Below are 72,089 nucleotides of genomic sequence, written 5' to 3'. Positions count from 1 at the left end.
GCTGCAACCTGTGGCATATGGAGGGTCCCAGATTAGGGGTTGAATCGGAGTTGCAGCTGCCAACCTACACCACAGCCATAGCAATACGGTATCCTTAACCCATTGACCGAGGCCAGGGATTGAACCCAATTCCTCACAGATACTAGTCGGGTTCTTAACCCACTGAGCCACAACAGGAACTCCTCTTCATAGTCTAATAATCAAATGTGACGTTCTTCGAACTCTAGAGTCGCTGAGGTCAACCTGGGGTGTATCTGCACAGCTCTTCCCAAAGCATTCCTTGGTTCCTGCCTTGAGTCACCTGTTCCTGGGGGAGGGGTGGCCTAGGTCACATATCCTGCAGCTGCCTCAGTTCTCAGCCTCTGCCAGATGCAAGCCCTCAGACGTCTGTGATGTGGGTAAACTTGAGCATAATACCCAGTTTAAACACATTTCAAAATTTCAATTTTCTTTTTTTGGCAGAGTCCACAGATTCGAAAGGTTGGGATGGGGAACACCCTCTAAAATTTCCAGGTTTTTAGCTGATTCCAGTTTATGGCTTGATCTCACAGTTTTTCATGGGGCCCAGGATGGTAGAGAGAAATCCAAATGGAAATCCCACTGACCACGTGCTCCCTCCCTCCCTGGTGTCCCCAGGGCCCGCCTCTTGCCGTCGTCGTCGTCAAGGAGTCAAGGACCCAAGGACCGGAACTGGCATCCTGGGGCGGGAGTCAGTTATAATCAAATCAAAGCAGTTTATATTAAAAAAAAAATCCATGGAGTCAGTTTCAGGAACAGTTTGTATCCTCCTCTCTGAAACTAGTCTGTATGTTACAGAGTGGGCACAAGCCTGTGCTAGAAGACCGAGAGAAAAACTCCCAGATGTCTCCAAAGTCATGAGAAATCTGAACATTCACCAGATTTTTGTTTCCCTATAAAATGCAAATATGGGGGCCAATCATAGGGTAATACACAGATTAATGTTCAAACATCTCATCCTCCAGCCTGGCTTCTCCATAATCAACCTTAGAAAACATCTGTAAGTTTATTTAATTTAAATCTTCATTTGTTTTCCTGTCTCACAAGTACACGTTCATTTTACATCTCAAACATGAGTCTTGTCTTTTACGTGTCTCCAAGTTCTCTCTCTCCCTCTCTCATCCTCTCCCCCCACCCCTTTTCAGCCGTGCCCTTGGCATGCAGAAGTTCCCAGGCCAGGGATCAAACCCCAGCCACAGCAGTGACTCAAGCCACAGCAGTAACAACACCAGATCCTCAACCTACTAAGCCACCAGGGACCTTCCCCCCACTTCGTATCTGCTTGTCCATCTGTCTACCTGTCTATCCATCCGTCCATCTCGCTATCTCTACGTACCTACCTACTCACTATCTATCTTCCTACCAAGCTGTCCGTCACCTCTGACTCACCTAGCTGTCACCTGTCTGTTGAATTAGACAACGAGGGGGAGGGATGACATCCTCCATGATGCTCCGAAGACTCAAGCCGTCGTTATTTCAGTTTCTTCAATGCCGGTGGCAGCTCACTCTCACTGATCCATCTGGCCAGCAGATTTTATTGGCAACAGCAGTTCTGTGCCACAAGTCAGCATTTAGTTTCAGCTCTCGTTTTCTATGAGAGTTACGGTGGGGGATGGGGAGGGGGTGTTGAGGGAGACCCCAGCCCACCGTGCAGGCCAGGAGAATGAGTCACGTATCAAGCAGGAAAGTGCAGCCTTCGGCATGGAACTCTAATTACTCCCCGGTTGGCTCTGGCAGTTTACTGGGTGGATGAACAGTAGGCACCAAACGAGTATCTATATGGTTCCTTTGGAGTATTTTTCATTTTTCTTAAGCCGGACTCAGACACTGAGGTCCCTGAAAGCGGCCTGGCCTGTGAGAGGGGACTCCAGACTTCGGGGTCGTCACCCTGTTGGAGGATGAATTCTAGAACAGCCCTTCCAAAGGCCCCAGGTGCATCTGACAGACCCTCCCTCCGCTTTCAGCTCCCGGCGTGTGGGGCTCTGGCTTCTGCATCCCCGTTCAGTCTCTTCTGCAGGTCACCATGCCTGTGCTTTGCTGTTAAATTGGGCCACAGGAAGGTGTCAGCCTTCACAAAGACAGTTACCCTTTGCCCTGAACGCGAATAGCAATTCAGCGTCATGTAAACCAGGCCTCCGTCCTGCAGGCCCAGCAGTGGTGAGTGGACACTGTCAGCCGAGCCCACTTGGAGCAAAATGGGAAACCTCCTCCATCCAGCAGATGCAGACACTTTAAATGCCCTTGATTTGTTTGCTCTTTGCAAACCAAATATGATTTGATTCCCTGGAGAATACTGTCGTGTACTGGGGGGGGGGGGGAGCTTTTGCTCACAGGTACAGTCACGCACACACATTCAGGCACTGCAGTTTGGTGGCACAGCTGGGGCCATGGGGAGGGAAGGTGTTGATACACGCGTTAAATGCCGGTTAGCTTTGCTGTTTCGGCTTTGTTTTGATTTCCTAAGTGGACCAGGTTTACCTCCTGGGTCACAACTTCCAGCGGTTTTCGTGTGCCCAGGCTGCCAAGGCCCTGCACCAGGCAATCCAGCCATCCTGGTCCTGAGTCAAGTCCCTGCTCTGAATTTAGGGGCCTGGGGGCTTTGGGCAAATGACACAACCTCTCTGAAGCTCCGTGAAAGAGGAGGAGGAGAGAGAGGAGAGGAGAAAAGAGAGAGGGAGAGAGAGAAGGAGAGGGGGAGAGAGAATAACAAAGACTAGTTGAAATATTTTAAATCTAAAATTAGATACCTGCCTGGAAGTTCCTCTTGCTGATGTTAATATTTTTGAGAAAGATAGTTCATATTTGGTTCAGTTATAGCTAATTATTAAAATGGGGATTAACTTCTGTCTGGACATGAATATTTGCCTTTCCCTTTGCTTCTAGTGATGTTATTACTTCAGAAACCGTAATGCAACATGGACATCAACCTGCCCACTGGTGGATCCCACTTTGGCCGTAGTACAGTCTGAGTGTGACAGATCGCTTGTCTGCTGCCTTTGGGACGACTGCCGGGTCTTAACTCTGTCTTTCATGGAAGTAAATGTGAAACTTTGGGGGATGTGACTTACAAGAAAAGGTAGATTCTTATAAATAAAAACGTTACTCTCCAATTATAAGCAATCCCAGTGAGAGAAGGGGAAATTATTTAATAAAGTCGCTGACTACATAGAGATTTCTTTGATGAACTAAATTTTGAAAGCATGTTCTGGAATGCATAAAGGGACAACCATTAAGAACACATTAAAAACAAAGAGCAGGAACTTTCAGAAAAGGTCTCTGTAAGCCTTAAGCCTTGGAGACCTGGAGACACGCAGAAAGGCCAGTGGCCATTTAAAGCCCAGATGACGGGAGGAGGGATGTGACACAAAAGCCAGGAAGAAGGCAGAGCTGCTGACCTCTGGCTGGACCTCAGTGAGCGAATTTCTAACCTGGAACCCGAGGTCAAATCAGGTGGAATTTCAGCCCAGGAAGTTGAGGACATAGTCAGATAAGGTACATGGGCATTGGATGTACCTTCAGACACACTCTAAATCCGTCTTCCCCAAGGGTGCCTTTCATCCTGGTCCAGGTCAGCACGGTCTCTGCCCAGATTCATGCTCTGGGCTCTTCAGTGCCGCCCCTCCCCATTTCACTGCTCCCCTGAGCTCCTTCTTTGTACAGCGGTCAGGAGACTCTTTTAAAAACATGAACTGATCATATTGTCTCCTGCTGACAACCCCATCCCTGACGGACACCTGCCCACCTCTGTCCGCCTTCGCGTCTCCTGGCCAAACAGCGCAGGGAATTTCTTCCTGTGTTGCACACCACCCATCCAAGCCCACTCCCACAGTCGGGCTTACGGTAGCTGTTCCCTCTGCTGGCAGTGCTTTCTCCGCCAAGGTCCACCATCGGAATATCTTTTTGTTGTTCAGATCTTGGCCTGAACATCACCTTCTCGGAGGGCCCTTCCCTGGCCATCCTATGCAAGAGGGCGGCCCATCCAGCCTCTGCAGAGATGGAGCAGGTCCTTGCTGTTGTCCCCCCGGTGTGTTTATTGTCTCTGTTACCCCACGAGGGAGTTGCACCACGGGGGTAGGTGCCCCGTCTGCTTGTCTACTTGACTCCATGCTAACTCTCCCCAGGGCCTGGAACGGGGCCTAATGCATGATGGATCCCAAGAAGAGCTTTTGCCTGAGTGGCTGAATGCATGCAGGATTAAGAGCAGGGGGAGAATGCGGGGGAGAGGGGCGACAGAAACAAAGGAGATCAATGCCCGTTAGGGCAGGGGTCCTGGGGATGTTTTTGGAAGAGGTGGAATCAAGCTAGAACTTTGCCCAGGGCTTGGAAAGGTGGAGGAAAGAGCTGGCTACGCGCTGCGGGCCAGGGGCTTAGGAGAGAAGATGCTGATGGAGCCCAGGAGGGACCGGCATGGTGGGAGTGGCGGGGAATGAGACGAAATGGTGAAATCTGAGTAATGACAGGCACTTTTGAACTCTCCAGACCAGCTGAGAGATGAAGTAGAAAACAGAATGTTTGTCCTCATGTGTGCGAAATAAAACTGTTCAATATAGAGGAGATTATGCTACAGTTAATTTTCTAAACAATTTCTCCACTTATACAGAAAAAATTATATGTCAAATGACTCCAGAACACCTCATTATTCCATCTAATTCTGTTGATGTTTACACAGACATAAAGAAAAACATTTTTCTTTAGAATAATACGCACTCGGAGTTCCCTGTATGGCACAGCAGGTTAAGGATCTGGTGCTGTCACTGCTGTGGCAGGGGTTCCATCCTTGGCATGGCATGGGAACTTCCACATGCTGTGGGCGGGACCAGAAAAATATGTGCACGCTTCATTTTCACTTCTTAGAATGAGTTTAACATTAAAAAATCCCACTTAGAGAAAGTCATAATTAACATATGGCCTATTTTTTATTTTCACAAAAGAGCTATAAGAGCCATTTCATAATTGGGAAATGTGACATTTCCTTATAGAGCTTATTTTTGCTATCATAAAGGTTGACCAACTTAAATCTCAACAATTAGAGCCTTTCTATAAAAATAAGAAAAAAACCAAGAACGTACAGATAAAAATTCTCCATCCTTTTTAACACTGCAAAGATGGGGTGTGTTAATAACAACCACTTAGCTCATTTTCTCACACCAAGGTCATCCTCAGCTGCCTTGGTTCAGAATGAACTTGACTGGCAGTTTTGAACCCAATGTGCTGGAGGCTGGCGTATGAATTTGCATGCTCCCTGTGCAACTGTGGACTAGCTGCTTTAGCTCAATTTCCTCAACTGTGAAATGGATTCAATAAACAGTGTCTTTGCAAAAATGCAAACTGACTGAAATAAGCCTTATGCTAATGATGGCCCGTTCTGACGGAGAACTTGCCCTTCAACTTCTACCAGCCCCGGGAAATGCTATTTTATAAAAATCCATCAGCTTGATTTGGGTTGAGACTTTTGGGGAATAGCATCCTTTTTTGCGAGGAACACATGAAGATTCAGTAACAGGGAACGGTCTCAACGTGGAAAACTAAGGCCAACAAAGACATCTTGAAGCAGAAGCTCATCTAAGTGGTGCGGAGGCAGAATGCGGGGTTCAGTTCTGCGAGAGGAGGGTGTCTGCCTTAAGAGGAGGTGAGGGATCTCTGCCTGGTCCTCCCCCCTGCCCCATTCAGCAGGGGCTGTGCCTGCAGGGAGAGCTGTCCTCACCCCCACGGAACCACTGTAAAAGGCCGATTATCATTAGCTCTGCTTTTTCCTCCAGCAGGAAGACCTTGACAGCCAGGATCTCTGAACAAGGCAGATACTGCAGATCTCAGAAACCTGTGACCAGAAAGTAGGAGGAAACTGGCGGTGACAGAGCGCATCTGTCAGGTGGCGTCTTTGGGAGTGAGCCCTGGAGCTGAGGCAGTGGGGAGTCAGGCAGCAGTGGGCTCTCTGCGCCCGGACGTGGCAGGGAGGGGCCAGGCCGGCGAGGATGGGGAGAGGTGACACGCACTGTGGGGCTGGACACAGTTAGGATAGCGGTGTCCTCTATGAGCAGGAAGCCGTGTCCCCAGGACTCCTCAGGGAGGATCCTAAGGAGAGAGATCCCGAGACAGCAGCGAGCTGAGGGTAAAGCCAGATGTGGCCTAGAAACAAAACTGCAGCCGCAGAATTAAAATGGATACTTAAACCTGGGGGTGAGAAACGGCATGCGGGGGTAGAGGATGGAGAGTGAAGAGTAAACCAAGGTGTTTGGGGAAAAGAAACAACAGAATATAATAATAGCCATAAAAATAGAGTGGAACGCAATTTCTAGAGTTACTGAAAGACAATCACGTATAAATGAAAAGGCTCATCAAGGTCCACGCAAACCAGTAGAAACAGCGCCGCATCCAGACACACCGTGGCATCTTTTGAGAGGGCTGAGGAAAATCCCATAAGTGTTCGTTAAAAAAAAAGATGCTGCTAAACCATATACACAATTTACATGAACACATTTACACCGATTTCAATAGGCTTATATTTTCTGATTGTACTTATAGTTTGATTCCACGTTCTGCTTTCCTGGGCAACGAGGGCCAATTCAGTACTTTCCAAACTCTGCCTTCGGATCTGTAGAAAGAGGTCCAAATATTTACCTCTTATGTTGGTTATGAGGGTCAAACCATCAGCGCAGCTGGCCTCTATGGCTAATGAAATCTTACACACTACAAAAATTAGAGAATGCAATCTAATGTGTTAAACTGGAAAAATTAGTGTAAACTCAACCTTAAAAAGATTCGGATTTTTTTTTTTTTCTTTTTAAGGCCACACCCTCAACATATGGAAGTTCCCAGGCTAGGGATCGAACCGCAGCCACAGTAACACTGCATCCAAGCTGCATCTGTGATCTACACTGCAGCTTGTGGCAATGCCAGATCCTTAACCACGGGTGAGGCTAATGGACCCTATGAACCCTATGTTATGTCCGGTTCTTAACCTCTGAGACACAGTGGGAACTCCACCAGGCAGATTTTTTTTAGACTGTGACCAGCAATTATCCAAACAGCAGAAGCACTTTGACCCACCCACTCTCCTGGTCTCCTGTGCCCATGATTTGTCCCCAGGAAGGCAGAGCACACTAAACAGAACCAAGATGCCTGGGTGGGAAATGGATTCTATGTGTTTCAGAGGGAAAAGCCAAAACTGGTCTGGAATATCCCTTTGTTGTCCAGAATCGGTGTAGCTTCAGAAATGTCAAGGGCAGTGCTAAAGGACAGAAGGGAAAATTTAAAGGGGGTTGCCCTGGTTAGGCTGGAAGTACCATCGTCCTAATATGATAATAATCATCATAGTTAATTGAAACCAGTGGAGGCAGTGAAAAGCCATGCATTAGTAATTGTATTCAAAAGAGAAAAGTGAATATAAAATGTACGGAGTGGAGTCGTAGTACAGGAAGGGTATATATCATAGTATATGTTTAATTATTTATTGATTTTAATAAATGAAGGAGTGTTAACGAATGGGGTTCGGTAAAGCCCTGCGCCATTTGAAATTTTAATACATTCACTTCTATAAAGGATGTAAACAATCTGCAAAATGCAACGGAAAAAACTACCCGCAGAGTATCATATTTGATTGAGGAAATCTTATCTTTCAGTGTATCCACCATGATTCTGGATAATTTTGATGTCCATTGGGCACACCGCAGTTTTTATTACCTGGGATGTGAAAGAAAAATTAGAAAAAAATGAATCATTAGCAATTTAATTTAAATAATGAGTAAATCCCATCTCTCCTATACTTTGCAAATTGTTTACATCTTCTATAGATGCAAATTTAAAATTTACATTTAAAAGCTGCCCATTTACTTTATGGATGTCTTGACTATATGAGTATTTTGGTTATTTTAATTATGTGTCTCTTTATAAGTACAAAAATGTATGTATTTCTATGTGTGTGGGAAGGAAAGAAAAGACACAGAGAATTGTAAGTAATTCAAGTAATCCGGGAAAAGTAAATACTACGCCACTGCAAGGCAGGACTGCCTCGGTCCAGGACGCCCCCAGCAGTCCACTGAAGGAGGGGTGACTGTGTGCTCTGAGATGGCGAATTAGATTGATGCCTAGAGCGCAGTTAACTATGCAGACAAAAATCTCTAGACCTCTAGATGGCCTTGCTAGTCATGACAAAATGCTGCTAAGTATATGTTTTTATAGAAAAAAAATCTTTAAAAATAAATATAGATTCACAGGAAGTTGCAAACATAGTTCTGAGAGTACACTGATTTTCAAATATTTAACCAGACTTCCTTGCATGACCATTCTCGGTCATGTTGTGAATGCTTTCTCTATATGTTGCTAAATTCTAGTTGCTAAAATTTTGTTATGGATTTTTGTGTTTATATCCATGAGTGATTTTAGCCTATAGTTTTCTTTTCTTTGTTTTGTGACATCTTTATCTGATTTCTGTTATCAGGGTAACAGCAGTTTCATAGAATGAGAAAGTGTTCCCCCCTCTTCTATCTTCTGGAAAAGACTGTGTAGAATCAACACTAATTCTTCTTTAAACATTTGGGAGAATTCTCCAGTGAAACCATCTCTGGGTCTGGAGATTTCTCTTCTTGGAGTTTTAAATTCAATCTCAGAGTTACCATTGTGGTGCAGCAGAAATGAATCTGACGTGTATCAGTGAGGATGCAAGTTTGATCCCTGGCCTCGCTCAGTGGGACAAGGATCTGTTGTTGCTGTGAGCTGTGGTGTAGGTCACAGATGCAGCTTGGATCTGGCATTGCTACCTCTCCGATTCGACCCCTAGCCTGGGAACCTCCATATGCTGTGGGTTTAGCCCTAAAAAAGCAAAATAAGTGAATAAATTCAGTTTCCTTATTGTATAGCTAGTCAAATGATCTATTAAATTTTGGGTGAGTTGTGCAGGTCTGTGGGTTTTTTTTAATGAAGTGGTGTATTTCATATAAGCGGTAAATATTTTTGTGTAGAATTGTTATAGTATTCCTTTATTATCTTTTTGATGTCTATAGAATATATACTGATATTCTCTGTTTTATTTCTGATATTTGAAATGTGTATTCTCTTTTTTTTCTTAATATAGTTTTACTAGAAGTTTGTCATGTTTATCGATCTCTTCAAAAAACATCTTTGTTTCATCGATTTCTTTATTCCTCTGTTTCAATTCCATTGATTTCTGACATTTTTGTTATTTCTTTCTTTCTGCTTGCTTGGCTTCATTTAGATCTTATATTTCTAATTTCTTGAAGTAATTTTTTATAGACGATTCACTTGAGTCTTTTCTTCTTTTCTAGTGTATTTGTTTGGTGCTATACATTTCCTTCTCAGAGCTTTAGTTGTGTTCTATAATTTTGACATCTTATGTTTTTCATTCAGTTCAATGCATTTTAAAAAATTTTGCTGAGACTCCTTTTTTGACTCATGGATTGTTTAGAACTGTGTTGTTTAGTTTCTAAGCATTTTGACATTTTCCTATTATCTTTTTATTATTGATGGCTAGTTTGATTCTCTTGTGGACAGAGAACATACTACGTATAATTTCAGTTTTTAAAATTGGTCAAGGTTTATTTTATGCCCCCAAGATATGGTCTCTTTTGATATATGTTTCAAGGGCTCTTGAAATGCATATATATTTTGCTGTTATTAGATGGAATGTTCTACGAATGTCAATTAGTGGATAATAATTGTTCTTTTATAGACTTGATTTTTCTGTCTCACTATTCTATCACTTGTTGAAATCTCCAATTATACTTGCATATGGGTTCTACCAATTTTTGCTTTGTTTCTTTGGCTCTAGCTATGTGAAAGATGTAATAAGAGATGTTTGACTAGAGAAAGGAAGTTTGACTTGGGTTTGAAAGGCCGGGAAAAAGTATCCATACTTGAGAAAATGGCATTTGAGCAGAATCTTAAAGAGTGGGAGAGTCTGGGTCAGACAGAAAAGTGAGGGCAGGACCTCCTGGGCAGAGGGCCAAGTCGTCAATGAGAACCTGGAATAATTTGCATCCCTGTGTGCTCAGCATGCTCTCAGTCGCCACTGCCGGTCTTGTGGAGGGATGCTTTTGCTCTGCAGTGTTGACTTACCCTCTTGCTAAACACAGACTTATGCATAATTAATTGTTCTATTTTTTAATTTTGGAAATTTAAGCAGCTGGATTTTTCTTCTAAATATAGAATTCCATATTTCTTCTTACTTTGAAGCTCTCTTATTTGATGCTTCATATTTAAGATTGTTATATCTTGTCGAACTGACACTTTTGTCATCATAAAGGGATCTCGATCTTTGGTAATATCCCTTGGACATAGTCCAGCACTGACAGAGCCACCCGGCTTTCTTATGCTTAGTGTTTTTATCTCATTCTGTCATCTCTTTCTATCAAACTGCCTGAGTGTTTATACAGTACATCTCCTGTACATAAAATATAGTTGGGTTTTTCTTTTTTTCTATGGCATTTAGTTGGAATATTTAGTCGTTTTCTGTTTTCTGTTTTTGATATAAAATTCACCAAATTTCAAACCAGCTGTTTTAAAACATAGAAATCAGTGGTGTTTAGTACATTCACACTGTTGTGGAATCACTATCTTTATCTGGTTCCAAAACATTTCCACCTCCCCCGAAGGAAATCCTGTACCCACTAAACGTTCCTCTTGTTCCTCCTGTCACCTGTCACGCAGACTCTGGCAACCATTAATCTGCTTCCTGCCTCTGTGGGTTGACCTGTTCTGGATATCTCAGAGGTTCATCCGTATTGAAGAATGTATCAATACTTTATTTCTTTTTCATGAATGAATAATATCCCTCTGTTTGTATATCCCACATCTGTCTATTCATGCACTGATGCGCATTTGGATGGCTTCCGTCTCTGGGGTATGAGTAGTGCTGCTATGGACATTCGTTTACAAGTATTGCTTAAACATTTTTCTTACAATTCTGTTGAATGTACACGTAGGAGTGGAACTGCTGAGTGATATGATTATGATTTGTTTAAATTCATGAGGAACTGCCAGATTGTGTTCCATGCTGTACCCTGTTATTATTTTAATAGTTTTTTGAATATATATACTCTAGATACTATAACCTTGTCAGAGATATGATTTGAAGTATTGCTTTATTCTTCCTTTCTTACTTTCTCTGGGGTTAATTTTTTTTTTTTTTTTTTTTTACTGTTCAACTTTTCTTTTGGCATTTTACTTGTGCCTCTTGCTTCTTTTTAATTGCTGTGGCTTATGTATGTATTATACATTCTTAACATATCACGTGTAATACATTAAACTTTAAAAACTATCATTCTGTGGAGTTCCCATTAGTGGCTCACCAGAAATGAATCTGACTAGCATCTGTGAGGATGCAGGTTCGATCCCTTGCCCTGCTCACTGGGTTAAGGATCCAGCATTGCCATGAATTGTGATGTAGGTTGCAGATGCGGCTTGGGTCTAGTGTTGCTGTGGCTATGGCATAGGTTAGCAGCTGCAGCTCTATTCTGACCCCAAGTTTGGAAACCTCCATATGCCATGGGTGTGGCCCTAAAAAGACAAAAAAAAGTGCCATTCCATTTATGCCCCTTCCATTCTTTGTACAATTATTGTCATATATATTTACCTCTGTTATGTTATAAGCTGCCAAGTGTTGTTGTATTTGCTTTAAATGATCAACTTATGTGTATAAAATTTAATGAAAGTAGAAAAATTCTCTTCTATATATCCCCATATATTTACTAATTCCATGCTCTTTGTTTACCATAAGTGTACATGTTAATCTGACATAATTTTCTTAAGCCTAGAGAATTTATTTTTGCATTTTTTTGTACTGCAGGTTGGCGGTTATGAATTTTATTAGTTTTTGTCTGAAATAAACTATATTCATATGTTTTCATTTTTGCTAGATATAAAATTCTAGGTTGACAGCTTTTTATTTCACTTAGCTTTTTTTTATGTATAATTTACTTATATAAATACATGTAAATACACTGTTCCATTGTATTTTGTATTTCTAAAGAGAAATTAGCTATCGTTCTTATTTTTATTCCCCTATGTATAAAATGTTTTTTTCTTTGGGTGCTTTTAATAATTTTTCTTTCATTTTAATCAATTGCACTATGGTTTGTTTAGGTATAGATATCTTTACATTTATCTTTCTTGAGTTTTATGGTGATTTCTGACTCTATGGGGTCTTGATCAAATTCGGAAAAATTTTAATAAATATTTCTTTGTTTTTTCCTGCCTTATTTTCTCTATCTCCTTTCCTTCTAGGACTCCAGTTACATGTATGCTACTTTATCTGATTGTGTCTCACAGGTCACCGATGCTTTCTTAAAATTTTTAATTCAGTTTTTTCCTATTGTATACTTCATTATGGATAAATTCTTTTAATCTGTCTTCAATTTTATTGATCTTCTCTCTCTTTTTTTTTGGAGAGAAGCTTTTTTATTTATTTTTTTGTTTTTATTTTTTGATTTACATTGTTCTGTCAATTTCTGCTGTACAGCAAAGTGAATATATATATTCTTTTTCTCATATCATCCTCCATCATGCTCCATCACAAGTGACTAAATATAGTTCCTTGTGCTATACTAAATATAGTCCCCTCATTGTTTATCCACTCCAAATGCAATAGTTTGCATCTGCTAACCCCAAACTCCCAGTCCATCCCATTCCCTCCCTATCCCAGTCTTTTCTTCTTTTGTATTTAAACTGTTATAAATTTCATTCTATTTTTTATTTCAGGTGTATTTTTTAGAGCTGAGATTTCCATTTGTTTCTTTTCACAATTTTCAGGTATTTCCCAAAAATCCCTGTCTCTTTATCCATTATGTTTATATTTTCCTGTAGGTTCTTTGTCATATCTATTATAGCTAAAGTTCTTGTCTCTTAAGCATCTGGGTTGATTGTGGGTCTGTTTTTATTAACTGATTTTTTCTGTTGACTATGACTCACATTTTCCAACTTCTTCACACGTCTGTTGATTTTTGATTGCATACTAGAACTTGTGGATAATACTGTAGAGACTCTGGATTCTGTTATATACCTCTGAAGAGGGCTGAGTTTTGTTGAATTACTGGTGGATCACTCAAGCTGGTGGAGGTTTGCTTTGATGCCTTGTTAGGGCAGGTATCTCTCAGTTTTATCCCTAGCCACAGGAGAATCTCTTCAATAAAGAGACCTAGTTTTCATTTCTAATGCATGGCATTTCTGGGGATCTGCTAGAAAGCCCTGGGTATTCACCATGCTCTTACAACTTACTGGGACTCAGTCTCTGAAGTCTCTCACCTGTGACCAGCAGCAGCTGAAACTGCCACTCAGTTCTTTCACCTTCTGCCTCCTTTCCAATCTCCTTGGAGCTTTACCTGCATGTGTGCAGTGCAGTGAGTGATCTAGAATTTGATTACAATTTATGTGCATCTTTGGGGATTACCTATTTTTTTTCCCTCCCTACTAGGGTTTCCAATTTCCAGCTACACTGGCAGTCCCCAATTTAATCTGCTCATTCTTTTTTTTATTATTATTCAAATGAATTTATCACATCTGTAGTTGTATAATGATCATAACAATCTGATTTCACAGGATTTCCATTCCACAGCCCAAGCACATCCCCCCACCCCCCAAACTGTCTCCTCTGGAGACCATAAGTTTTTCAATGTCTGTGAGTCAGCATCTGTTCTGCAAAGAAGTTCAGTCTGTCCTTTTTTCAGGTCCCACATGTCAGTGAAAGCATTTGATGTTGGTGTCTCATTGTATGGCTGACCTCACTTAGCATGATAATTTCTAGGTCCATCCATGTGCTAAAAATGCTGGTATTTCATTCTTTTTAATGGCTGAGTAATACTCCATTGTGTATATGTACCACATCTTCTGGATCCACTCCTCTGTCGATGGACGTTTAGGTTGTTTCCATGTCTTGGCTATTGAAAAGAGTGCTGCAATGAACACTGGAGTACATGTGTCTTTGCGAGTTGTGGTTTTCTCTGGATAGATGCCCAGGAGTGGGATTGCTGGATCAAATGGTAATCTGCTCATTCTTCAACAGATTATACTATGGCCTTATGCTTGAGTTCTAACCTCTTTATGCCATGTAGACTTGGAAATGACCTCAGGGAAAAAGGGTAAGGTCTTTTACATACATCTTGCCCATTTTCAAGGAGAAGGTCTCTCCCCTCCCCCCCATAGTTCAAGGTCAAATCCCCTCTTTTTCTGCCTCCTCTGGTTGTTTCCCAGGGCCTTTACACAGTTCTTTGTATTTTATCCAGAGTTTGTCACTGTTATCGCTAGAGAATTAGGTCAATATAAGCTACTCTGTCATTAATTAAACTGGAACTCAATGCAGAATTGATTACAATCTGTTTATAATTGTCCAAGATGTATCAACATTTGTGAGAAAATCTGGAAAAAAATATCTCTGCTCTGTTTGAAGAAATCAAAAATTCATACTGTAGACATTGGTTTTTATCCTTTATCACACAACTCTTTTTAAAGATATCAGATTTTATTTTCCAATGCATCCACTATCAGCAATTTAGATGGCAAAATATGGTAAAAGCCACTTTTCATTCATTTGGGTGACATTAATTGGATTACAGATTATTACTGAATTTAATGAAGAGCATCAAATGTGTCTAAGAAGGACTAAGACTTTTTCTTGGTTACTTGGTTTCTTGATGTACCTAGCAGCAGTACATCATAATAAGTCATTGTAACTTACCATATTATCATCAAATGTTTTCATTCACCAATTTTTTTATAGAAATCAAAGAGGATGAAGGAACACATGGAAATGAAAAAATCAACAATTAAATTATTTATTCAACAAAAGTTCACAACCACCCATTACACCACAAATACTGGTGAATACTAAGGGTACAGAAAAGAAGACGTAGCTCAGGTCCTCAAAAGGGTGGAGTCCAGCGGGGAAGGTAGCAAAGTAAGTCAACAAGAAAAGGCCAGAGACTGAGACGTCTCAAGTTTCATGAAGAAGTTGAGAGCACGGTGTGGAATTTACCCGAATGAGCTTAGAGCTAGTTGCTTGCAAATCTTTAGACACATGGCTGGGTAATCAGACGTTTGAAAGGCCGTTCACTCTGAAAGTTATGATCAAATTCAGGGACTGGGGACTGCAGATGGGGGAAAACCTAGCAGAATGTGAGATCATGGGGTTGTTGAAGTTTTTAGGATTGGTGAGAAAAGAGCGTCTGAACCTAGCTTGGACTGTCAGTGAGGATAAAACATAAGGTATGCTTTAACGCAGAGTCTAGTTTCAGAAGGAAGTCTGAATATTCTAGGACACAAATGTTTCCCCTTTAGAAATCTTATGTATTGCTTACTTCTTTGTCTTTTTTTTTTCCTTGTCTTTTTAGGGCTGCACCCGTGGCATATGGAAGTTCCCAGGCTAGGGGTCGAATCAGTGCTGCAGCTGCCAGCCTACACCAGAGCCACAGCCACACCAGATGTGGCTACACCGTAGCTCATGGCAACGTGGGATCCTTAACTGAGCGAGGCCAGGGATCCAACCCATGTCCTCATGGATACTAGTTGGGTTCGTTACCACTGAGCCACAATGGGATCGCCTCGCTTACTTCTTAAACTGGGGAAAGTTTCTTTTCCAGCTCTTTCAAGAGCGGTGTCCTGGTTGGTATACTGAAAAGACCAGCCCTTAGAAAATGCACACCAGTGGCAGCCTGTGAAAAATTATGGAGGAGCTTCCTGCTTCCTGCTTCCTGGAAAGGCACATGGGAGCTGATTGACAAGAAGAGTATTTATCCAGGATGTGTGTAAGAGAAAAACATCTTATTTTCATTTCCATGTTGTACAGTATAACAAATTACCTATGCTTATGGTTGCTTCTTGAATTTTGTGGGGGTTTTTAGGGAGGAGTCACTCCCTTTTAAAAATTTATCCTAATAATGTTCAGGGTTTCTAATATTAGAACCCTGTTTCCAGTCTTTACATCCACACTTCTGTCCTGAGCTTACAAGCTATAATTTTTTTTTTTTGTCTTTTTGCCATTTCTTGGGCCGCTCCCTAGGCATATGGAGGCTCCCAGGCTAGGGATCCAATCAGAGCTGTAGCCTCCGGCCTACACCAGAGCCACAGCAATGTGGGATCCGAGCCGCATCTGCAACCTACACCACAGCTCATGGCAATGCTGGATCCTTAACCCACTGAGCAAGGCCAGGGATCGAACCTGCAACTTCATGGTTCCTAGTCGGATTCGTTAACCACTGAGCCACGACAGGAATGCCAACAAGCTATAATATTCTTTTGAAGGGCAATAAACATATAAAATGAGCCATCCTGTATGAATTCAGATATTGAATTAAGATGAAACACCCCAGATGGGATTTTAGTGATCACAAAGCTAATTTGTGTTCCAATATGTTTTTCTAAAACACGAAAGCTTTCTTAAATAAGAATATAGGCTTTGTACAACATGAAATTTGCTTCTAGAATAGAATTTAAGTTTTTAAAAACATAACATGTACCATTTATTGAGAAAATTCTGAAGTTCTGCATGAAGAGATTTAGTATCTACGAGATAAAAAAATCCAACTGGGTAATAATTATGTATGTGAAAATGGCTGGATTAAGAGTTACATCTTTTTTAGGGTCGAACCCACGGCATATGGAAGTCCCCCAGCTAGGGGTCAAATAGGAGCTGCAGCCACCAGCCTACACCACAGCCACAGTCACACCAGGTCCGGGCTGTATCTGTGACCTACACCACAGCTCACAACAACGCCAGATCTTTAACCCACAGTGCAAGCCCAGGGATGGAACCCACATCTTCATGGGTACTATGTCGGGTTCCTAACTTGCTGAGCCATGGTGGGAACTCCAGAAGTCTAGGGAGGAGATAGAACTTGCCCATGATTCCAGTGTCAGAAGGTTACAAGGTCGTGGTGCCTGGCTTTGCACGAGGTGCCTCTGATCCCAGCCTGTGCTCTCATGCCTCCCTCCAGGCTCCCACTGCCTGCTCCTGATGCATTTCCCTGAAGCTGCGTCTCCATTTGTTAAGAATCTGTTCATATCTGAAAGCATACTAAATTCTGTTTGAATAAAATAAAACTTGGAATTTAAAACTTCAGAAACAACCATCACTTGCTCTGCCTGGTTTAGCTTGCTCCACTTCCTGCCTCTTCTCCGACTTGCTGCTTATTCCTGAAGCCCAGGCCCCTCCCTGCCTGTCCTCCGTAACCCTTATTAATAACTTCAAGTACCCTAATCAGATACTCTTGGACAGAAATTTGTTTTTAATCTTCATGTTCCGATTATGCAGTAGGTTTCCTGGTATTATTGCAATTTTCACAATGTGACTTTAGAATTATAGGAGTGGACTATATTTGCACATTTCTTCTGCTTTTTTCTTTCTGACCCTGTGTCTCTCAACCCATAGGCCCTTTTGGTCCTCAGGTTGAAAACAATTTTGTTTTATTCTGTGACTATGTTATAATTTTATTAGATTACCTTATTATTCTTCAGGTTTAACTACTGAATAACTAGTGCAATTAATAATTACAAAAATGTAATAGATATAAATGTAACTATATCTTTACCTTGTAAGATATAGTTGCTAAAAACAGATGTAGAGAAAACTAGCTGGATTTAATCTACTGGTTTGCCCGGGGTCAGTGGATTCATGCTTCACCATGTGCAAGAAACTAGTTCTTAGGGAAATTAGTAAGGAGTAGGTGGGGAGGGGCAGGGTGGCCATTGAGTTCAAAATGGAATATGAATTTGCAGTTTGAAAAATCAAATTGGAGATGTGGAGGTGTTATTTACCTTTTTTCTTTTGTGCTGCAGATTAACCTTAAAGATGGTAAAATTTATAAGATACGTGTTGGACGTGACAACAGTGGAAAGGATCCTAGGTGGAATCTGGAAGAAATGCGACTTGAGAAGATCAACACCCAGGAGCTGTTGTGTTTCGCTGTTGATCCCTGGATGGCTGAGAATGAAAACGATGGAGAACGAACAGAGCGCCTTGGCCAGGTAGGAAAGCTCATTTCCTTTGCGATATATATGAAAAGTTTAAATGGTTGAGATGAGTTAGAAGAGAGGTCAGCAACCTGTTTCTGTAAAGGACCAAACCCTAAATACTCTGCTTTGGGGGCCATGCAGTCCCTCAAAACCGCTCACCTTTGCCTGTTAGCTGCCATAGTGAATACAGAAATTAAGGGAATGGCTGTGCTTCAGTAAAGCTTAATTTGTGGGCACTGAATTTCATGTAATTTTCATTGGTCAAGAAATAGCATTCTGCTTTTGATTTTTTAAGCACTGAAAGCAGTAATAAGCAAGGTTAGCTCCTGGACTGCAGGAACCCAGCGCTGGCAGAGTCAGCCCAGAGGCTTCTGTCTGATTTAGAGCATTAGGGCCTTGGGCCTGACCCTCATCTGGCTGCCCAGAGCGGGGGGACAATGTCCATAGAAGGAGGTGTGTGTGTCATCAGCCCATCTTTCTATAGACTCTTTTGCTGGCCATTTGGATGTGACTTGCTTCTTGGCTAGACTATGCTAACAGCAGCCAGCCACCAGGAACTTAGGAGCACCTGGATCAGTAACTGAGGTTTTGTTCTTGTTTTTGCCTGAAACTAGACTTACACGTTGTTTTAATTTTCTCTCTACCCGTTTCATTTGTCTCTGAAAACCACCTCATTATTGCCTCCACCACTGTAACAAAAATGTACTCCCAGTGGATACCAGTGGCTTCTTTGTTCCAAATAAATGCCTCTGTGTGTGTGTGTGTGTGTGCATTTCCTCCATGTCCAACACCCCTCTGCTGTACCTAACACAGTGGACCCCACATGTGCAGAGGCAGAGATTTCTGGAGGCTCTGGAAGCACGCACACTGGGTGCGTCTGGCTCGGGATGTGTTTAGCTGTGTCACCCCAGGCCAGCTTCTTAGCCTCCCCTGGCCGGCATCGCCTCATCTCTAAAACGGGGATAAAAATAGTGCCTGTGTCATAGGACTGTTTTGAGTACATGAGCTCATGCACTTAGTCTTTAGGATAATGTACTCATGCTACTTAGTTCCTGGCACATCGTACTCAGGCAATAAGCCCCAGCTATTACCATCACCACGTTAAATCTCTCCCCAGCCCTGACCTCCGTTACATGATGCCTGTTCTTGGATGTTTCCTCCAACCTTTTTGCTTCTGTATTTATCCCTGGCTCACTTGGTCCTTGTCCTGACTTCTGGTTCCCTCTGCCCAGAGAGATAACAGCCTCTGCCCTCACACCCTCAGCTCTGTCCTTTGTCCTGCCTGGAGCCCTGATTCTGTCAGGCAGCTCATCATCTCATTGTCTTTTTTTTGGGGGGGGGGGTCTTTTTTCGTGCCGCGTGCGGTATATAGAGGTTCCCAGGCTGAGGGTCCATTTGGATCTACAGCTGCCAGCCTACACCACAGTCACAGCAACGCAGGATCCAAGCTGTGTCTAAGACCTACACCACAATTCATGGCACGGCCGGATCCTCAACCCACTGAGCGAGGCCAGGGATCAAACCCACATCTTCATGGATACTAATTCCTTTCCTTACTGCTGAGCCACAACCAGAACTCCAGTCTCACTGTTTTTTTTTTTTTTTTTTTTTTTGTCTTTTTGCCATTTCTAGGGCCGCTCCTTCGGCATATGGAGGTTCCCAGGCTAGGGGTCTAATCGGAGCTGTGGCTGCCAGCCTACGCTAGAGCCAAAGCAACGCAGGATCCGAGCCACGTCTGCAGCCTACACCATAGTTCACAGCAATGCCATATCCCTAACCCACTGAGTAAGGCCAGGGATTGAACCCACAACCTCATGGTTCCTAGTCGGATTCATTAAACACTGAGCCAGGATGGGAACTCCCCCCGTCTCACTGTCTTTAATGTGCATTCATGGTTGATTCACCCAACCGCTTCCCATGCAGAGGTAAACACATATGTGTATCTACAGGTATTAGGCACCTACTGTGCCAGGACTAGAGAGCACCGTGCTGACCTGGCTCTGGGTCCTGGGCTCTTGTTATCATCTTCAGTCTAATGACCCTCTCCTTCCCTCCCATCATTCCCTTCCACTTCCCCCAGGAAGGCTTGGCTCTGAAGCTCACTGGCGCCTGGAACCCCTCACGTGCCTACCATCCTGCACTCAGCCTGTCTCCTCTACACCTACATCTGCTCCCCCTTCCACTTCCTGGGGAGGAGCCACTCCTCCCAGCAGGGGCCCTCTACCTGTTGGAATGACGAGGGGCCATGGGCCACAGACATACTTGTTTAATGCAGATATGATGAGATAGATTTAGGCTAAGACCAGATGAATGAATGGAGAAGTGTTTTATAATGTTAATTATTTGTATTTGTATATATTTTGACAGCTTGCAAAAACTGCCTTTTCATATAAAACCTCATTCAGTACCCACAGCTCCCAATCCTAATGGTTTTAGTTGTCCTAGGGTCTTGTGAGGGTGGCAGTCATGTCCAGTGATGTCAGGAAGACAAAAGTGGAAAAGATAGAAGGGTCCTAAGAAATTTAGCATCCTGGTTTTCACCCCTCATCACCCTAGGACCTATCTAAACCCTTTACCCAGTTGCTAACAACTGTCAAGGATCCATTCTGCTTTTTTAAAAAGATGTATAGAAGAATTTTGAAATACATGGTGCCAATAAGAAAGAAGAAATCTAATTGGTCTGATTTATTCATTATTTTTCAATTCATAGCATCTTAAAATACAGCCTTATTTTATTTCATTTTATTTACTTTTTAGGGCTGCACCCACGGCATATGGAAGTTCCCAGGCTAGGGGTTGAATTGCAACTGCCGGCCTACGCCACAGCCACAGCAACGCCAGATGTGAGCCACGTCTGCGACCTACAACACAGCTCACAGAAATGCTGGATCCTTAACCCACTGAGCAGGGCCAGGGATCGAACCTGTGTCCTCATGGATGCTAGTCAGATTCATTTCTGCTGAACCATGATGGGAACTCCCAAAGACTGCCTTATTTTAAAATGAACTTTATTTGGAGTTCCCGTCGTGGTGCAGTGGTTAACGAATCCGACTAGGAACCATGAGGTTGTGGGTTCGATCCCTGAGCAGCGTTGCCGTGAGCTGTGGTGTAGGTTGCAGACACGGCTCGGATCCTGCGTTGCTGTGGCTCTGGTGTAGGCCAGCGGCTGCAGCTGTGATTTGACTCCTAGCCTGGGAACTTCCATATGCTGCGGGAGTGGCCCAAAGAAATAGCAAAAAGACAAAAAAAAAAAAAAGAACTTTATTTAAACTCTATTGGGCAACTATTTTGTGTTTCTTCCAGTTGCCTCTGAGTTGACATATTTGCACAATGTGTTACATGCAGAACAATGTGGAAGGCAGTTGTGTGGGTTAAAAAAGATTCCAAGGTACAAAAGAAACTCCATTGTGCTTTAAATGAACTATTGATTTGGGGTTCATTTAACTTAGCAGCAATAACGGCTCAGCAGGCTTTCCCTGCTTCTTTCTGTTCATCCTTTCCCTAAACTAGCTAATGAAATTTTATCCATTAGCATTTCCCACTTAAAGCAGTAATCTCTTAGCTGAAACACAACAACCATTCCTTCAGATGCTTTCTTCTACAAAATAATACAACGTGATATGTGATACGGAGTGCTAATCTCATTCAGTCGTCTCATTTCTCTCTGGTTCCGACAAATCCATTCAGCTGTCCCAAACCCATGCTGAATACTTGCTTATTTAGCATAAAGTTATTAAAAAAAGAAAATGAAAAGGTAATGACACCCCCTTGTTGAGGCACTGAGCATGGAGCTGGCTCTGATTCTCCCCTTTGGAAAGTCATTTTGCTGCATTTACTCTCCTGTGACAACACGGAAGCCACAGCAGATCCAAACCACTGAATTGAGGCTTCTCTGATTTAGGTTTGAAAGGAGGGGTAAGGAGGGGTTGACCTTCAATAGTTTGAGATTGTGCATCTGTCAAAACATTCCGAAGTCAGGGCAGGGAAGAACAAAGGGAGATGTGGTGGATTTTTTTGTTTGTTTTTAATTAAGCTATTAATACTTGCCAGGCTGGATAGAGTCCTAGGGACACACTGGAGGTTTATATATATTTTTAATCTCGTAGCACAAAAAGAGTGCTTTCCTTTGCAGTTGGCACTTACACTCTGAACCAGTTAATTTTGTGGCTTTGCTTCTTTTCAAAAGATCGCTGGAATGTTTTCGAAAGAAAAGAATTTTTGAGACTTAGTATCTAAATCATCTCTCTTTGGAGGCTGACGTAGATTTGCTGGTGGGTCTGGAGCTGGCTTCTTGGGAGCCCCAGGCAGTGGGGCTTGTTCGTGCACGTGGCTTCCACACCTTCTGCTAGGTCCTCACTGCCTGCCATTCGTGGGGACAGACACCGGGAGCTGCTCATGGCCCTGGATTGGTTCCTGGAGGATCTTTAGTTAAAGGCTGGATGGGATGCCCAGAGCTGATAAGAAGGCCAGCCCAGCTCACAGTGGCCTCTTCACACTCTGGCTCCAGGCTTCCTTTAGGAGGGCTGGATGGTAGTGGGAGGTGAGGTTTGGGGCCTCATCTGGGGGTGAATAAATGTTCGATGCTAGATCTGGTCCTCCATCTCTAAACTGGGAGGCTAACTATATAGAAGAGCCTGGGTGGAGAGTCTTTCATGTAGAGCCCTGCTTAAGATAGAAGGTCCCATGGAGTATCAGTGTGTCTGCCCCCACCACAGGGTGTGTGTGTGTGTGTGTGTGTGTGTGTGTGTGTGTTTGCACGTTTCTCTGGGGTAAGTGCCATAGGCCATTTCCCAATGGAAATTTGAACAATGGACCCTGGGTGGAGAATGGACGTCTGTAACATTAAGGACACAGCAGGAAGAATGGTATTTTTATTTGACTCTGTTTATTTGATAAGTGAAGGTTTTTTGGTGTTTGTTTGTTTGTTTTGTTTTTGTTTTTGTTTTTTTTGCAGCAGATTGAGAACTCTTGGAGGTCCATACCCAGAGGGAATTGGTTACACCCCTGAGCTTACTGCATACAGATGGGGAGGCCTTTCTAGTGAGCTTCCCTGGGAGGAGCCATAGCACGTCGGGCTTGAGGGGTTGATGACACTGGTCTCTGCCTGCTTTCCCTTCTTCTTCTCTCTCTGGTGGATGGTGCTCCTTGGAGATGGTCGAGTCTGGGAAGCCACATCCTATTGTCCACTCCTGCTGGCACATGTAGGCCTAAGATTAGGAGACACATCAGAGGGCTGGAAGCCAGGTGGACCCTGAAATAAACTAGGGAATAAGAGCAAAGTTGGGAGTGAGAGAAGCTGAGGAAGGTAGGCATGGTTTAAGGCACAGACCTGCGTGAAGAGCAGCCATAGCACATTCTAGATGATTCATACTTGAGCAGAGCCATGGACAGCAGCAAAGAGCAAGACACAACATTTGATGGATGGATGGACGGATGGATGGACAGGTGGATGTATGGATGGATAGATGGATTACTAGGCGTTCATTCATTCAGTAGTATTCAGCATTTACATGTGCTGGGAGCTAGGGCCACAAACCTAAAAGACCTGAGCCCTGCCCTCAGGACACACGTGGTTTAGGGGAGGGAGTCCAAGGTGCCCTGGAGGCAGGTAGCTCATTTCTGCAGGAGGACAGTCAGTGAGGCGGGCAGGGTCCTGGGCAGTAGACAGTCTGTGACCACATCCTCTGTATGATGGATCATCAGTCATTTCAGATGATTTTAGTAACAGAGTTCACAAGCATTCTTTCATTGTTTATTCAAAATCAGACCAAATTGAGAAGATTGCTTCACCTTAGAGCATTTCGCTCACAATTGCTGGATAAATCTAGGAGGAATATTTCCTGGTTCAACTAATTTTTATGCCTTTCTGGTCCTGGGCACGGTTGACTGTGGGGTAAGGCAGCCGCCGGCTCCTGTCCACGTTTGCTTCTGGGGGTGACTTTATCGAATTGAACATGCTTCTTGTGTTACATCATGACATCTTGGATGGGTTAGGGGGGTCCTTCACTCCAAAAACATACAGTGGCCCTTAATGATCCTGAACATAGAGACACATGAAAGCCTGATGGTGAAGGACATGATGCATTTCCACAGTTAATTCCTAGTGTCTAAATATTTAAAACACCCCATTCCAGCTGTATTTGTGAAGAGGCTGCCTTTAATGCCATGAATCTGACACTTTGGGCCACCAAGAAATGGGCCACTGAGGGAATGAAAAACTCCTTGGCATGATAGGATATTAGAGGAGATCCTTCAAATGGAATTGAGTTAAAATCACAGAACATCACCAGATGTATTTTATAACAAGTTAATTGGACTCAATTCCTTGATATATTAATTGGACTCAATTCCTTGATATAAAAAATAAGGCAGGTATCATGTATGAGACGTTTCTAGATGTCATACAGTTATTTCTCTATCTGCAATGATGTTATCATCATGTGATAGATTCGAATCTTCACAATCCTAACTTGAGGAGTGCCAAAATAATAACTTTTTTTGTTCTTTATAACTGATTAAAATCGCACACCTCATGAGGCAACTTCTTTGGGTGATGGAAATATCGTCTTGTCTTGATTATGGTGATAGTTACAGGACTTCTAAACATTTGCCAAAACTCATCAAACCGTAAACCTTAAAAGAGGGAATTTTGCTACATGTAAATGTTGGGGTTTTTTTTGCATTTTTAAAGATTTATTGGCGTGTAGTTATTTATAACATTGCGGTAATTTCTGCTGTACAACAAAGTGACTCAGCCACACATATACACACACATCCATTCTCTTTCAGATTCTTTTCCCACATCGATTATCACAGAAAACTGGGTAGAGTTCTCTGTGCTCTACAGCAGGTCCCTGTTGGCTGGTCACTCGTACACATCTGTGTGCAGATGCCAATCCCAACCCTTCCCCCACGTGTCCACTTTGGTAACCATACGTTTGTTTTCAAAGTCTGTGAGTCTGTTTCTGTTCTGCAGAGAAGTTCATTCGTATCCATTTTTTAAATTCCACTATAGGTGACATCATATGATGTTTGTCTTTCTCTGTCTGACTTCACTTAGTATGGTATCCATGTTACCTCAAATGGCATTACTTCTTTTTTTTAGTGGCTGAGCAATATTCCATTGTATCAAACCCTTATTTCCACTGATGATGGAAATCTTAATCATTTAAACTCAAAATAAACTCAGTAAATGCCAATATAAAGCTGAGTTTCCCCTGCTCGAAAGCTGATCAGTTTAGGATTCTTCTCCTTCTGCTCCCTTTCTGACTCCGTGTGGACACCTCCGTTCCTGGAATTCACCCTCAGGTGTGGCCAGGACCCTGTGTGAGCAGCACCTCTGCTCTGTCTGGCCATCACGGAGGCGTCTCACTCTGCCTCCTTTTTGGGCACCGCCTCTTCCCTCCTGACTCCTGCTGAAGGAAACCCAGAGTCCACTGTGCCTTTGGTTTTCACTCGTAAACCTCCAATGAAAAGGAAGTTTCGTACTTCAGTCTCCTCCTCAGCCGTGAGACATTTCAACATAGCCTTGTGACTAAGGAATTACACATCCCCATGAAGAGCAGACTGTATATAATGTAAATCCATATGTATATGGATGCTTGGACTTTTAACTCTGTGCATGCAGTAAGCAGCAAAAGAAGAGTTCTAGATTCTTTGAAAGGAAATCCTAAGAATGGTAGGTATGGAGACGTTAATGCTTGGAGGTGATGCTGGTGAATCATCATTAACAAACACGTGGCACAGACTCTGGCCTGAAATGATGTTTGGAAAAAACAAACCTGCAGGGGAAATTTGAAAGATGTTTGTGTCCCTAATGAGATGTGTTAAATCTTCTTAGCCACACGTTTATAAGCCCAAAGAATGCTGAGCTTTGCAATGAGGTAGGTGCTATGTAATCCTTGAGAGATGGGAAATGCCTTGAAATGAGGGTAAATATAGGCGAATATGAGGATGAGCGTGTTGCCGATGATGACACTAAGAACACAAGTGAAAAAATGTCCCCAGATGGAGAAAGTAGGTAATAATGAACTGGATGACAGTTGTGGCAAAGAGAAGACAAGCATTTTCCTCTGTGCTGATGGCAGATGAGGAAGATTTCAGAGCAGCTGAAGCTACTGACTAATTGTCAGAAAGAAAAATTCAACATCCACTGTGGTAAAAAGACCATTTTAAAATTTTTGGCAGAAGGGTCCAGTGTATACGGATAACCTAACTCAGCAAGCTGACGCCTGCGAATCCTTTTAGCTAAGGGGGTGATAGATACATTAGTAACCACTTAGAACCCAGTGCTTCAAGAATGGTAATTGGTGGTCAGAATGACTGATTAGTAATACCTGCCTTTGCCTATGTTCAGGCAGAATGGTCTCTTCCACTCTGTCTACAGTACTGACATCTAGATGCCCATCCTTGTATTTTTCAAGTATTTGAGCTTGTTGTAAGTTGTCTTCCAACCCCCAGTTTGCCCTTACACATCACATCACAGTGGGATCCCTTAGGAGTTCACGTCTCGTGTATGGGTGTCTCTCTCTTAAGAATAATTTGTCAGCCTCTACTTTTTCTGCAGCAGAATGAGGGTCTTTGAGCTAGAACACATGGCCCTGTCTTTAAACCAACGACACCGAGCCCTGACTTTCCTGTCCAAGGACAGACACCCAGCAAAGGTTTCACTGGGATCTTCACTTGCTGTTTTAGGACACGGTATTTTAAGGTGTGTCCAAACAATGCGGCGACTTTAAATTTTACTTCGCATCATTACAGAAAGAAGAGTTTTATGTTGCTTTAAGGATCATGAAACAGTAAGGCGTTTTAGAATCTCTTGGGATGTATTTAGAATTTAAAAAAAGAATCTACATGCTTTTGTTGGAGAACTGTATAGCCAATGCTTAGTGAATTATATTATCTAATACTATTAAAGTAGAGTAACTGTTACAGATTCCAGCAAAATGTCTGTTGCTCCTAATGGGATCATATTTTTTTCCCTTTACCTTCCAATTTAAATTATGTGACTCTTCTGGATGTAGTTTGAAAATAAAATTGAATGCTCATCTATGATAATCATCACTTTGTTCTAAATTTCTGGTACATTTATTTCTTTTTCTTTGTTTTGTTTTGGTTTTTTGATGCGTGTGTATTACCCTTAATTTATAACAGCTTCTCAAAACAGTGTCGAGAAGTATCTGAGGCAGGTGCAGGGGCACAAGGCCCACAATGTGTGCATGGCATGACGACCCCTGAGGGACATCGGAGCGTTGTTCCTGCTCTGAAATATAGTCTCCGTTCTAAATGAGTTTCCGTTGTGGCTCAGTGGGTTGAGAACCTGACATAGTCTCTGTGAGGATATGGGTTCGATCCCTGGCCTCGCTCAGTGGGTTGAGAATCCAGTGTAGCCACAACCTGCGGTGTAGGTCACAGATGCAGCTCAGATCCTGCATTGCTGTGGCCATGGTGTAGTCTGGCAGCTGCAGCTCCGATTTGACCTTTAGCCTGGGAATTTCCATATGCCACAGGTGCAGCTATAAAACAGAAAAAAAAAATGTGTACTTTTAAAAGGCTTTAATATTCTTTTTTTTTTTTTTGGTCTTTTTAGGGTTGCACACTGGTGGCATATGGAGGTTCCCAGGCTAGGGGTCGAATCGGAGCTGCAGCTGCCAGCCTACACCACAGCCACAGCTATGTGGGATCCAAGCCACGTCTGTGACCTACACCACAGCTCATGGCAATGCCAGATCCTTAACCTATGGAGCAAAGCCAGGGATCGGACCGGTGTCCTCATGGATACTACTAGTCAGGTTCATCATCACTGAGCCACAATAGGAGCTCCAATATATTATTTTCCTATACAGACTTCCAGTTGTTCTTGTCCACATAATTGTGTCCATGAAGAATTCTACCGCAAGTTCTGCCTTCATTCATGCAGTTACACATGTTATAAAACTAGATCGTTGTAACAGGTAGTTTATCAGATTTCTTCGGTTGTCCTAAATTCATAAGTGTTCTAATTTTCTGCTTAAGCTCAGCTGGGTTTCATTCTGGGGCATCTTAGAACACGTAAGACTGCGCAGAGGAATGGATTTATCTTCTCTGCTCGCACCATTTCCCGGTACACCACATTTGTCTTCTTAAAGGTCAGGCCTGATGGAAACAGGCAATGTTTCTCACTTACCTTGTTTTCTTACTTGTTGGATTTTCATGTCTGAGTTCTTTGGAAAATGTTAATGTGAATTTCTATAAATGCAACTGTTCAGTGGCACACAGGATGATTTATAAAGAGTGCTAGGATCTTGGGATAAAAAGTGCTCACAGTATCCAAGTTATTATTCATATTAGTAGTATCAACAAGAGCGCTCTCTCTCCTAATTAGTGACTTCCCCCAGTGTCTCAGAAATCACCCCCCTTCCAAGGTCAAATATAGTGGATTGTAATTTGCTGGTACTCACTGAACTCTGTTTTAAAAAATCATATTTAAATTTGCATCTCTCTAGGATCTTTATATTCCCCTCTTCTCAGGAGGGCCATTAAAAATCTCCATTATTGGAGTAGTAAATCTCCTTGAAGTAGCAGCATGAGTGACCAGCTGTGATTAGAACAGCCAAACTTCAGGGGGAAAAATTGCCACTTTCATCTAATTAAGAGAGAGAAGAGGGGTTTTTAAATTTTTTTTGAATTTTTTTAATACAAGTTTCTCCTAATAACTGTGAAAGTGTAGTGGTTAATGAAAGTGTGTAATTGCTAACAATAACTATTTTGAAACAGTAGTTCTGGGAATAGCCAAGAGTCTGTGTGAATGAGGTAAACATGAAATAGCCAAGTTCGAAAAGGGGGACACTGAAGAAAACGGGGCCACGTGCCACGGAGAAACGCATGGCCGCTGGAATAAACATTCTGATTCCATTCCAGGCGGTCTGACCCCATTCAAAGAGAAACTAAACATGAGAAAGGCGATACCAGATCTCTGACGTTTTGGTGGTGGTTTCTGAGATCCAAGTGTGTACTGGCAGGTGGCCAGGGGCCGGACCAAGTCTAACGTATTTATCAACCTCAATCCAAAAATAACAAAGTCAAGTTTTGGCATGGACAGGTAATAAAAAGATTCTTGTGAACTCATGCCCACGATTATTCCTCTAACTTCTCTAACGGAAAAGACGCACAAACACAATTACTGGGATGGTCTCTGGATACCAGTTAGGAAGGATGGTGGGCGTGGTCACGTTTCGGTGTGCCCTCGTTGTTCTGGAGGTGAGTCGAGGTGGGACTTGGCCAGGAACACTGCCACCATAATAAGCCCCAGTTTCTCCTTCTATTAAAAACAAGAAATAGGAGTTCCCGTCGTGGTGCAGTGGTTAACGAATCTGACTAGGAACAATGAGGTTTTGGGTTCGATCCCTGGCCTCGCTCTGTGGGTTAAGGATCCGGCATTGTTGTGAGCTGTGGTGTAGGTTGCAGATGCAGCTTGGATCTGGCGTGGCTGTGGCTCTGGCATAGGCCGGCAGCTACAGTTCCGATTAGACCCCTAGCCTGGGAACCTCCATGTGCCGAGGGTGCGGCCCTGGAAAATACCAAAAAAAAAAAAAAAAACCAAGAAATAACTCCCCCCCCCCCCCCGACCACATAAAAAAAAACCCAAAAAAACAAAATACCAACCAAGATTCCACTTCCAGCTAGGGCAGTCTAGCTTGGACCAAAATGACCATCCTGCTGACAACCAGAAACGTTTGGTAAATGTCTTTTTTGAGTTTTGAAGACACTGGAGAGCTGCCAAGGCAGTTAGGACTTGAGGGTCCACAAGCCTGGGGAGGAAGACAGTTCCGAGGAGGACCTGGTGACATTCAGCAGCGCTTTCCGTCCTGTCCTTCACAAGCGGAAGCTTGGGTCAGAAAATGCATCGGGGAGCCTGAGATGCTGTGCAGAGATTTTGGAGGCTGGGGGGCCAGGATGCAGCCCCAGCAGTGGAGAGACTCCCTCAGTAACCCCTCCTAAAGTGGGACCTTCGTGTGGTTCTCTCCAAGCAGAGCCTGAGCAGGTCTGGCAGGTCATCAGTAGGGCAAGGGACCGCAGAAAGCAGCCAGAGAGGAGGAGGGGAGAGAAGAGCCCATGTACGTGCACGTTCCTGTGGTCGGAACCTCAGGGCGCTGACGGCCCTGTGGCTTCAGCAGCCTCAGGGGAGGGAGCGCAGGTCCCAGGCCACACAGTTACCTCCACCCCCGCCAGCAGGCTCGCTCCATCCAGGAGCCCGTTTCACGCAGGAACTTTGGGACCGTGGCCAGGCCTCTACCTGAAAAATTACAGAAGATTATTGGAAAAATATAAAAAGACACAAATTATTAGAGATGTACTTTGTTCCAGGATTGGAAGAATCAATCCTATAAAGGCCTCACGTGTCTAATTGATCTGCAGTTTCAGTGCAATAGCAATCAAAGTTCCAGAAGCATTTTTTAATGGAAATTGGCAATCTTATTGTAAAATTTATGTGGAAAATGCAAAGAGTCAAATACACCCCAAATAATCTTGAAGATTATTAATCTTGAGAAAAACAGTTAGAGGCCTCGCACTGATAGATATTAAGATTTATTTGAAAGTTAAAGCAATCAAAACAGGATTAATTGGTACAAGACAGCTAGAGCAGAGGCACAGGAAAAACCCAGAAAAACATCTACACAGCCTTACAAGCAGCGTCAAGGAAAGGGTAGTCTTTCAATAAATTCTGGAGTTCCTGTCATGGCTTGGTGGTTAACAAACCCGACTAGGATCCATGGGGATGTAGGTTCAATCCCTGGCCTCATTCAGTGGGTTAAGGATCAATCGTTGCCATGAGCTATGGTGTAGGTCTCAGACATGGCTCGGATCCCCTGTGGCGGTGGCTGTGGTGTAGGTAGACAGCTGCAACTCCGATTAGACCCCTAGCCTGAGAACTTCCATATGCCGCAGGGGCGGCCCTAAAAAGCAAATAAATAAATAAATAAATAAATAAATAAATAAATAAATAAACAAATTCTGAGAGTCAGTTGTGTATCATTAAAGGAAAAAAAATCATGAGCCCTATTTTACACTAAACCTAAAAATAGATCCCATAAAAATTTAGGTCCAAATGTGAAAGGTTGTTTCTTGGGTTTTTTCTTGGCTGCACCCATGGCATGTGGCGGTTCCTAGGTGATGTCACAGCTGCAGCATCCTGAATCCTGAACCCTCTGTGCCACATGGGTGCTTCTAAATAATAAAATATCTATAGGATAACATAAGAGAAAATCTTCATGACCTTGGGAGTAGATGTGGATTTAAAATTTTTAAAAGTTGTGCTAAAATATACATAATGTGAAATTTACCAGTTTATTATCATTTTTTCTTTTTCTTTAGGGCCACACCCGCAGCACATGGAGGTTCCCAGGCAAGGGGTCAAATCAGAGCTGTGGCTGCCGACCTATGTCACAGCCACAGTAATGCCAGATCCCAGCTGCATCCGAGACCTACACTGCAGCTTGTCAATGCTTGGATCCTCAACCCACTGAGTGAGGCCAAGAATTGAACCTGCATCCTCATGGATACTAGTCAGATTCTTAACCTGCTGAGCCACAATGGGAATTCCCTGAAATTGCCATTTTAACCATTTTCAGATGCACAGGCAGTGGCATTAAGTACAGTCACACTGTTGAACCAGTCACCACCATCTCCAGAACTCCTTCCTCTTGCAAAACTGACACTTGGAACCCATTAGACACGGCTGCCCCTTCTCCTTTCTCTGAATCCGGCTCCCCGGCACTTCTTCTATGCGGAATCATTCAGTATCTGTCTTTTTGTAACTGGCTTCTTCCAGGCAGCACAGGTCTTCAAGATTCCTCTGTGTTGTAGCAAGTGTCAGAATATCCTTTTTAATAAGGCTGAATGGTATTCCCTTGTATATAGACACACATTTTGTTTAATCTGTTCATCCATCAATGGATTAAAGTGATTTCAGTGGCTGCTACCTTTTGGCCACTGTAAATAATGCTGCTGTGAACAAGGGTATATATAAATATAGATGAAGAATTTAAAGACAAAACAGGGAAAACACTCAGAACAAAGAAAAAAGGTAAATTATACGACTTTAATTCTAAAGACTTGTGTTCCTCAAGACACCATTAAAAGAGTAAAAAGGCAAGTCACCAAGGGTGAGAAGATATTGTAAAATAAATACAAGCTAAGGACTTGCTTCTATAGAATGCCCACAAATTAACCAGAAAAAGGAAGGGCACCCCATTAAAACATAAACATGATACTTGCATATGTCCTTTGTAAAAGAGATTATCCAAATAACCAATAAACATGAAAATGTATCCAACTTTATTAGTAACCATGAAAATACAATGAAAACCACAACGAAGTGTCTGTGCACTGTTAGATGGCATGAACTGGAAAGGAATGACAATATGAGATTTTTTTGTTTGTTTCTTTGTTTTTGCCATTTTTTGGGCTGCTCCCGTGGCATACGGAGGTTCCCAGGCTGGGGTCTAATTGGAGCTGTAGCTGCCAGCCTACACCAGAGCCAGAGCAACACAGGATCTGAGCCGCATCTGCGATCTACACCACAGCTCACGGCAAAGCCGGATCCTTAACCCACGGAGCAAGGCCAGGGATCGAACCCACAACCTCGTGATTCCTAGTCGGATTCGTTAACCACTGCGCCACGACAGGAACACCAACAATATGAGGTATTGATGAGCCTCTGGAGCCCCGTGGCCTCTTACACGCTGAGCCCAGGACACCAGCATTTTGGAAAACTGAGGTCGTCTACCAAAGCTCTATAAGCCAGTTCTCCAACAGAAATGTACACAGGTATGCAAAAAAAGACACGTGTGAGAGTGTTCTGAGCAGAGTTATTTGTAATGCCCCAAACCTAGAAACAACTACTGTCCACAAATATTACAGATACATAATTTGGAAGAATATCAGCAATGACAATGAAGCAAATTCGGTTCCACCAAACAGTATGGATGAGTTTCATGAAGGTGGAGCGAAACAAGCCAGGCAGAGAGAGGACACACTGTACATGCTTCTGCTTGTGGTCCCAGACTTGGCAAAGGTGTCTGAAAGTATAAACGTCAGGGCAGTGGATCCACTGAGGAGACAAAGACTGGGATGGGCCATGGGGGGGTGGGGGACTTGGGTGCTGCTAAGGTTTTATTGCTGGCATGGATGTGTGTGCACTGAGTGGGTTGTGCACTTAGAATGTGTATACTTTATATCTAGTTAACAAATAGTCTGTTCACAAATTATGTGTGTGTATATATATATTATATATAAAATATATATATACATACACATATTTCAATACATAGTGTATTCAGAATTAAAGCTACTGGGAGGCAAACACCCATGGTGGAACTCGCACATTCTGGAGGCAGATGCTGGGGTCTGAGTCCTGGCTCAGTCGCTCACTAGGTGTTGTCCTTGGGTGACTCATTTAAGTCCGTATGTCTCATTCTCTTCAACTGTAAAGCAAGAAAACACGTAGTGCTTACCTCATGAATTATCGTAAGAATTAAGTGAGTTAATGTATTAAAACCCTTAGGAGGGTTTGCACATATTAGGAACTTTTACTACCATTAGTAGTAATAGTAGACAAAATAAATGTCGTGATGAAAATTTTAAAATCTTTTTTACTAAGCCATATAATTGAGGAGGACAAGAATTACACATTACCTGTTTGTGCATGTCCCACAAGGCATAAGACATGGTAATTTTTACAGTGATAGTAATAATATAGTAGAAATATATAGCAATAGAGTAATGCACTAGTATAATACTAATAGCAGTGCTATTTTTCCTAGAGAAAGGAAGCATCCTAATGGTAACTGAGTTTATTTTTTATTGTACAGGTTGATGTTTTTTCCATTGAGGCAGTGGCTCTTGGAGAATTGGAGAAAATTTGGATTAGTCATGATGGGACAGGTCCAGGTAAGATTTGCTTAGTAAGAAATTTGTTTTTCAAATTCATTAAAAGTGCACCCATTGTAAAATCAATTATACTTTGATAAGAATTTTTTTTAAGTAGAAAAGGCAGGTGAAAGAAAAGATGAATGTACAGCCCATGTAAAATTGAGATGAGAAAATAATTCTCTTTTAAGAAATTATACTTAGATGAAGTTTCGTCAGGTTAGATGTACTGTATGATTTTTAAAACTCACTTCTGCGTTATTGGGAAGGAAATGTCCTAGGAATACAGAAGCTTTACTGTGGTGTGTGTGTGTGTGTGTGTGTGTGTGTGTGTGTGTGTAAAATCTCTAGACCTAATAGGCAGTATTCAAAATCGCATCAGTGGAGCAGTCCTGTGCCACAGTGGGTTAAGGATCCGGTGTGGTCACTGCAGCTGCTGTGGTGTGGGTTCCACCCTCCATCCAGGAACCTTCACAAGTTGAGGGTGTGTCCCCCCCAAAAAAATCACACCTCTCCGGTTTCTGGGCAGGTGTTTCTCCTGGGTCCCCCTGGCACCCCCGGCACATTCTTCAGCAAACTAGCACCTTGGGAATCATCTGTGATTCTGTCTCTCTCTCTGCTTCTGTCCCTTCCACAGCTGTTAACTAGGTCTTGTCAATTCTCTTTCATTAATGTCTTCTTTGTCTCCCTTAGAACTGCTGAATTCAAACCTAAGTTTGACTCTGGAACCTGCGTTCTCTACTGCTCAAATGCAGCTAGGTGTTTTAACATCTATCATATAATCTAAACCATTTCTACATGCCTTTTTCCCTTACTGCTAGATTTGGAGGTTTTTGAAGTCTGGTATTACACATCAGTAATCTTTATTCTCTCAGTGCCTAGTTTAGTGCTTACTAGAATAGAAGCGTAATTAATGACAATTTAATGAATGTATTTAAATTAGTGACATGATTTTAAGTAAATCTCTTTAAAAGGCATGAAGCGAGCTTAAAGTGGCTTTTGAGAGAAAGAAGTGTGTGCATTTGGGGCCAAACCAAAGAGAAAGGAAGAAGAAGGGGGTAGAGCGAGTGTACAGGCAGAAAAGAGACAGATAAAAGGAGCTGGGGATCACAGGGAGGAGACTACGAGAAAGACGCAGAATAAGACGCTGAGTAGAGGAGGGAAAACGCCCTGTGCTGCCGTGATGCCCGGTCCCTGCTGAGGGCTGCGGCCTCCGCATCATCTTCACGAAGGATGGGGGCTTTTGCACCGAGATTTCCTGCTTTTATCCTGAGTCTCCCCCAAAACAGTGCCAGATGTGCAGAGCAGCCGATTACAGATGAGGCTGCAGATGGATCAGAACAGAGCAGTGAGGAGAAATCTCTGGCTTAACCAGGCTCTAGTTTTAAGTTATTGTGAGACTCCTATGGCGATGAGGGAAGCAACAGCATTGGGAGATCGAACCTGGAGATTTCAGGGCCACCGTGGAAGCGGAGGCACAGGTGCTGTGGGAGTGGGGGCCCCTTCTCGACGAAAGGCAGGCGAGGGGATCACACCAAAGGGCAGGTTTCTGAAGAGTAAGCTGTTATTACTGTGGTTGGTTGATAAAAGAATAAAAATGACCAAGGGAAAATTAAAGGGACATTGTAATTTTTAAATGTTTAAGGAGCTAAAATAACTCATGTAGAAAAAGCTTTAGGTGGAGGAAGCAACAAACTTCTGATTATTGATTTTTTTCAATGAAACATCGATTACTCAAATCTGCTCAGGTGTGGGAAAGACTTCAATTAAACTCTCCAGACCCTTTTTTAACTTCTCATTGTAAACAGAGAAGCTACTAACATTATTCTTTTATCTTGAGTATGATTGTATCTGTGGGTATCTAACCTCAAATAGAATAGAAAACTTTAGCAAGTTCCCCTGTGACATGAAGGGTTAAGGATCCTGCATTCTTGCAGCTGTGGCAAAGGTCGCAACTGCTTTGTGGGTTGGATCCCTGGCCCAGGAACTTCCACATGCCACAATGTGGCCAAAAAAAAAAAAAAAAGAAAAGAAAGAAAAAAGAAAAAAAATTCAGTAAAGAGACATGTTTACAGCAAACTTTGTAAATCTTCAGAATATTTAGGAATCATCTGAGTATTTTAAACACAATAGCCTCTTGGGCTCACCCTGAAGATTCTGATTCAGTAGAGGTTGAATCATCAGAAAAATGCCTTTTTTGGGAGTTCCCTTCGTGGATCAGTGGTTAATCTGACCAGTATCTATGAGGATGTGGGTTCGATCCCTGGCCTCGCTCAGTGGGTTAAGGATGATCCAGGGTTGCTGTGATGTAGGATAAGGATCTGTGAGCTGTGGTGTAGGTTGCAGATGCGGCTCGGATCTGGCGTTGTTGTAGCTGTGGTGTAGGCTGGCAGCTGTAGCTCCAACTGGACCTCTAGCCTGGGAACTTCCATATGCTGCAGGTGCAGCCCTAAAAAAAAGCAAAAAAAAAATCCTTTTTTTTCTTAGTTAGTATCTTAGGGGATCCTGATTCCTGTGGTCTCAGACCATGTGTTTAAAACCTCTGCTTTCTGACGTAGGAGTTCTTTGTTGCGAGCCTGCTTTGCACAGGCTGTCTGTCACAGGCTGGATGTTTAGATGGGAGCAAGGCAGGTGGTCTGTGCCTCACAGCTGGGCCGGGTGGGGCGGACATGTATGAAGCATGACACCTGGTCTAAGAGTGATCCTTAGAGTGGCAAGGGGACCTCTCCTGACCCAAGAACATGAAGATCCCCCGGAGAAGATGAACAGTGATGGGGGGGAGGTGGGGTGGGGGGCTGGGTTTGGCGGGACACTCAGGGGTTCCCTGACTGAGGGATGGGGCTGGTGACACTCAGGCAAGGGACATTTCTGAAAGCCGTCACTCTAACTGGATTTTTAAATTCTTTGACTAAACCCTCCTTCCTACACTCTTCACACTCTTCACTAAAAGAAAAAAAAATTACCATGATGCAGTATCTAGGCTGTGTTTTTCTTTCTTTTCCTTTTCAAACTTTGTATGAAATCAGTTCTGATGACCCCACCCCCCAATCTGAGCCCAGATGTTGCCGTGCCCGTGACCGCCTGTTCTTTCCTCTCCCTCAAGGCAGCCATCGTCCTTTTTTTTATATATATCATTTTTTGATTTTTTTCCCTTGTTTTAAAAAAGTCTTTACTAAATATGTAGGTATCTTTAAATATACTTTTGATAGTTTTTGTGCTTTGTAAAAATTGTGGCATGTTATATGAAGTCTGTTGCAACTTGATTTTTTTTCCACTCAAGATTGCGTTTCTAAGATTTATCCACTTCTTCTGTGGTGTTATAATTCACTTTCATGACTCTGTAACATTCTATTGCATTATTACATGTAATTCATTCATCTCTTATATGTGGATAATTGTGTTGGCTCCAGTTCAACAGTCACACACACGCTGAAATGAATGTTCTTGTGTGTGTGTGGCTCTGAGAGATGCCTAGAGAGGTGGTTTCCAAAAGGGGGGTGACTTGGCCACTCCTGGGGACACTGGGACATTGTCTGGAGGTTGTTTGGGGGCTGTCGCCCTGGGGAGGGGGAGCTACTAGTGTCTAGTGGGTAGAGGCCTAGGAAGCTGCTCAACATCCTACAATGCACAGGACGCCCCCAATAAGGAATTGTCAGGCCCCTGAATGTCAGTGGTGCTGAGGCCAGAAACCTGCTCTAGGGTAAGTCCACGGAAGCCAGCTGCAGGATCAAAGAATATGATCATTTGCAGCTTTTTCAAAAGAGATTATACTGTTTTACTGTTACCTAGAGTGTATAAGAATTTATATTAGGAGTTCCCGTCATGGCGCAGTGGTTAATGAATCCGACTAGGAACCATGAGGTTGTGGGTTTGATCCCTGGCCTTGCTCAGTGGGTTAAGGATCTGGCGTAGCCATGAGCTGTGGTGTAGGTTGCAGACGTGCCTCAGATCCTGCGTTGCTGTGGCTGTGGCGTAGGCCGGTGGCTACAGCTCCAATTCGACCCCTAGCCTGGGAACCTCCATATGCCGTGGGAGCAGCCCAAAGAAATACCAAAAAGACAAACAAACAAAAAAAAAAAAGAATTTATGTTATGTCATATTCTCGCAAACACCTAGTACATTTATACACCTAATTTTTGCCTTTATTAATTGGGTCTAAGATGGTTTCTATTTATGGTCTTACTTTGCATTTCCCTGATTTCTTAGAAAAAGAGCGAGCATTTTTTTTTTTTTTCCGGCCCATGGCATATGGAGTTCTGGGGCCAGGAATAAGATTCAAGCCACAGTTGCCACTAAGCTGTAGCTATGGCAATGCTGAATCTGTAATCCACTGTGGGAGGCCGGGGATCGAACCTGCATCCCAGCGCTTCCTAGTTTATCTCACACTCGGTAACAGTCCCAACGTGAGCAGTTGTGATGACAGCTTTCCCGCCAGCCCTCAGGAGCCCAGGTGTTTCTCCTCTTGTTGTTGCACCATCACCTTGGTCAGAGCTGGTCATAGCACAAGGCAGCAATGCCTTTCAGGCCAGTGGGGTGGAAGCTGCCCACCCTCTCCTCTGGTCACACGTCCTTACTGAGAAGTTAGCCTTCGGGTTTTCTGTAGCTGCAAAGTCCCCTGGGAAATGTGGGCTGGAGCCTGGCAGTGACTGAAGAAGGGGGTCAACCAGCAGTTACCCCCACAGTACCTTGTCTGATTTGGGGTATATTTTGCTGAACTGAAATCCTTAATTTTAATGTGGTTGCATTTAACAACATGGTATTTTTTTCTGATGACCAGCACATTTCATACATTAAGGAAGCCTTCTTTCTCTACCCCTAAGATATTCCAGGTAAATAGATGGATGGATAGATAGACAGACAGACAGATACGGGTAGATATATATAAAGAGACATTCCTCTAAGCATGTGTGTTTATACACACACGTACTCATGCATGTCCTGCCTCTCTAAGACTTAGAGGTCTGTCCACCCCACCTGTAGTTGATGTGTGTGGGCGACAGGAGGGTAGAATCCACTTTCTCTCTTTTCCATGTGTGGACTCAGTGGTACCCACTGCCTATCACAGACTCCTCCTTCTCCTGAGGGTTCTGTGGAGTCTACCAGCCTTCATCCCATTCAGGTGGTCTTTGCTTTGCATGGCTTCTGTCTACACTAATTCCAGGTACAATGATTAGTTAAATGACAGACATCCCCCAACAACATTGTTCCAATTTCAGTTCCCACAGTATGATCATGATAAATGCATAAAGTAGGAACTCCACTGCTGGCTCTTCAGGTCACCAGTCATTACCTAGGTAACAGACGCCCATCTGGAGCCCCGACCAATCACTGCACTTCTCTCAGAGCCTATTGGTAACTCATCACTGCCTCGGTCCCACGGTTCATGCACAGACAGCAAAGCATGTAGCTGTACTGATGCCTCATCTCCTGATGGTAAACCCAGGGGACACTTTACAAAGGTGAGTAATTCAGAGATGAAAGCACAGCAAAGAAACAAAAAGGGATAATGCTGGAAGTGAAGTTCAAGTCCAATCTAAGTGGAGTTATAGAGGAAGTCTCTGACTCTGGGAATATTGACACCGTCACCATTGGAGAGACTTCAGATAATAGCCAGTGGAATTCAGTGATGGAAACTTGTGACCAGGCACACGGGGGAAAGTGATTGTGACGCATCCTGGAGGAAGTGATGTCTGTTAAAAACTTCACATTAAAAGAGCTCTCGGAGACATTTGATGGCCTTAAAAGCACAGAGGATAAAATGTTAGAAGCTGATGGAACCTTAGAAAAGAGTTTGACAATTTACTAAGGCATAAAAAGATGCCTGCTCTTTATAGTGAGTTATATGCCGAGAAGGGAGGCAAGCACCATTCAAATTACTCTTGATAATTTTTTTAACAAAGAAATACACCTTTTAATATTCGCTGTTTCTAATGTTTTAAATTATGGTGTGCTAATATTACTGTTGATTTTCTTTCATTTCCTTACACATTTAACAGTAAGAGAGTTTTTGATGTCTTGGATGGTCTCAGCGTGTGGTCTTTTCATAGCTCTGCACTACTGCTCAAAGCAGTTACTTAAATGTCCAGGTCAATTCCCAGTCCTTTTGTTTCTGTTCCATCAGTCAACTTATCTTTGCCAACCAGTTCTGTGTTGTCTTATTTAGTATAGATTTTCTTTTCTTTCTTTCTTTTTTCTTTTTTTTTTTTTGTTTGCCCCGAGGCATATGGATCCATGTTCCTGGGCCAGGGATCAGATCCGAGCCATAGAACCTAAACTGCGGTAGCTGTGGCAACACCGGATCCTTAGGCCACTGTGCTGGGCTGGGGGGTCGAACCTGCCTCCCCGTCCACGTACATCTTGTACTGCACTCATCAAATCTCTTGTAAAACCCTAGGGTGAATCTGATTTAATTTTGTTCAAGTTTGAGAAAAACTGACATCTCTGTAATTTCTTCATGTTCACAAATGTAGGCCTGCTTTTTCTGTTTATGTCTTCTTTCCTGTCATTTCTTCCATTTAGGTAACTTTTCTATAAATTATACTACACCTGTTTTTGTTTTTTTTCTTTTTATGGCCACATCCGAGGCATATGGAAGTTCCCAGGCCAGGGGTCATCAGAGCTGCAGCTGAGGGCTATGCCGCACCCAGAGCAGCACTGGATTCGAGCTGCATCTGTGACCTACTCCACAGCTCATGGCAACTCCGGATCCTCTACCCACTGAGCAAAGCAAAGACCTGCACCTGCATCTTCACAGAGACAACATCAGGTTCTTAACCCACCGAGTCACAATTGGGCTCCATTCTATGTCTGTTTTTAGATTTATCCTACATTCTTAAATTTTTATGAAAGTTGAATATTATAACTTTCATTGGGTTATGCTTCTCACCATTATTTTCAGGTCAAGAGAAATGTCAGGGATTTTTATAAATTTATTATAGCTAATCATTTCCCTCTTCTCTCTTGATTCCACTATTTTCTGTAACTTCTTGGGGTGTTTAATTTGGAAAGTCAGGTTACACATGAATAATGACCATTCTGTTTCTTCTTTTCCAACAAATTACTTTTCATTCTTCTTTCTTCCTTCCTTTTTTCCCTTCTTTTTTCCCCCTTATTTAATTGCATGGACAGGTGCAATAACCAGTGATAACTTCGAAATGTTCACCATTAAGAATGATGATTGTGATGTTACATATTTAAACATATCAATCTTCTATAGATAATGCACTGAAGTGCATTTTTATGAATTTACTTCTTTCTCTATTTTTGGCTTTTAAGTCCTTTTTTTAGAATTTCAGGGTGAATTTGTGTCCCTGAGAGAAAGCCTTCTCTTTTCTTCTGCTTCCACTGCTCCGAGTAATTAGGAGGCTCATCCAGGCTTGCTTTCTCTGCTGGTATAATTTGGATGGCATATTTTTGTTCCCAAATTGCCTGACAAGTGTACTTAAAAAAAGAACATTTGGAGATTCTATGAATAAAAAAAAAATCACAACTACTAGTATATTTTATGCTGAGAGTCAGCGTGATCTCCTTTGTCAGTTTTCACAGGAAATGGCTGGTTTCTTGAGCGTGTTGTTCTTAAATGTGAAGAGGAAGACGGCAACCAGGAGGCATTGTTCCCATGCAACAGGTGTGCTGTCACCGGTCCCTCACTGCGTGCGGTGATGCGCCCTTTGTCCAGGACTTCCAGCTGGACACCAGCCTGCCCCTCCATCTGTCTGGCCACATTGCACCCTCCTTTAAAACCTGAGTGGAAGGCTTGCACTCCCTAGGAAGCTGCTCCTTATCATGTTAGTAATTCTCTTTTTATTTGTAACACTTAGTATTTTTCTCTTCTGGAATAGGCATGCTGCAATGAAAGGAAGCCGAATTAGGATTTCAAAAGCAGGTCTTTGAATCTCACACACTTGCTGTTTCCCACTAGTTCTGCAGACGTGGGTGCTGCTCTCAGCTTCTTTGAGGTTCAATTTCCTCATATGTAAAGTGGGAATGATACTTGTTCCTCCTGGTTCATTGAATCATAAAATCAAATAAAGGAATATGTAGGAACTGTGAACTCTAAGGCATTATCCAAATAATGGTGCAGATACAAGTTAAGAGAATTAAGTTGCAAGGGTAGGTCTGGAATTCATTGACCATACATAAGTGTATTACTTCAATTCTCCAATCCTCAACTTCAGAATTTTATGATAAGAATGATTAAGTAAGACCTACCTACTTTATAGGGTTGTTATAAGTAGACTATCAATATATCCTAAAACAAAGTGCCCTAAAAATGGAAATGATATAATTTCCCATCATTCTTCATTAGTCTGCAGAGTATGTTGATTCAGTCATTGTACAAATAGTAATTGACCACAAACCATAGCAGGAAGTGGAAGAGTTGAGGAGTTTCAGGGATTCAGCAATATATGGTCCCTACCTGAAAGGACTTTATGGAATCCCAGGTGAGAGCAGATGCTCCCATCCTAAGGGCCATGACAGAGACGTGTGTGAGAGCCCAGGTGCCAAGGTGGATGTCTCTGTGATTGCATGTTGCTGAATCCAGAGAACACATGCGTTGCATTGTGTTGATTCATTTATTCCCCATCATTTATTCAAGCGGAACTTTGCACACCTAGGTGTCAGGCAGGATACCACATCCTGGATATATAGAGATAAAAAAAAAAACTGTCTTCAAGGAGTTCCCATTTTATGATGAAAGACGGGAGGAAGGATGTGGTCCTAACAAAGCTGGACAGCTGGGCAGCTGGGTGTGCTCTGAGTTTAGCAGGCATCTGGGCATCTTTGACTCCTGAAGTGTTGTACACTTTTTCAGACACGCAGAGAAGCCCCTCAGTGGACTGAGTGGGTTTTACCTTACAATAGTTCTGATTCTAGGAAATACCCATTCTTCTGATACTTATAAGGAGTTGCATTCTTACTTCTCTGAAGGAGATGTGTAACCCTTCGCGATCTTCTGTTTGTTTTCTTACTATACATCCATTTGACATGCAGGTGCATCACAGTCGTGATTGCCATTTTGTAACATTCAGGCTCTAGGAAGAGACCTTATATTTTTAGTTTATTCAAGAAATCTTTTCATTCCTTAATGGGGTGTGAAAAGAGCAAAGATTAAAGTTTTTCAGGGCTGGCTTTGAATTACAACTCTCACTGAGTAGCGCTAGGAGGCTCCGTTTCTTCTTACATAAAATAGCAATAATGACACCTAATTTGGCAAAGTTGTTTGAGGATTTCACACAATACACATAAATTACCTGCAGATATCTTGCAATGATTAGAAGCTCCATGATGATAAATGGTACTGCAGTAGAAACACTTTTAGATTAAAGAAATCTTTGGACACAATGCCATATGTGTAAAAGAGGTGAAAAATTTTATTTCTAGATTATATGTCAAGTATTTAGAACTCTCCAAATAATTACTTTTAAAACTCTAGGTCTGTACAGTCCAATACAGTAAGTAGATTTTGTAAATGATCCTCTGAGGACAGGCCCCTGCAAAAATCACTGCATTCACTACAAACTTGATTTGTTGGAAAATTCTACTGAGACTTTGGAGAGTTTAGAAGCAGGTTTTCCTAGTTTCCCCAGAATAACGTAGCCATTTAAACTCATGCCTCCTTCTACTAATGAGAAAAGAAAAAGTATCTGAAAAAGAAATTATTTAGGACTTTACTGCAGGGTCAGATGAAAATAGAGGGGGTTCTCTTCTGCCGTGGGGCCCTCTTAGGTTTGCAGCCCTGCCCTCTGTGTGCACAGGGTCTGGCACTTACCGCTCCCTGACCCTGGAGAAGCCCCCGGTGAAGCGAGAACTCTACCAAGCAACTCATCCCAGCCTCACCCGCGGCCTCAGAGGGGCTCCGTGACACTTCTGTTCCACAGGTGAGGAAGCTGAGACACCCAGAGGTCAGATTTCTTACCTAAACACGAACAGGGTTCAGGGCCGGGGGGGTCTGACTCTCGAACTGCACTGTCCCATCGGGGATTAAAAGCTCGTGTCTGTTGAGCTCCTGAACTGCCCCTGTCCCAAATCAAGGTGTGAGGAGGTGTAAAAGGCATGTGCCAGCTGCCAGAGACAAGGAGTCAGTAAGACTGTGGTTGTGGAAGTCCATTCGGGCTGCTGTAACAGCACCCGGCAGTCCGGTGGCTTAGAAACGATGGACGTTTATTTCTCTTGGCTGCAGAGACTGCATGTCTGGGATCAGGGTGCCAGCCAGGCTGGGTCCCGCTGAAGGCTTCTTTCAAGCCGCCAGCTGCCAACTTGTTGCTGTGTCCTCCCTTGGAGGGTGAGGAGGGGCTCTGGAGCCCCCCGTAGACACTGATCCCACCCAGAAGTCCAACCTCCCAACTTCTACAGCATAAACATTTAGGGGAGACACAAATATCCAGGGCCCGGGAGTCAGCTCAGTCATTTGTGGTATTGATAAATGTTGAAATGATTACGATTTCCATCATCAGTGGATTTTTTTTCTCCCACATGTGACTCATATTTTCTCTCGAAGAGTCCTGCTCTAGAGTCTGAGGGGTTAGCCACTGTATAGACCTACTGATCAGATGATGGGGAGAAATAAAGGCTTCCCTTATGGAAACTCCAAATGAGAAAGTTTACCGATTTTGAGATGTACTAGAATATTTGTAATGTTACCAGAGGATGAAAACTGCCCCAAAAAAGGATGAGTCAGTGTAACTTTCAGCTTGGGTACACGACAAAAGTCCATGGCAGTTGCCCTCCTAAAGTTCATTTGATGTGGCTTGAAATCTCCCATGCTTTTAAAAATTTCTCAGCTTCTCTCTGAAGGACTCTTTAAACCCTTGGTGTGTTTTATTTCCACTCTGAGCCACGTGCCCTCTCTGTGTCACTTCCCTTCCCCTCCCCTGGCAGGTGGCTGGACGAACACCAAGATGACCCGCCAGATGGAGCAGGAGCTGCTCGCCGAAAGCCGCTTCGGCACAGGAGGAGGGATGGACCCCCTGCCTCCTGAGAGGGCCACTGGGCCTCCCACAGGCTGCTTACCTGCCTGTCACCATGTGGCTGTCCTTTCCTGGACGGCAGCAGACACCTGCAGGGCCAGCCTGTGTGGAACACATCCGAGGCTCTTGGGAGAAGCTTCTGCCCGAGTTGGGTGCGTCGCTTCCTCTTCTTCTCACTTCCTCCCCGAAACCTGGCACCTGCTAGGTCTACGAATAGGTGGCCTTAGTGGGAAGTGACTGAGGAGGCACAGAACGTTTGATTACGGTAAGATGTTTTCATACAACCTATGTTAATTTTCAAGCAGAAGTGCTATTCTTAGATAATGGTCTGTCTCTCTTAGTATTGGTGGTAAAATAAAGAAGAAAATGTGAAAAGAATACAGTTGATTGGGTTACATTTCATTCCTGCTGCTCTTCATGCTGATCTTCACCCTCCTAATTTCTTGGAGCTGGTCCCTGGGTCTGCAGCCAGCAGCAGCCAAGAGGCCTGCCAGGCGCATGTCTTCCATCCATCCGTCACTCCTTCCATTAGCCTCATATACTTGTCTGTCTGATGCTTCGTCCAGCCCTTCCATTAGCACCTGACATAAAACCCACTGGCCTGCACAGCCACACCACAGCCTTGCCTTCAGGACTGGAGTCTCAGTGCTGCCCTCTCAAGGTGGATGCTGTTACCAGCGCATCTGGTAGAGGAAGCCGAGGGAGAAGAGGCTCACCCCAGCTCAGTGTGTGACAGAAACAGGAGTGCAGAGTCTGAACCCGGTGGTCCTACTCCAGAGCCAGCACCACCTCTGCGTGTGTTTCAATGTCCCAGGAAATCACACAGCGGGTCCCCAACGGTCACATCCTCTCACCACCTGCATGTTCATGTCACATGCACGTTCCACCTGGACCACTTAGACTCAGTGGTTTTTTCCTTTAAATTGGATTATGTGGGAGTGGAGAGAGATTTGCCTCATTCTAAAGCATATCCATAATATCCTTTAAATCATTTATGTAATTACATTTTTTCCTTAAAACATGTTAAATGAATCTATAGCTAACACAAACTTTAGGTTATATACATGCTACCGAAATTTATAAACATCCAGTGAGTCTGACAAATCGTGATCAGTAAATAATGGTTCAACAAATAGAAGCTGTTGCTGTCATGGCTCACCTTTCACTGTTCCACGATTGAGGACCAATCTAGTCTTTAGAAATGGTACATTTTCCATCTGAGTTTGAAAACACATCAAAAGCAGAGCTTCAGGGAATTCCCATCGTGGTGCAGCGGAAATGAATCCGACCAGGATTCCTGGCCTTGCTCGGTGGGTTAAGGATCCAGCATTGCCATGAGCTGTGGTGTAGGTCGCAGATGAAGCTCAGATCTGCATCGCAGTGGCTGTGGCGTAGGCCGGCAGCTGTAGCTCCGATTCGACCCCTAGCCTGGGAACCTCCATGTGCGGCCCTAAAATGACAAAAAAATAAATAAATAAATAAAATTGTAGAGCTTCAGAGATTTATTTGAAGTTTAAAACAGTGTTTTGTTTTTATTTTTATTTTGAAGTGGCCAGCAGACCAAGTTAAAGGTAAGCACAATGGGTACCTCTCCTGTGGGCTGTGGGGACAAGTAGGGACCACTTCCAGGCTGGAGTAAAATACCGCATGATCCCAGTACAAGGCAGGTACTGAGGAATTAAGCCGAAGTTTGCTCCACGTCTCTTGTGTGCTAGACACACAGTTACTGGGGATAAAAGGGCAAAGGGCTCAGTGGTTTTCTTGCCCGTGGGGGCTTCTGTGTGGTGGCAGCCACGTGAGTTGCCTGTGTCTGCACCCCGGTGAGCTCCCCTGCTGCTGGCCCTGAGCCCTTGGGGGGTTGGCATCATTCTGTCCCCTGCATGCTTGGTTCCCGGCAGGCTGCCTGACTCATAGTAAGTGCTCTGTGCCTGTTAATGCGTGAATCACCCTCCTACAGTACAACACACTGTTGAAGACATTATCCCTGATTCAGCTCATACTTGTATGGAATCAGTACTCACAAATAATTACACTCAAGTCCTCTATTTTTGCCAACTTATCTACAACAACATTTCAATGCTAAACCTAATCCTGCCCTTGTACCCCTACCATGGAGATTGGAGTTGGCAGTTTCTCAGTTCTATCCACTGGCAGCCCTTCTCCTGTGGGAGGAGATGCTGTAGACACTGACGTCATCCATTGTGTGTTGATACGGGTTTATTTTGTTTATTTTGTTATCACAGCACTCTTCTTAATCACTGGCCAGATTCTGGGACTAGCTGAGGCTTCCCCCATGTGTAGTGACTTTCCCCTGAAAACTGGGTAAAAGACGGAGAAGCCATATGTATTTCTGAATTTGCTGAGAAGGCAGAAGTTAACCTAATAGCAAATACATAATATCAAGAAGGCAAATAGATTCTTAAAGTAAAAATCGGCTGGAAAGAAGTGTCCTTTTCTTGTGGAGAGAACCACATAAACCCCTGAGCCAGACACCTGCCTCATGTCCTGTGGAGATGCCGGGGCTGCGAGACAACTGCAAAGCTGTGGGTGGAGGTGAGGCTCTGTATTCAAAGTCCTGGCTTTACCTGGAAGGAAGATAAAGGTATTAGATTCAAGGTGTGTGTTTGAATTTCTAGTGTAGCCAGAAGATGGAGGTTGGAGTAAGTCTTTTCATGCCACTGGATTGTTTTGAATCACTGAGTTTATAGTCAATTTTAAAAATCAAGACAATGAATAATTGAATAAATGCCTGAAAAGGAAGGGTGGCGTCTTAACTGCCATCTCAACTACCCGCATCAAGAAGGGTGGATTCTTGAAGGACTTGGGTCTTCCTCCCCAGAATTCTAGGCTCAGGTTTACCTTCCCCGACTCCTACTTGAAAGGAAGGAAGGGGCCACTGAGAGAAGTCAGGAGTGACCGGCACACATGTTCTTGTCACAGCGACTCATGGCCCCACTCCCACTGGACAGGATACCCGAGAGTTACCATCTCGTTTTTCTGGGACCCTATAGCACCTGGGTCAGTGCAGGCACAACACAGTCTTACGCTGTCCTAATGGAAAGTAAACATACTTAGGAATGGTAGCGATGAGTAGGAAGGCTGAGAAAATGGAAACATGCTAGGAAATTCATCTTTTTTTTTTTCCTCCGACAGTTTTTGTGATTCTGTTTTAGCCCAGGAGGAGGGTCTCAGAAAAGAGATTTGAGAAGGCTCTTGTTTAGCCCATGTCATTGTCAGTAAATGCAAAGGGAAGGCTTCTCATAAAGACTCAGGACGATACAAATGTACTGGGAAGTGACAGCCCCAGAAGTCGTGGGTCAGAGTGCACGGTGATGTCCCCAGCACACTGGGAAAGCTTCCAGTTGGTGATGGGCTATCTAGCCCACCTCTCCCGAGGCGTTTGCCTTCCAAACCATGGAAGTGCAGGCCCCTCCTTGAAATTACACACGGATTAGTAACTTCGCACTGGATACCCTATGGACAAAAGACTCAGCGGGAGCTCACAAGTGTCCCTTTTTGTAAGCTTCCGGGTCCTCTAAGTTATTTCACCACCAGCCCCCCATCATCATATCTCGTGTGACTCTCTAGTTAACATCACAGCTAATCTCCTTGACGATTACTGGCTTCTTCAATTTTAGCAGTAAAATTGGTGGTGGTTGGAGTTCCCACTGTGATGCAAGGGGATCAGCAGCATTTCTGCTGCGCCAGGATGCAGGTTCAATTCCTGCCTGGTGCAGTGGGATAAAGGAGCCAGTGTTGCCACAGCTGTGGTGTCAGTCACAGCTGTGCCTCAGATCTGATCCCTGGCCCGGGGAACTCCATATGCCATGGGGTGGCCAAAAAAAAAAAAGAAATTTGTGGTTGTTGAGGGAGGTCAAATTTAAACACGACAAGCATTTGAAAGTTTCATAGACATTGAATGTTTCAGCAGGTTGCCTAACACTTAAAGATCCTTTTTTCTTTTTCTTTTCTTTCTTTCTTTTTTTTTTTTTTTTTTTTTTGAGTTTAGCAGTAGGACTAAAGCATGGCATGCAAAGGTTAATGCCAGGAGCCCCGCCTTAGTACTGATGGTGTTTTGGCTGCCCAGCACCCACCCTCCCTTTCTAAGAACACCCCACTTTCCTTTGGAGAGATTAGCTCTTCCTAAGAACTATGTTCCTTGTGCTTCTGTCCTTACCTCAGCTGGGGACAGGCTGGTGACCCCAGCAAAGCTGATACTCGGATTTTGAGTCTTGAACGGCAGAGAGACCACAAAATGTTGGCGTTTCAGCCCCAGCCAGCGAGGGGCCTGAGACTTCTGCCCCTGGTCCAGGGTACCCCCTGGGTCCCTCCCTCTGCCCCAGGCTGCCTCCCCGCCCTGGAGCTGGTCTCTCAAAGACACTCCAACAGCGGCTGAAGTTAGCTTCATTTGTCTTTTCTGCAACCAAAGTGTTCTAGCAAATTCAACACTTCCCCAGCCCGCTTTCATCCTCCCTTCCTTTCCCATCATTTGTCTGTGTGTCTGTCTGCCAGAAGGTCTTTCCTGCTTCCAGCTTCTGTCTTACAGACCCTCTCCCCGCTGCTTCCCATGTCTTTAACTTTGGCCTTTAGTGAATAGCCCGTGCCATGGATATCATTGTAGGACAGAGCCCTGGAGGAATAGGAGTAATGGGCTTTGCCTGTTATTGTCATTTTATGTTACTTTGATAATTATGTGCATGTAAACAAAGCCCATGCTAATGAGGAAAGGCAGGCTGCTTGCTCAGAGTTTGTGGACCAAGAGAGAGGGGCCACCCTCACTCCCCTTGGCATTGGCTCAGCAGCCTTGAGAGAAATGGAAAGCTTGAGTGGAAGGAAGGGAGGGTTTCTGGTGGCACTGCCTAGAGGCTGCCGCCCGGGAAGGAGAAGCTGGAGGTGCTGCTGGCAGCCGCGTTGCATCCCGAGGCTGTGCTGGGCCTGTGTATCGGGCTCTTTACTGGTGGATCCTAAGTTGTGAGAAGGGACAAAAGTCAGGGAAACTGGCAGTTATTGATCAAGTCCTGACCTTTTGTGGCCATTGCCACTGAGTTGTGGTTTGGCTTCCAGGGCTGGTGGCTGCAGAAGTTGTGAGTCAAGTTCTTCTGTCATCATCAGTCTGCCTACTAGTTGCTTATTTAGCCTCTCAGTTAGCACTTGAGTCTGTGACTTAGGTTTTATTTATATTTAAGACACATTCTCTTGGCTTTTATTTCCATTCCAATGCAAAGGAAAGGAAATGTTAGGAAATAAAAGTATTTGCCCAAAGCCACCTCTTGCAACCCAGAAGTTATAGTTTCTAACCGAAGGGTAATTTTTGCTTTTTTAAATTAAAAAAAATTTTTAATTTAATTTTATTGGAGTACATTTAATATACTGTGTTGTATTTGTTTCAGGTGTATAGCAAAGTCATCAGTCATATATATAAATGTATTCATTCTTTTTTCTGGTATAGGTTACTGCAAACTATTGAGTAGATTTTCATGTGCTGTCCAGTAGGCTTTTGTTACTCATCTGTTTTATGCAGTAGGGTGTGTATGTTAATCACACCCTCTCAAGTCTTCCTCCCTCTCAACAGTTTCATCTGTGGTAACCATAAGATTGGTTTTGAAATCAGTGAGTGTTTTTCTGTTTTTTATTTTATTTTATTTATTTATTTTTTTCAGGCCACAGGTGTGGCATGTGGAAGTTCCCAGGGGTGGAATCAGAGCTACAGCTGCTGGCCTACACCACAGCCACAGTGACACCAGCTCTGAGCAGCACCTGAAGCCTACACTGCAGCTCACAGCAACACCAAATCCTTAACTCACTGAGCAAGGCCAGGGATCGAACCTGGATCCTCATGGATGTTAGTCAGGTTCATTTTCACTGAGCCAGGATAGGAAATCCTGTTTCTGCTTTTTGTTTTGTTTTGTTTTGGTTTGGTTTTTTAGGGCTGCTTTTGTGGCATATGGAGGTTCCCAGGCTAGGGGTCGAATTGAAGCTACAGCCGCCGGCCTACACCACAGCCACAGCAATGCCGGATTCTTAACCCACTGAGGGAGGCCAGGGATCAAATCTGAGTCCTCATGGTTCCTAGTCAGATTCGTTTCCTCTGCACCATGACAGGAACTCCCTGTTTCTGTTTTCTTAAATAAGTCCTTTTGTATCATTTTTACTAGATTCCCCATATGAGTGACATCCTATGATATTTATACCTTCTCTTTGTCTGACTTACTTCACTCAGTATGATAATCTCTTGGTTCATCCATGTTGCTATAAATGGCACTATTTTGTTCTTTTTTATGGTTGAATAATATTCCGTTGTATATATGTACCACATCTTCCTTATCCATCCTGCTGTCAATGGCATACATGAAAACTATCTTCAGTTCCTCTTTGTAGTTTCTCAATGCAGGTGGTCAGGGTCTGATTATGAAGATCATTACAAATCACATCTTCTGCCTCTGAGTACCTGATAAAGAGCCCGCAAGGAAACTGGAGAGTTTTATTCCATGTGAATCTGTGCAATGTATTATTCCCAAACATCATCCTATCAGAAAAAGCTGGGGAAGGCACTTCAAATGCAGACCCCCAGGGTCCCTGCAGGCTTCATGGGAGAGTGGTCTAGAGCATTTTGTTTCTTTTCTGCCCTACCCAGGGCATGTGGAAGTTCCCAGGACAGGGGTCGAATCTGAGCCACAACCTCGACTTAAGCCACAGCTATAGAAATGCTGGGTCCTTAACCCACTGCAGGAATTCCTAGAGCATTTTTGCTGGTTCACTTGTTTGAGTACAAGAAGCACCAGAGTGATAGATATTCTTATGCAGCTGGCAGGTGCTGGTCCTTGGGTTGGCAACTGTTGCATTAAGAGTTCCACTGTTGTGTGTTGGTGAGACGGAGGCTGTCACATCATTTATCCTTCATATAAATGTCACCCTGACTGCGTATGTACGTCTACATTTGTGCTTCCTGAGGTTTGGAAACCATGCAGCTTGGGACGTGTTTGAGTTACCACGCTTGTAACTTCCCACGATGCAGGGAGTGAGGATGGGTTTGGGCAGACCATGTCCGGCAGATGGGAGTCCTTTTGGCTTTAAACACTTTGCCAACTTCCTGAACCCAAAATAGTTGTGAAGAACCAGTCTTCTCAATGTGACGAAGTTCAGGAAAGAGCCTGAACTCTTTCCTGCAGAACCCATGCAGGAATACAGGATGCAGACAACTAGGTGTGAGCACAGGAGGGGGCAGGGCCAGGTGGCAGGAAACCACGCGTCATGCAAACAGCCGGGTCCACGGGCAGACAGAGAGAAGCAGGGACCTCCAGACTGACAGGAAACCACACATTTTAGGGTGATAAGTGCCCTAGAGGGAGACAAGGAAAGGTGGAAAAAGGGCGGGAATCTTCAGTGTCTGAATGTAACCTGTTGCTCATTATGCCCTCATTATAATACAATTATAATAAAATTAGCCTTGCAGATAAGGACTATCATCATGCACCGAGGCCTTGACATTTCGGATCAAGGCTAAGTAAGGACAAAAATCCCTCCTCCCTTCAGGAAAGTGGAGTTGGAATGGAAATCAGGGAACACAACCCCCAAACCCTTCCTTCCCAGTGAATATTCCGCTCATGCCATTGGATGTTCTTACAATCCTTGTGCCAGAGAAACACAGGGCAACTGCTCGCCTGTCTGCCCACCTCTCTGTATTTCTCCCTTAAATCAATCCTCACTGTTCTTTCTCAATTTCCATCTTGTTTCTGAATTCCTTCTGCAATGAGACAAGAACCTAACCTTCGGGAACACACAGACTGTTCTGTGTGGCCCCAAAGCTAAGAACAAGTCTTAGATTTTAAAGTGTAGTGAAATAGACAAGCATACAAAGAACAAGAAGCAAAGAATATTTGGCAGAGATCTCACATGCACTGCAAAGTCTAAAATAATCGGTTTTTCAAAATCAAATTCTGTAGTAGACATCAATTATCTACACAACATGCATGTTTCAGAAAAGGCAGTATTTTGATGATGTATTTTTGCAAGACAACTAATTTACATATATTGTGCCAAGGTCTGCATGACAGACTTAAAAAAATATGAGTTTATATGTATTGATCAGAAAAATATGGAGGCTCTTTTGGATCCTCAAAGGCTTAGGTTGTCCTTTTTTTCCCCATTTTTTTTATTACTCAAATGAATTTATCACATCTGTAGTTGTATAATGATCATAACAATCTGATTTCACAGGATTTCCATCCCACAGCCCAGGCACATCCCCCTACCCCCCAAACTGTCTCCTCTGGAGACCATAAGTTCTTCAATGTCTGTGAGTCAGCATCTGTTCTGCAAAGAAGTTCAGTCTGTCCTTTTTTCAGATTCCACATGTCAGTGAAAGCATTGGATGTTGGTGTCTCATTGTATGGCTGACTTCACTTAGCATGATAATTTCTAGGTCCATCCATGTTGCAAAAAATGCTGGTATTTCATTCTTTTTAATGGCTGAGTAATACTCCATTGTGTATATGTACCACATCTTCTGGATCCACTCCTCTGTCTATGGACGTTTAGGTTGTTTCCATGTCTTGGCTATTGAAAAGAGTGCTGCAATGAACATTGGAGTACATGTGTCTTTGCGAGTTGTGGTTTTCTCTGGATAGATGCCCAGGAGTGGGATTGCTAGATCAAATGGTAGTTCTATGTTTAGTTTTCTGAGGAAACTCCATACTGCTTTCCATAGTGGTTGCACCAATTTACAATCCCACCAACAGTGTACTAGTGTTTAGGTTGTCTTTCAACATGACCCGTGAAAGGGCTTGCATTTGCTCATTTGTTCCTTTAACAAATAGTTATCAAATGCCTATCTTCAGATCTACACCCAGGAAAAGCTAAAAACAACATATTATCTATATGCAAGGAAACTACAATTTAATAAGAAATGTAATTTTATCTTCTACACAAGGTAAAATAAAGCACAAAAGCGTTAAAAAACAATAAAATAATTGCTTTTTGGCCCCTTCCAGAAAAAGGTGGCTAACCCCTGACGTGAAGTTTCTAAAACAAGTTAAAAATCTGTGTGTATTTTTATTTGGAATACTATTCAGAAAAGCTGTTGGAGAAGCAGTAAGGAGACACTGTGATACAGCAGAAGAGCTGGGAGTGCCTGGGGGGGACCTCGTTCTGGTCCCACCATGAACTCACTGGGGGTCTTAGACCAGGCACCTCGCTGGTCCTGCTGCAGCCAAAAATATCTCCTGCTAATACTGCATTCCTCCCCCTTTCCATATTTTAAAATAGCCAAGACAATCTGTTTTCAAATGTAAACACACATGCATTGTTCCTAATTTCTTTTTAATTGCTGCAACCGCCTTTCTACAGGTTTTCTGCCACACATAACCACTCGCTCTGCTACATTCATCTGGAAATAACACGATGAAAAATCCACCCACTAATGACACTGATTCTGGCCCATTTGTAAGCATTACTGCCCCCGGGGAAGACTAGCACTCTGTGACTTTTGAGAATAAACAAGAGTTTCCTGTAAATCACTCATAGGATAGACCACCAACCGAATTATATCCCTCTCTTCTTTAAATATTCCAAACTATATAGTTTCCAAGATTAATTAAATAAATTCAATTAGAATGGCATTCAATTAATTGAATGCCAAAAATGACATGGGAGAAATATCTTGTCCATCCACATTTCTGAAGTCACTTTTTTTTTTATTGTTTTGTTTAACCTTGTTTTTTCTTTCTTTCTTTAATTAATGATTTGTATTTTTTTTCCATTATAGCTGGTTTACAGTGTTCTGTCATTTTTCTACTGTACAGTAAGGTGACCAAGTCACACATACATACATACATACATACATTCTTTTTTCTCACATTATCCTGCTCCATCATAAGTGACTAGATATAGTTCCCAGTGCTATACAGCAGGATCTCATTACTTAATTTATTTTTTTTAGGGCCGTGCCTGTGGCATATGAAAGGTCTCACCACAGCCACAGCAACTCCAGATCAGAGCTGCATCTGCAACCTACACCACAGCTCTGGCAACGCCAGATCCTTCACCACTGAGCAATGCCAGGGATCAAACCCGAGTCCTCATGGATACTAGTTGGGTTCGTTTCTGCTGAGCCACCATGGGAACTCCCTTGTTTTAATGTTTTAAATTGGAACACAGTTGTTTTACAAGGTTCTGTTAGTTTCAGGTGTACGGCAAAGTGATTCAGTTATGCATATATATATATATATGTATATTCAGTCTTTTTCAGATTCTTTTCCCATGTTGATTATTAGAGGGTACTGAGTTGAGTTTCCTGTGCTATACAGTAGATCACAGATTTTGAAGACAAACTTATGGTTTCTAAAGGGGAAATGTTGAGGGGGATAAATTAGGAGTGTAAGATAAACATATACTCACTACTCTATATAAAACAGATAACCAACAAGATTCTGAAGTCATTTCTTTTCCACAGTTTGTCCTACAAATGAATCATAATAAGAACCTGCATTCTGATTGGCCAACAGGGACGTGCTCTACAGCACAGAGAGCGCCATCCAATAGTGTGTGATCACCTATGCGCGAGAAGAATTGGAACGAGAATGGAAGGGTGTATATGTAAGCTTGTGAATCAACTCTACTTCAATAAAACTTTAAAAAATGGAAAAAAGGTTAAAAAAAACCCCTGCATTCTGGGACAGCTGGGGACAAATCTATCAAACCACACAGACTCTGACCATATTGCTGCCTGTTGTTGCATATTTATAGAAGGACCAGGGATTTTTGAAAGGATATAGAAAATCTGCAGGTTGAATGATAAATAAGGAGGTACACTGTGAATTATTGGGCAAAATCTGTAGCAAAAATACGACGATTAAAATCAAGAAGCAGAGGAAGAGAGAAAATGGCAGAGTGAGAGGATGTGAGGCTCATCAACTCCCATAAACACTCAAGAATGCAGCTACATGTGGAACTATTTGCACAGAAAACTTGTGATAGCTGGCAAAATGAAGGAGCAAAAGTTGGGACGATAATTTATTTTAAGATGTCCCATGAAAAATCTACTTCAAAACCTATCAACTCCATGTCATATTACTATCTGTAAAATACAGATGATTTTTTCCCCTGAATTTGTCAAAATAAGAACGCGAGTTTTATCTATCCATTGAAATATAGAATGAACACGTCTGCTTGCTTGTTCACTTGCAACTTGCTTCCAACTCACTCTCCCATTTCTTCTGCCCTCACCAGCAACAAACTATAGTGTTTCATCTGATGAGGAGGGGGCTTTATGTTGTCAACTCAAAAGATTCCACTTCCTGTTAAAAGGTGGCTTGGTGGGTTTAAATAATGTTGCCTCAAACACTCAAGACTCATTTTTTTTAAGAGTCCTATTTGTTAAGATGCAACTTACATACAGTACAGTTAACTTTATTTGTTAAAGCAGACTTTGTTTTTTAGTGCATATAGAGAGTTCTCATGTACCCACTACCCCATCTACCTGGCAGCCTCTTCCCTCATCACCCACCCACCAGACAGTACGTTTATAACAAGGGAACCTAACAGGCACATCATCACCCAGAGTGCCTGGTATACCTTAGGGCTCATTCTCAGAGTTGCAAATTCTGTGAATTTGGAAACCTGTACACCCTCTTGTATCTATGTATTCATTGTTTCACTGCCTTAAAACTCCTCTGGGCCCCACCTATATATCCTTTCCTCCCCCCCCCAACCTTTTATCTTTTACTGTCTCCATACTGTTGCCTTTTCCAGAATGTCACATAGTTGGAATCATACAATATGTAACCTTTTCAGATTGGCTTACTTTACTTAGTGATATGCATTTGATTCACTCAGATATGCATTTGATTCGCTCATGTCTTTTCATGACTTGATCGTTCATTTCTTTTCAGTGCTGAAAAATATTCTACTGTCTGGATGTAGCACAGTTTATTAATCCTACTGAAGGACAGCTTGCTTGGTCCAAGTTTTGGCAATAAGGAACAGAGCTTTTGGGGTTCCCGTCGTGACTCAGTGGTTAACGAATCCACCTAGGAACCATGAGTTGAGGGTTCAATCCCTGGCCTTGCTCAGTGGGTTAAGGATCTGGCGTTGCCGTGAGCTGTGGTGTAGGTCGCAGTTGCGGCTCGGATGCCCCGTTGCTGTGGTTCTGGCATAGGCCAGTGGCCACAGCTCCAATTAGACCTCTAGCCTGGGAACCTCCATATGCCACAGGAGTGGCCCTAGAAAAGGCAAAAAAAAGGGGGGGGAATAAAGTTTTATGCCTCTGTGTGCAGGTTTTGCACAGACATAGGCTGAGATATTTTTGGGTAAATACATTTGCTGGCTTGTATGGTAAGTGCATATTCAGTTCTATAAGAAACTGCTAAACTGTCTTCCAAAGTGGCTGTATCATTTTGCATTCCTAGCAAAAATGAACGACAGTGCCTCCAGCTCCACACCCCCACCAGCATCTGGTGCTGTCCGTGTTTGGAATTTTGACCATTCTCATAGGTGTGTAGTGTTGTCTCGTTGTTTCAATTTGCATTCCCCTGATGACATATGATATGGAGCATCTTTTCACATACTTATTTGCCATCTGTATGTCTTATTTGGTGAGGTGTCTGTTAAGGTCTTTGGCCCATTTTTCAACTGGGTTATTTGTTTTCTGATTGTGTATGAGTTGTATGAGTTCTTTGCGTATTTTAGATAAGAGCCCATTTTTAGAGATGTCTTTTTGCAATTTTTTTCTCCCAGTTTGTGGCTTTTCTTCTTATTCTCTTGGCATTGTCTTTTGCAGACCAGAAATTTTTAATTTTAAGAAAATCCAGACTATCAAATAATTATTTGTTGGGTTGTGCCTTTGGCTTATGTCTAAAAAGTCATCATCAAGCCCAAAGTTATTGATATTTTCTTCTATGTTATCTTCTAGGAGTTTCATAGTTTTGTATTTAAGTTTAGGTCAGTTATCCATTTTGAGCTAATTTTTGTGTAAGGTGTAAGGTTTATATTTAGTTTTTTTTTTTAAATCATCTGTTGAAAAGAGTGTCTTTTTCTAAATTGACCCTTTTGGGTGTATAATTTGGATAGCTTTCGACAAATGTCAACACCATCACAACTGAGGTATAGAATATTTCTATCATTCCCAGATTTTTCTGTGTATCTTTAGAGTCAACCCCCTCCCCCTGCTTTAATCTCCTGACCCTTTCAACTCCTCCTCTGATTTGTTTATATTCCTAAAGTTTTTCCCTGTTGCAAATGTATTATAAATGGAATCATGTGATATGAAACCTTTTATGTATGGCTTCTGTCACCCAGCACAATGGTTTTGTAATTCATTCATCCTGTTACATGTATCATAGTTATTTGCTTTTATTGTTGACTGTTACTACATTGTATAGATACACCACAATTTGTTTATCCATGTACCAGTTGATGGGATGTTTGATTTGTTTAACAATTTGAGACTACTGTTAATAAATCTTGTATAGACATGTGTGCACAGGTCTTTGTGTGGCCATCTGCTTTCACTTCTCTTGGGTATATGTCTAGGAGTGGATTGCTGGGTCATATAATAAATGCATGTTTAACTTACAAGGAACTGTCAAACTGTTCTCAAATGCAGCTATACCATTTTACATTCCCAGCAGCTGTATATGAGGGTTCCAACTGCTCCATCTTCTTGTCAACCCTTGGTACTATCAATTTTTAAACTTTAGCCATTCTAGTATCTTATCAAGTTTTAATCTGCATTTTTCTAATGGTTAATAATTTCAACATCTCTCCAGGTATTTATTTTTCATCTGTCTCTTCTTTGGTGGTGTGTCTGTTCAAATATTTTCAGTTTCTCATTAGGTTAAGAGTCATTTAAAATACTCATTTCCCCAAAGCTGACCAGGAACAGGGGATACCTTTCCATCTCCAAGAGATTTCTTGTTGGCGCTTCCCCCTCTCCATCATTTTTTTTTTCTTGCCAAGATAAGAGAAAAGGGGCTTGTTGGTAATGAGTCAGTGGTGCGAGGAACTATATTCCTTGTTACCTGCCCACGTGGCCACTTACAAATCCTCCTTGTCCACTGAGTCTTTCCCAGTGAGACAGGCTGATACGCCCCCTGGTGGGGCATGGGGTCAGGGGCTGGCCTTCCCTGCTCCCGCTCAGGCAGGTCTGGTGACCCAGTGGGCTTCCCTTTCTGGCCCAAACATGGGCTAAATGTTTTCGCTGCCTTCCAGGTAAGTGGAAAATAGGGGCCCGCACTAGAGCCCGCCTTGTAGGGCCAGCCTCAGCCTCACCTCTGTCAGTCTCTGCTCTCATGGCTCAGCATGAGATGAGTTACTGTGGGTTAATAGTGATGGGTTACTATGCCTGGGTTCAGCAGGGCCTGCGCTGGCCCGAGGGGCCCAGGGTGAGTTCCAGGATTTCATCTCATGCTGGCACCACGGTGAAGGCATGTTCTCCATCCAGTCTCACCAAGTGCAAATGAAGTTCATATTTGGATGTCCACCTGATGCCTGTCTTCTCGATCTATTTGGAACCCACTGGAGTAGGAGGTGTTACTGGAGCTGATCATTTCCATACCATTTCAAATGCATGTGCTATTAATGGAGTGTCTTCCTCACACCCTCACGTCCATCAATTCTGTTAAGTACTTGCCGAGTACTTAGCATGCTGCAGGTATTGAGGCTTTAGAGATGTTTAAGTTTCTGTGCCTGACCTTGGAGGACTGAAGTACACGCATAGGGGAGAAAGGAAGGAGATATCTACCTTATCATTTCCTCAGAGCATCTTTATCTGTGTCACATCTATTTCCCTTACTCTGCCTGGGAGTGAAAATAGATGATTTTATTCAACTTTTCATCTCTTTAATGCTTCCTTTATGCTACTTCTCAAAAATGTATCCATCACAAAAAGCAATTGGATGTAGGAATAATTTTATCCCGAATATTTTACTGGTGATACAAGCTCATTATTGCAAACATTATCACCGCTGGATTTTAAGGTCTTATAGAGGCACCATTTTCGGTGCAGTAGCTAGCTGGCTCTTTCCTGGCATTGAGGTGATGCAAGCTTTGTAAACAAATGAGTTTAGAATGATCTTTCCCAATTAGAAATGTAAAATCTTTCAAATTAAATACTTCAGAGATTACATTTGGAATGCAAGAAGTTAACTTGGAATCCGTGTACACTTGGGGTGTAATATTTCTCACCTTCAAAGTTTTTTCAAGTTTGTAAATCCTCTTAAGTTAGAAGGATGGTAAATCATTCTGCCTCCAAGCCCTGGATGCTGACAGATACTCAACAGTATGTATCCCTGTCCGTGTACACAGATGGAGATGGACAGAGATGGACCGCGGGCGTTAGGACAGTTGAAGACTCTGCAGAAGCGCAAGATGGCAAGAGAACACAGGTGGTTAATGCTTCAAGAAAAAGCCATGACCCTCCCTGTTCAGCAGTCATCCCAGGACAGACTGTTCTTCCTGGAGTGACCAGTGAATTCCCCAGAAGACAGTAGAAAGGTCTTTTGTATAATCAATTGTGGAAATCCAACAGAAGGACAGAGGCTGTCTGTCAGCAAGGATGGCCTGTGCCTTGGGTTCAGGCAGTTTGTGTGTCTGCTGTGGATCCTGAGAAACTACAGCTTCTCAGGATTGTCACTGTGCCAGTGTTTTAATTCACGGCATATTTGCCGGGCTGTTTATAGAGCAGGGCAGCACGTTGGGGTCCCGCTCCAGGATCCCGGCGTCCTCCCCCGTGGCAGCCTCTTCTCACTCATAGGACCTCAGCTCCGGTGTCCCCCGCACATGCAGCCTCACCAGCTGCTCCCAGGGGCCCCGTTCCTCCTATCCCCCATTCACTCCTTGTCCCATTTCCCTGCCGTACATTCTGGGGAGAATGTCACGTCCTCCCCGAGAGTACAAGTGTATGGTGGGTTTGTTTACTGGCTCTCTCCCCCCACAGTAACATGGGCTCGAGAAGAGCAGCTCTTTTGTTCTGTGCATCACAGAGCCCTTAGGGCCTGCGGAGCCTGGCGCACAGTGGGAGCCCACAAAACTGTGATGAAGGATTGAATACTAGGTTACAAGCCATTAGAACTAATAGGCCAGGCAGCTGCCCGTTTAGCGACTGGGATATCTTTATCTTTAAATGGTGTGCATCTTTAAACTGAGCCTAATATTTGATCAAAAGAGAAGAATGAGGCTAAATCTCAGCACGGCGACCAGTGTAAAGGAGCAGACTCTGAGGGGCGGCCATCCTAAAACCTCTGCCAGGCCATGCCTGCTGAGGCTGCCTCTTCTCACTCATAGGACCTCAGCTCCAGTGTCCCCCGCACATGCAGCCTCACCAGCTGCTCCCAGGGGCCCCGCTCCTCCTATCCCCCATTCACTCCTTGCTGAGACAGAGCACCAAGTTCAAAGGACCAACCTTTCCCTGCGTGGTGAACTTGGGTCCCTTCCATCGCAGCCAGAGAAGGCTCTCCTTCTTCTTCTTCTTCTTCTTTTTTTTTGTCTTTTTGCCATTTCTTGGGCTGCTCCCGTGGCATATGGAGGTTCCCAGGCTAGGGGTCGAATCAGAGCTGTAGCCGCCAGCCTACGCCAGAGCCACAGCAACGCAGGATCCGAGCCGCGTCTGCAACCTGCACCACAGCTCACGGCAATGCCGGATCGTTAACCCACTGAGCAAGGGTAGGGATCGAACCCGCAACCTCATGGTTCCCAGTCGGATTTGTTAACCACTGCGCCACGATGGGAACTCCCGGCTCTCCTCTTCTGAGCTGACTGTACCTGACTGTCAGGGAGGGTGGCTGCTGCAGGAGGGTGGCTTCGGCCCCTGCAGTGTGGCAGAGAGAAGCTGCTCCTGTCCACCCATTTTCCCCATCCCCCCCCATGTCCATTCAGACCCCAGGGTGTAACTGGGGGCGGTGCAAGTCCCTGGCTCAGGATGCTGACACTCCTAAATAGCTGTGGGTTATTTCATGGTCTGCTTGTCTTATAAAAAGAGGAAGCCTGAGAGTTTCACGAAACAGAATGGACAGAAAACATGATTAGATTTCCCAGCCTCATAGTTTTCTGATCAGAAGCGTCTATGTCAGTTCACACCCTGAACCATCCTTCAGGGGAGACAGTTCGGCAAACTGTGATCATTTATTTAACTTGTGGCTTCACAGGGGTGTATTGACTTCACATTGTACTCGGGTAGGTAATTCATCGGCCTCTTAGAAATAGAATTCCACACTTGCCATTGGTCAGCATCCATGAGGAAAAGAGACATACTTCACTGTTTACACGTGATCTTGTCAGAACGTTAACATCTTCAAGGAGATCATTCTTTTTTTAAATTTGAAGTTTTACCTCTGAATGGATTGTAATATTTCATGAATTTTTAAATACTACACAGTAATCAAAACGGCAGGGTGTATCATTAGAAAGTGGATGTTTCATAGACAACATCCTAGTTAGAGAGAATTGAATGCCTGTGCTTCGTTGTCATCAGTCTTTTTTTTTTTTTTTTTTTGCTGCCTTTGTTGATACAGATTTTATGGGAATTAGAACATTCATTTCTGATGAGAATCAGCAGCACTCAGCATATCACAGGAAGAGAGGAGTTCCCATTGTGGCTCAGGGCGTTAAGAACCCAACTAGGACCCATGGGGATGCCAGTTTGATCCCTGCCCTCACTTACTGGGTTAAGGATCTGGCATCACTGTGCCTGTGGTGTAGGCTAGCAACTGCAGACCCCGCTTGACCCCTACCTAGCCTGGGAACTTCCATATGCCACCAGTGTGGCCCTAAAAACATGGTGAAGAATTCACTCAGTTGGAGAGTAAATCAAATCATCACCAGGATAAAATAAAATACATCCCTAAGATAGTAGTGATTAGAGGAGGGGTAAATTGGATAACATTTTTGGAAGCTCACATCTAAAATAAAAGTTTGATGAGTTCTAAGGGGTAGGGAGGAAAAATATAGCAAAGAAAGGAAACAAATAACAACTAGCTAGAGGCCAAAATTCTGACTAAGTTAACTAAAATAGTAAAGCGTTAAAAATCTGGTTCTCTACAGGTTGGAGATACCTTAGAAATCTATACATAGAACTTCCATATGACCCCGCAATCCCACTCTTGGGCATCTATCCGGACAAAACTCTACTTAAAAGAGACACATGCACCCACATGTTCATTGCAGCACTATTCACAATAGCCAGGACATGGAAACAACCCAAATGTCCATCAACAGATGATTGGATTCGGAAGATGTGGTACATATACACAATGGAATACTACTCAGCCATAAAAAGAATGGCATGATGCCATTTGCAGCAACATGGATGAAACTAGAGAATCTCATACAGATTGAAATGACCCAGAAAGACAAAGACAAATACCATATGATATCACTTATAACTGGAATCTAATATCCAGCACAAATGAACATCTCCTCAGAAAAGAAAATCATGGACTTGGAGAAAAGACTTGTGGCTGCCTGATGGGAGGGGGAGGGGGAGGGAGGGATCGGGAGCTTGGACTTATCAGGCACAACTTAGAATAGATATACAAGGAGATCCTGCTGAATAGCATTGAGAACTTTGTTTAGATACTCACGTTGTAACAGAACAAAGGATGGGGGAAAAAAATGTAATTGTAATGTATACATGTAAGGATAACCTGACCCCCTTGCTGTACAGTGGGAAAATTTAAAAAATAAATAAATAAATAAATAAAATCTTCCCCTCCCCCCCAAAAAAATCTGGTTCTCTAAGAACATGTTAAAATTAGTGAGTAGGAGGGAAATTTGGTTGCAAATGTATCTTCATGGTGTATGTACGCGGTGAACATCTCCAGGTAAGGGCAAACCATGACTTTGGGAAGGAAAGTTAAAAAAAAATTAATTTGACAGCCATCCAAACCATCGACTATAACAGTATTCTTTTAAATAGCTTCCGGGTATTTTTCTACGTTTGTGTGCAATTCGTGGGACCTTGTGAAAAGGGAAAAACATAACTACGAAGACATTGCTGCTCAAAATCCCTGTGTCAGTAAGAATGGAAGCTGAGGGTGTCTGTTAGGGGGCAAGAGATTCTCCCCTGGGAGGGGGCTGATATGCAAGCTTCTTTATCTTCCTGAACCAGGAGATTTCAAATACTTTTTTTTCCTGAAAGATCCCAGTGGGAGAGGAAGACGTAGTCTGGGAAGGAGTCTCACGCTGTGGAAACCATGGCCATGAATGGTCCTGCAGAGGGGACGGTATTAATCCGCCGAAGGTTCGAGCCTCCCCCGCAGCCACGTTTGCCTTCCAGTAAGAAACACGTGCTCAGAAGAGAAGACAGAGAGGGTTCACGCCTAGAAAATCTCCCCCGTCAGCTTTACTCCGTGAATAACTCCATACACGTTTGTCAAGCCACTTTTTCTATTTGCAGTCTCTGTGGGAACAGCTACTTTGTTATTTTTCTATTTTCTCCTTAAATGTCCAGAACACTTTTAAGGTTTCCCAGCTGCAGAATCCCTCTTAACAGAGCACGTGGTCGCCCATCAGAGAAAAGCAAGCAGATGTCTAGTTAGACTTCTCCTTGGACTGCGTGAGCTCCGGGAACCCTCTCAATACGTCCTGGTCCAGACTTCTCTGTACCTGGAGCAGCTCAGGGAGGCAGCATGAAGCAGGACAAACTCATTCTTTCTTAGGGAGTTATCACTCTTCCTGAAACTCCCCAAGATGGTGCTGAGCAAAATGACATTCTGATTTCAGCTCTTAACTTGTTGGCCAAATGGCCTCGGGTGAAGCGGCTTTTTTCCCGAGACTACTGTTTGCCTCTATAAAATGTGAATAAGCAAGTTCCCACTGTGACTCAGCAGTAACGAACCTGACTAGTATCTGTGGCAACGTGGATTTGATCCCTGGCCTTGCTCAGTGGGTTAAGGATGTGATGTTGCCCTGAGCCATGGTGCAGGTCACAGATGTGGCTGGGATCCCATGTTGCTGTGGCTGTGGTGTAGGCCGGCAGCTGCAGCTTAGTTTCAGTCCCTAGCCTGGAAACTTCCATATGTGTGGAGTGTGGCCCTAAAAAAAATTGTGAATAATATTGCCCACCTCTCTTCTGGCAAGGGTGAAATGAGATAATGTATGTAAAATTGCTCTTAAATTATGGAAATCATGACAATGATGGTAACCATACCATGGTTCCTTTACAGTTTTTGGTCTTGCCCTGTGAACAGGTGCATCCCTCCCTGCGTGTAACTAATGACAGCCTTGACTGACAATTGGAGGCTTCAGTAACTGTTTCCCTTTTGGGGGAAAATGGTTAACATTTGTTTTTCTTTCAGCTTTACTCTAGATTGCAAATGCTTCTGTAACATCAAAGAATAGGGGCTGCATCCTGGGTAGTCTAAATTGAGCTGGTTTATGGGAATGGGAATTCTGAGAATTAATTTTCTAAAGGCTTATGATAACTGGTATCTTATGTTATAGCCTCAGTAGAGTCACCATTGGCAGGGTGGAGTAATATGAAGCTCTCCTCCTACAGAGGCCCAGACTTTTTTTTTTTTTAATAATGAGCTAAAGGAGTTCCCTTGTGTCTTAGCAGGTTAAGGATCTGGCATTGTCACTGCTGTGGCTTGGATCGCTGCTGTGTTGCGGGCTCAATCCTTGGCCTGAAAATTTCTGCGTGATGCAGAAATGGCCAAAAAAAAAAAAAAGAAAGAAAGAAAATAAACCACGATGAGCTAAAAAGGAGAGATCCAACTGTATATAATACATATAAATGTTTAATTGATCATAAAGGTATGACTAACAGTAGTCTGTTAATTATTTAATATATGGGTGGTCAGCAAAATTATAAAAGCAGACACTAAAGTGTTTAATAAACTTTTTTTCACAGAAGTGAGCAGTATCACCCCCAAAGGGGTCATGGAAACTTCAGTGACAAGACTAGAATTTCTTGTCTTGAAATAGCAGGGGTTGAGAGTGAATTTCATAGGCGACTCCATCACTAAAATGGGTTCAGGAGAGACACTTCACTGGAGCTGGCTATTACTAAAACTCTCCAGTCTTAGCCACACTGCCAGCTCTCCAGGAGACATCTGGGGTTAATGGACCCATCGCTGCTCTCCTAGAGACCCTCTGTCTTCTTGGTGGACACGCTGACATTGAGCCACAGGCAGAATGAATGATGACAGTTTAACAACACTTGGAGTCTGTGCTCCAGAGACAGCCAAAGCAACTGAACCGCTTGCAAAAATGTGAATGTTCCTGGAAGTTGTGACATCATTTCTGCCAACCAGCTCTGCAATTTCTCAAAATCCACCACTGCATCAGCGCATTCCTGTAGCAGGGAAACCAAGGCAGCTGATGGTGGCTTTGGGCTCATGGCGTGTGTCCAGCCTGAGGCTGAAACCCTGGACTGTCTCTAGGAGCTGGTAGCCCTGTCTTGGTTTCTTTGCTGTGATCTAGGATTCAAAATCCAGATGGTGAGGAACTAAAATCTCGTGAACCATGTAACGTCTAACAAATCAGCTTTCTCTGAATTTTAATTTAAAAAAGTCCTTAATTGGATAAAATAGTTAAATACATCTCTTCAACAAGTTTCCACAATCTGCCCATAAATGACAACATCAGCAACAGTAACAAGCCCCACATTGGGAACCCACCATCCTCTGGCTGACTTGTGTCAATTGTCATCTTAACCAACAACAGTTAAGGCGCAAGTACAGAGAAAAGACTACGGCTGTATTTTCAGCATCCTGCAGACAGGCAGAGGCCAGCCCCGAACTCCTGGTGGTCAACGCCGTAGAAACCAGAAAAATGATTTTCTTTTTAACTTGAATGGTTCACTTACTTTATCTCTTCTGTTTTTTCATTGCTGGTGTCCTGAGGCAAGTGGACATTTGGGGGTGAGTCATCTTTACAATGTCCTACATTTTTCATGGAATTTAATGGAAAGAGTTCAAAATAATGTTATCTAGTTCAACTCATCCTCACAAATATTAACTAGGCTAAGCCCTGTCGTTTGGCAATTCGCAGCGGGCAGTTTCCGAATCGTGGTTAACAGGACTCTGTTGGCGAATCAGTCTCCCCCACAAACTCTCCACAGGACATCCAGATGCTAGGTTCTCACCTTTAGATCATTCTGCTCATAAAAACACGTTATCCTGGAGATGTTCTTTGCTCTCTTGTCTTGCTAGCCTAATATATGTTCTTAAAGGCTGGTCTGGAGTTCCCTCATGGTGCTGCAGGTTAAGGATCCAGTGTTGTCCCTGATGTGGCTCTGGTTACAGCAGTGGCATGGGTTCGATCACTGGCCTGGAGAACATCTACGTGCTGTTCGTGTGACCAAAGTAAATAAAAAATAAGTAAATAAAGGCTAGCCAATCACTAATCAGTAAAGAGAATAATTATGTTAAAATAATTCTAATTGGATGCAATCGGCTACTGATATGAACTCTGTTATAAAGGTTGCAACTGAAAGCCAGGTTGACCTGCTGCTGGACTGGGGAATCAGACGGACTGGGCGCAAATATTAATTCTTCTACTTATAACTGAGCCCCAATTTCCTCATTTGGAAGGTGGTTTAATAATACCTAGTTTGCAGGGTGATTGTGAGGACCCCCGTGAGGACCCCTGGAACCTATTTAGCACAATGTCTGATGCAGAAGATGGTACCCCAAAGTTGGCTCTATTAATATAACTAAGCCTCTACAGCCTGGTTCCTGTGTCTTCTCTCATCTGCACTCTGTTGCAGGTTGCATCTTGCAGGCAGTGCACATGCACAGATTTGGGTCAGCCGTGAGGTCTCTGCAGCCCTTCAAATCTTTTTAAATAGAAAAGAAACATATAAAACATGAGGTGAACTTTGACCATTGCAGCTGGTTCTCTCTTTAGAGAAAGGCAGGGAGCTGGTCAAAGAATTCTCTCCAGAGAGAAAGGACCAAAACATTTTATCAGGTAAAAATAACGGTGAGGACAGAACCGTGCCTCGAAGCTTTGAGAGCAAGTCCACAGAGCATCGCATTTTGTTATGTTTCCCTCTTCTTGGTAACTGCTTATGTGATGTGGTCATAATCACTTTGAATATGGGGCACTTTTCAATGTCAATGATGGGTCAAAGTTCAACATTCACACAATTCCTAGAGTGTAAAATCCCACATGTCATCTTATTATTAAACGAGAGTACATATTGTTCAAAAGTATAAACCATTACCGTTAAACTTTGTATTTAATACTGCGTGCCCTGGTTGGAAAATGAGACAAGTATTTTTTTCTAATCCAATGATGAGTTATTTTATTATCAAGCCCACAATGCTTCAATCTGTAGCCTTTTATCAGGAAATACACTGAACAAGAGAGGTAAGGTCTTTATTCACATAGGAGGGGTGATTAACAAGTAGTAATTAACAAGTTAACAAAGAAAATAACTTCTGTTAATAATATGTATTAGAAAAAGATTTAAAAAGTATAATGTGATAAAAAATAATTAAGGTCCGTGACTGTATTGGGTAGACTGTGAGGCTTGTCCTAAAACTGGAGAGGGCTTCTTATATAATTTGTTTCCATTGGTAAAATAATACAATTTAGTTTAAGAAAAACTTATAAAGCACAGAAAAGTCTTTTGAAAACTTGCCTGGGAGTTTGGGGTTAGTAGACGCAAATTATGACATTGAGAATGATAAGCAATGAGGTCCTGCTGTACAGCACAGGGAACTATAACCAGTCTCTTAGCATAGATCATAATGGAAGATTATATAAGAAAAAGAATGTGTGTGTGTGTGTGTGTGTGTGTGTGTATGGCTGGGTCATTTTGCTGTACAGGAGAAACGGCACGGCAGGAGTTCTGGTTGTGGCTCAGCGGGTTAAGAACCCGACATAGTGTGTGAAGATGCATGTTAGACCCTGGGCCCCGCTCAGCTGGTTAATTATTTGGCATTGCCCCAAGCTGCAGTGTAAGTCTCAGATGTGACTTGGATCCAATGCTGCTGTTGCTGTAACTTAGGTCTGCAGCTGCAGGTGTGATTCGACCCCTAACCCAGAAACTTTCATATGCCACATGTATGGGCCTAAAAAGACAAAAGAAAGAAAGAAACTGGCAAAACATTGTAAATCAGCTATACTATAATAAAAAATAAATAAAATAAACAAAAACTTGCCTTCAATGGCTATTGAAGTATTTACTTAGTTGTTCTCATTAATGGGTCCAAATAGGTCCATTAATGCAAAGGTTGATGCCTTTTAAAATTTTATAAACATTTTTTAGAGCAGTTTTCGGTTCACAGCAAAACTGAGTGGAAGTACAGCGAATTCTCATCACCTCCCATCCTCAGCGCGCGCCAGTCTCCCTGGATAATGACAACATTCCATCCCACAGAGGTACATTTGTTGCAAGCCATGAGCCTACAATGACATGTCATCGTCATCCAAAGTCCGCAGCTTATATGGGTTCACTCTCGCTGTTGTACGTTCTGTGGGTTTGAACAAATGTTTAAGGACACGCCCCCATCACTGTAGTGTCATGTAGAGCAATTTCGCTGCTCTGAGAATCCTGTTATCTGTCCTTTCATTCCTCTTACTTTTCTAAGTCCTGGGAACCAGTTACCGTGTCACCATCTCTGCAGCTTTGCCTTGGCCAGGATGTCACAGAGTTGGAATCATATGGTATGTACCTGTCTCAAAGTGGCTTCTTTCACTAAGTACTATGCATTTAAGTTTCCTATGTCTTTTTGTGGCTTTATTTCTTTTTAGCACTGGATAATATTCTATAGTGTCCATATACCACAGTGAATGATCCACTCACCTGCTGAAGGACATCTCAGTTGCTTTTAAGTTTCGGCAATCACAAATGAAACTGCTATAGACATCAGTGGGCAGGGTGTTGTGTAGACATAAGCCTTAAATTCATTTGGGCAAATGCCAAAGAATGTGAATGCTGAACTGTCATATAACAAACAGTATCTTTAGTTTTGTTAGAAACCGCACCTGGAAAAAGCAACCTTAGAAGGGCTTAGTTAATTTAAATTAAATTTAATTTAAATTAATTTAACCTAAAACTCTACTGACTAATTAGTACATACATTTGCCAACCAAGAATGAATGAAACCATTAATAAATTACCATATTATTTCTTTTAGGTTTAACTTAGAAACATTGGCTCAATCATAAAATCTCAGGTTTCTGGAATATAGTTCCTGGTTTCAGGAACTGGAATTGATCATGTGCAGCCTTCTAAACTCGAGCTGCATTGATCAATGAGTTTTTATAAATTGACAAGGTAGTGAGCTAATCCGGAATCTGTTTTATATATATATATATATATTTTTTTTTCTTTTTACTTCAATGAGGTACTGGAACGTCGCTGGATTCTGTGACTCACACAAAGTTACTGTCACCTGGGAGTGACAGTCAAAATTGGTGTTCTTTGGAGGGAAGACAGCGAAAACTATTTGCCACCTTGCTGACATTGCTCCTGGGTTTTGCATAAGTTTTAACCATTGGACATTAGCACAAGCCATTGCTCTTTGTCTCTGTCTCCGTGTCTCTGTCTCTCTTTTTCATTCTCTCTGCTCCCTGGAAACCGGATATTGTTTGCATAAAAAGTCAGGGCTTTCTCTCTGCTCTGTATATAGCCAGACCTGAATTGTCTGATACAGCAGCCACTAGCCAAGGGGGGCCATTTGCATTTAAATTAAGTAAATTAAATAATTCAGCTCTTCATTGCACTGGCCACAGTTCCATTTCTCAATAGCCACCGCGCACAGATATGTAACATCTCTATCATTGCAGAAACTTCTGTAGGGCAGTACTGTTCTTGAGTCACAATTCATACTTGGGTTCAACAAGTGTTTGGCATTTGAAGAAACTCAGAGTGAGAGCCTCTCAAACAGGCTGGGAAGAGTCCATTGGTAAATACCCAGCAATTTTGCTAGCTAATTGATAAGATATTGGTATTTTTCTTTCTTTTTACATCCGCACCTATGGCATATGGAGGTTCCCAGGCTAGGGGTCCAATCAGAGCTGTAGCTGCCAGCCTACACCACAGCCATGACAATGCCAGGTCTGAGCTGCATCTTCCATCTATGCCAAAGTTTGTGGCAACGCTGGGTCCTTAACCCACTGATTGAGGCCAGGGGTTGGACCCACATCCTCACAGACACTATGTTGGGTTCGTAACCTGATGAGCCACAGTGAGAATTCCAGCTATTGGTATCTTGAAATTGGCCATAGTGGTAGCATTACATCATGGAAAAAGCCTCAAATCCGGCTTTTCTTTTGTTTTCCTTCCTTCCTAGCAAGCTACTGCCTGACACTGTTTGTGTCAAGAACTTACTAGAGAGAAAAGACCAGACAGTTAACATTCTGACTATGGAGCTGCTTGGGTGATGCCTTTATCCAGCCAGAAGCGCCAGCCACTGTGGACCTCGTGCTGCTGCCGCACGCCACCTGCAGTTACTCTGCCTTGACGATGTCTTCCCAGACTTGACCCCCACTGCCACCTGGAGCAGAATGGCACCGACACCCACCCAAACTGCCCGAGGGTCTTACCAGCTCCCAGCTAGTCACACTGTCTCCTCAGCTCGATCCCTTTCCTTCCTCCGTGGCAAGATGTCCTTCTAAGTGTCATCACCGGTCACATGGCCACTGATCAGGTGGGAAATAAGATTGAACTTCTTCACGTGACTTTTCCTGCCATCTCATTCCTAGGACACACAGCTCTGCTCACTCCTCTCCCGCCACACTGTCATCCTCTGCCTCAGCTCCTCCAGTTCTCCTTGGGGGGTGCACTCGGCCGATCTACATCTTCTCATCTCTCTGCCTTTAACTGTCTGATCCCCCAACTTCCAACCTTCCCATCACTGTTCAAAATCTGTTTCTTCCCTCTGGCTCTGCTCAAAATGTGCTCTCCCTTTAGGCTCATTTTTTGTTTTTCTTCCCTGATCCTGTCACCCAGCTCAAGCACCTCCTCTTTAGAAAGCCATCACTAGGAGTTCGCATCGTGGCTCAGTGGTAACGAACTTGACTAGAATCCATGAGGATGCAGGTTTGATCCCTGGCCTCGCTCAGTGGGTTAAGGATCCAGCATTGCTGTGGCTGTGGTGTGGGCTGCAACTCTGATTTAACCCCTGGCCTGGGAACTTCCAGATATCTTGGATGCAACCCTAAAAAACCAAAAGAAAAAAAAAGAGGAAAAAAAGTGAAAGAAAGCAAGCCATCACTGACTGTCCTTTCCCTTGGGGACTGGATATGGCAAGACCCAGGTGGCTCCCAAACCCACCTGCAGGTGACTGT

General features: G+C 43.1%; 1 protein-coding gene across 1 annotated transcript; it reads left to right on the top strand.

Moving 5' to 3' along the window:
• The first annotated feature begins 17,723 nt into the window (after window positions 1–17,723).
• LOC125129321 (lipoxygenase homology domain-containing protein 1-like) lies at window positions 17,724–44,326 on the top strand. Its single transcript, XM_047783914.1, has 4 exons — window positions 17,724–17,985; window positions 33,825–33,903; window positions 41,419–41,669; window positions 43,641–44,326. The coding sequence occupies exons 1-3, from the start codon at window positions 17,725–17,727 to the stop codon at window positions 41,649–41,651; spliced, it is 573 nt and encodes a 190-aa protein (XP_047639870.1). The 5' UTR covers window position 17,724; the 3' UTR covers window positions 41,652–41,669; window positions 43,641–44,326.
• The last annotated feature ends 27,763 nt before the right edge of the window (window positions 44,327–72,089 follow it).

The sequence above is a fragment of the Phacochoerus africanus genome, chromosome 6, assembly GCF_016906955.1.
Source record: "Phacochoerus africanus isolate WHEZ1 chromosome 6, ROS_Pafr_v1, whole genome shotgun sequence".
Lineage (NCBI taxonomy): Eukaryota > Metazoa > Chordata > Mammalia > Artiodactyla > Suidae > Phacochoerus > Phacochoerus africanus.
The sequence above is the reverse complement of the archived record's forward strand: the minus strand, read 5'-3'. Positions and strand labels throughout refer to the sequence as shown.

Bases quoted from the DNA above. Each gene is read 5' to 3' on its own strand.
- LOC125129321 (XM_047783914.1), top strand. From the start codon at position 17,725: ATGAATTTGCAGTTTGAAAAATCAAATTGGAGATGTGGAGGTGTTATT. The intron at 17,986-33,824 runs GTAGGAAAGCTC...TTTATTGTACAG, and splicing joins GAACAGAGCGCCTTGGCCAG to GTTGATGTTTTTTCCATTGA. The intron at 33,904-41,418 runs GTAAGATTTGCT...CTCCTTTGTCAG, and splicing joins TCATGATGGGACAGGTCCAG to TTTTCACAGGAAATGGCTGG.